Below are 72,089 nucleotides of genomic sequence, written 5' to 3'. Positions count from 1 at the left end.
ACAGTTTTTTATCACTTTGATGTGCAGTTTGGGTTTTCTACTCCTTTGGGACATTCAGCTGACCCAATCCTAATCAACTAACTATTAGAAGGATATTTTTAGGTATTTTTAGACCTTTTTTCTAGTTACTGAAGAGAAACAAACCTCTCTAGAAGCCAGGTTTTCTCCCTGCTTTAGATTATTCCTTTTGGACCCTCTGGGATGAGTTCTCCTCTAGATTTCCATCAGTTCTACACGAGATATTAAGAAGGAGCTGAGACAACAGTCTCAGACTAGTTCAGGTGATTTGCATGAGGTGAGATAATACAACAGCAGTGTTAGACACCTGCAACAAACAGAATTTGTCAAGGAGTTTTAAACAAAACCTTTTTTTCACACGTAAATTCTAAAAATAAACTGCATTCATTATAAATCTCACAATGTTCCTACAATATTGATTGGATAATTCCAGGGGTTTTTACTTTCCCTTTTCAGAGTCCTGTATGAACATCAATCGTTCAAAAAACAGGAAGTAAAAATAAAAAATAAAAAATAAAACAACCGAGACAATAAGGGAACTGGTCTTGATTTAAGCACTGCCTTGGAGAAAGTTCCTCAAACACTCACAAACTGTCAGAAAATACATCCTGTAAGTGGTTTTTCAGGTTAGACAGAATAAGTCCATTTTATCCTTTCAATATAATGCTATTTCTTCCAATAATGATAGCTGTGGCAATTTTTATCTTCCATCCTGTTATTGAAGGAGGATTAAGATATTTCTAATGCCATACAAGTACTCTTTGGGAAAGAGTGATGGTTATTAAAAAAAGTGCTCTAAAATTAGATGATTCAAAGGTGTCAGGATCCACATCTAACAGACAACTTTAGCAGACAAGGACCGGGGGATGCTGAGCTGCTACTGGCCCAGACATCTCCTCAAATGGAAGCAATTTTCTTTGAGGACAGGAAAAAGAAATAATCATGGAACAAAAATACCACAGAATATTGACCTTCAGCTTTCTGTCAGGTTTAGTTGATTGGATGAATTTAGTCCAGGAAAGGCTTAACAAAATCCTACACTCCATATTCTCTACCACAGGGAAGTGATAATTTCACCACCTTACCAACTTTTGCAGTTGTAATCTGTTGGATTTTGGGGTTTTTTTTTTGGTATGGAAATCGAGCAGGCTTATTATTTTTAATTTTTAATTTGCTTTTCGCTCCTTACAGGTTTATTGTGTTAAAGTGAAAGCTGGTGCATCTTCCTGAAAGTGGATAACATTACAATGAGCTAAAAACAAAGTTGCTTGGTACACCAAATGCTAAATAAACGGCATTTGTACGAGTGCAGTGAATGTTGAGCTGTCTGCCAGGCTCCACTCAGCTTTCATTACTGTAAATCATCTCTTGAAAGCTGCTGAGAAATTCAATTGTCTTCTGAAGGCTGGGAGGTGCATCTGGGGAAGGTGACAATGCCAAGGTTGCTGTCAACACCACTGAAGGCACATTTTGAAGAATGTGCCTCACCTCAGGACAGGACAGAGCTGCTGCTTTTCCGCAGCCCAAAAGCTGAGTAAGGAAGGCAGGAGCTCTCCTGGTTCTCCCCTCCTGTTGTATTTGCTGGGTCTTTAGTGGCAGGAAGGAATGATGAGTTTGATTCTGTGTTTTCAGAAGGTTAATTTATCATTTTATGATACTCTATTGTATTAAAGAATATTAAACTAAACTATACTAAAGAATACAGAAAGATATTTATAGAAGGTTAAAAGGATAATAATGAAAACTCGTGACTCTTTCCAGAGTTTAACCCTGATTAGCTATTGAGTCAAAACAATCCACAGCAACCCAATGAAACAACCAGCTGTTGGCAAACCACTTCTAAACACAGTCTAAAAGAACAAAACACAGGAGAAACAAATCAAATAATTATTGTTTTCCTTTTTCTCTGAAGCTTCTCAGCTTCCCAGGAGAAAAATCCTGAACAAAGGAATTTTCCAGAAAATGTAAATTCCACCCACCAGGGGAGGCAGGAAAAGGTGAGCACACCCAGCCTGGGGTGCTGAATGAGGAACCACCAGGGCTGGTTTGCTTCTCACAGGCTCCATGTGGTCGGAGGAGAGCAGGAGGGAGAGTCCCTGGGGTCCAAGGGCAGGGTTTGTCTCACGTGTTTAAATGCTGGGGGCCAAGTTTGGCATTTCCAGAGAGGGACAATTCTCCTTGAGCTCACTGCCCTGAAGGACTCGGGGCTGGACCATTCCCTAATAGCAATTTTAGCCTCTCACACCTGGAGCTCCTCTCGCTGCCCCAGGGTGATGGTCACACACCCCACCAGGCAGTTCACATTTATTATAAAATGTTATCACCTGCCTGTGGAAATAAAGCAACCACCCAGCAGGTCATACACAGCTCCCAGTCACAGAACAACACCCCAAGATGCACAGAAATTTCTGTTTCGTGGGCACAGAATAATGGAGTATCAACAGCCACAGTGGAAATGTGTGCATAATGATGTTTTATCTTTTGTGTACAGCAAGGCTTCTTCCATTATCTCCTCACAAACATTTCTGATTATACAGCCTGACTAACACATTTCTCCAGCACTGCTGCAGAAGGTTTGCATGCACAAGTCTGTGTTTCTTGCAGAAACAGAATCTCTCAGGCTTTTTCAAATGCAAAAGACTCACTTCAATTCACTAGAAGCAGCTAACTCAGGTTTAATATACACTTAGAAACCCGAGACTGGGTTCAGTTCAAGTTCTCTGTAGCTACAGCCTGAAATATTTATAGCTCATATTCAGAGTTTTCCCCACATTTATATCCTGCTATTTGAAAGATGTTTGCATTTTCAAAGAAAACAGTACTACCTGTGTTGAAGATCTATTCAGCACATAAAAGAATAAATTTCCCAAGCTGCTGCTAGAAATGTGACTGACAGAAGAACAAGCACATTGTGGAAATCTAAAGAGGCAAATTTTAATAGAACTATTCAAGAAGCAAAATGAGTGACTAGAACTATATAGATTTTTTTTTTTAAACAGAGAATCTTTGCAAACTTTTCCTAGCTACAAATGAAATAGCAGAATACCAAGACCAATAGAGGTATATAGGATTAGATAATGGATCCTTAGGTTCTTTAAAATCATATTTTTAGATGTTTCTCAGAAAAATCGAAAATATGAATCCATGCTTTCTCTCTTGTAAAATCTTAGATATTATACATTGAGATTTACAATGAGAATGTGGACTTTCAAATCAGAGATAGGATTAAAAAAACCCACAAGAAACAAAGATTTACCCTCTCCTATCCTTCACCAAATTCACCAAAAATTTGCTCTGTGATGGTTTTGTGGCTTTAAGGGAATCCACATGAGGGTGGAACTCCAATCATGCACAAGCAATCCTGACAGATATACATCCTTGCCTTTCTCCATCTCTTTTCCCCTACAACTCTCCCTCTTCTCCCCAGCATTAATTCAGTTTCCCCATGTCCTGTGTCAATCACAGCTCTTCATTGCACAGCATTTTTTTTACCCTTCCAACCACACAAGTCCATAAATACCCTCAATGCTTCTGCCTCCCTGCAATTGGATCAAAACCATTGATCCCATGAGCCAAAAATTCCATCTGACCAGATCCTTTTATTCCTCCTCTACTGAAATCAACTCCTATCACTCCAGAACCTTTCAACTTCTCGCAGAAATTTTGCCTTTTTTCCAGCTAGATTGCCATTTACAACTTGTTTCCTGGTTCTCAAACAGCCACATGACACATGAAATTGGCTAATAAACAGTATCTGAACTCATGCTAAACAGGAGGGGAAACACCTTGTACAAATATCTGCTTTCTGTACTTTCCTGATCAGTTTGGTTTGAACTATTTTGTCCCATTGCAGCAATGAGAAATCCTGAAAAATCAAATATTTTGCTTTAGAGGACAGTTGCAGAAGTGGGCTTGATTTTTTTTCCCATCTCCATGCATAATGTATGATGAATTGCACTTCACATTTAATATAAACTCCATTTTTAAAGAAATTATAGCATTTTTAAGGAGTTGCTTCTTATTGATCAAATTCATTTGTTAATCCTCTTTCATAAACAATAAGCAGTGTTTGTTAATCAGTACAAGCAAACACAGTCATGTTGTATGTTAAACCTCATTCAAAAACATAAATGTTTTCAAAACATTTGATTTAGTAAGAGGAATCCTCATGAGTCTGTTGGGACATTTCCTGTGTCATCAGAACTCCAAGCTAAAGGAAGTAGGATCTAAAATAGGGAAAGTAAACTTTGATGAAAGAATATTTTATAAGATGTGAGGATCAACATCTCCAGCCTGGCAGAGTCTGCTCTTCACATCCATTTATGAGGGTTCAGGGCTGTACCCACAGGAGAAAAGCCCCTTTCAAGGGCTGCTTGTGCTGGGGAACCATTGATTATCCTTTTCCTTTCCCTGTCTCTGGCAGGAGGACAGGCTGAAGGAGAGCAGGAGGCTTCAGAGAGCTCCCTGCTCCTCATTTCCTTTGTTCCCTCACTCATCCTGCTCCCTTTGGCCCCTCCAGGGAGGAGCCAGAGCTGCAGGAGCAGATGTTCCCAATGTCATCAGACTCTTCCCACTGGCACTCAGAGCTTCCCCTCCCAGCCAAGCACTGGGAAGGGTTGGTTGGTCTCACAGGAGCAGCAGCATTCTCTGGAGGGGCTGATATCTATAAATGGATGTGCTTAACAAGGCAGGAATTTCATAGTCTACAGTAAAATACAAACAGCAAAATCAGTGCCACAGACTACTCATGCAGCTTGTTTTTAAGAGCACATAGCTAAGCAACATATTCACTCATGCTACTAGAAAAACTAAAATTGAAATTTACTGCATGAATCCTACATGTAAAACACTCATATAGTTTCAAAATACCCTTCTCCAAAAAAAAGCTAAGATTATTTAACAGCTTTTCTAAAGCAGTAACTATAAAGAATTTCAATCCACTTTGAATCCCAATTCCATTCCCCCCTAATTTATCTTTCTTCACCGACTTCTTTATTCCTCATGCTCCCAATTAGTGAACTTTCCCTAAAAGTTGTTCATCCAGAAAAACACACAAAGCAAAACATACATCTTAACTTAAAAGTTCACTCAGCTGGAAGTGTTCAGGTTTAAAAGAAAAAAAAAAACAAATCCAAAAATTAACTTTCCATTTTCATCTAGAACTTAGTCTATCCTGAGATAAGACATTATCATATAAACACAGCCAGGTCCTGGTCAGTCAGCCCTAGCAGAGAAAACTCATTCAAACTCAAGAAGTCCTTTGTTAAAAATACAGCTTGATGAAATCAGAGTCCTAAAAGCTGAGGAAATGCCCATCCTATTATAAAACAGGATTTCTACAGCAGAGCACACTTCCATTAATTTTAAACAGGAATAAGAACTCATTCTTTGGATATAAAGAAATAGCTGAAAAAGGACCACTGAAAACTCACCCACCTGTGCAGGAACTGCAGAAAGTATTTCCCAGCCCACTCCTCCTCCACTGGGGCTTTTATGGGATTGGAGCTCTGGGGCTGGGCTGGGGACACCCCACTGCGGTTTTTATGGGATTGGAGCTTTGGGGTTGGGCTGGGGATGCTCCATTGGGGTTTTTATGGGATTGGAGCTTTGGGGTTGGATTGGGGACACTTCATTGGGGCTTTTATGGGATTGGAGCTCTGGGTTGGGCTGGGGACACCCCACTGGCGTTTTTATGGGATTGGAGCTTTGGGGTTGGGCTGGGGATGCTCCATTGGGGTTTTTATGGGATTGGAGCTTTGGGGTTGGGCTGGGGATGCTCCATTGGGGTTTTTATGGGATTGGAGCTTTGGGGTTGGGCTGGGGACGCTCCATTGGGGCTTTAATGGGATTGGAGCTTTGGGGTTGGGTTGGGGACACTCCATTGGGGTTTTTATGGGATTGGAGCTTTGGGGTTGGGCTGGGGACGCTCCATTGGGGTTTTATGGGATTGGAGCAGGTGTTTGGTGTTGGGGTGGGGACGCTCCATTGGGGTTTTTATGGGATTGGAGCAGGTGTTTGGGGTTGGGCTGGGGACACCCCATTGGGGTTTTTATGGGATTGGAGCAGGTGTTTGGGGTTGGGCTGGGGACGCTCCATTGGGGTTTTTATGGGATTGGAGCAGGTGTTTGGGGTTGGGCTGGGGACGCTCAGGTGAGGGGAATATTCTGGCACTGCTGTGGAACAAGTGCAGCCATGGAGATTGTGAGAGCCTGGAGCTCCCAGAAACTGCAGCCCAATAATTACTGAAATTAACATCCTTATTTCAAATTAAGAAGCATTAAAATAATATTACACTGGCAAATAGGTGACCCAGCGAAATTAAAAGAAAACCTGCATGGAGCTACTTTGAATAAAGTCAATATTAAAAGAGATTTCTTCAAAAACTTCCCTAAGCCATCTAGCCCCCTTCACTAACTTAATTATTGGAGCAGATGTGGAGAAATGTTATTAAAATAAAGAAAAGTGAGCACTTTAGATAGTCTAAAGCAGTTTAGATAGTCTTCTTTTTCTTCTCTTTGTTTCTTTTCTTTTTTAAAATCTAGAATTGTTTAGCTCTACAAATGAATTTAGATGGTAGAAGGTTTTTCATTTCTTTCACAATATATCTAAATGAAACAGATCAATATCCTAAAAATAAAATAAAATACAATAAATAAAATGCCTTGCCAGCCATCCCTGCACTGCTGTAAGTCGCTCTCTCAGAAGCTGCAGTGAGCTTTCCCCTCTCAACTGAAATATTCAGTTTTAGGGTTTGCACTGTCAAGCATCAGATTTCATGGTAAAATCTGTTATGAGAGAAATAATGTGGATCCCTTCTGACAGGGAACAAACAGCCCAGACACAGAACATGGAATCACATCCCAAAAGGGATGACAAACTTTTCTCTGTATGTTCCCTTCTTTAATTTAATTCTATCAAGAATTTCAATTTCCAAATCTTTTATCCGAACAGACAAGTTAATAAAAAACCAACATAAAGTACAATTAATATTAAAAAAATCTTTCTAAAAATCAATTAAAAAAAATCTGTATAATTTTGTCTCATGTGTAATACTTTTAGATGCCAGGGCACAGCAATGGAATGTGTTCTGGGGGTAAAAACAACAACGTGAATAAAACATTTTGAATATGAGAAAAGGCCATGGAGCCCAAGGAGGATTGGACTGGCCTGGCAGTGCTGGTGCTCCCCAGGATGGTCCCTGAGGGATGCAGCCTCTCCTTGGGACCCCTGCCCCTTCCCAGCCCTGCTCATGGCCCAGCTCAGGGGTCCTGGAATTCTCATTCCTCAGCCTCCATTCCCAGCCCATCCCTCCGGCTTCCAGTGGGGTTATTTCACTGACACTGCTCAGACTTTATTAAACTGCAATTGCCTCCTTGATTCCTACCCAGCTCTATTGAAAATTCATCTTGTCACCGCTTTTCCCTCTAAATTTTATCCATCTGCTTGAATAATTCAGGAGTTATTCAAGAATAATCCAGCTGCTCTTTCTTGGGGTCATAATGGACCTTGACTCCCCTTCAGCTCTCCTTAGGTGCTGCTGGACCTAAAATGGGAATAATCCCAGTGCCTGAGAGTGTGACAGGAAATCAGGGACTGTATTCAGGGTATTCCTGAGTGCTGCAGGTCCCTACCCTGAAATTCAGTGAAACCATTGGCTTTTAGCAGATGTTTTCCACAAGAAGAGAAGCTGCTGCATTTCCCCATTGCCTTGGCACAGATTGCTTTCTTCTGTGTGAGCACATACCAGGGCAGCTCCTTTTTTATTTTATAACAACTCATTTGTAGAGCTAAGTCTAAAATGGTCAAAACATTACACATAAATATAAGGGAGATACATAAAATTACTTTTCCCTATCTGCTTCAGCTGGGAATTTCATGCCAATCTGCTGCTGGCCAATATCCTCCCACAGATTGCATTTGTGGTAAAGTGGATCTTATATTTCCACAGCTGCAATAAATTGGTTTTGTCCAAGCCATTTTCTATATCTTTAAACTCTCCCTAAACATCCCCACCAACTATATCTGTGGTTTGCCCTTGCAATTTAAAAAAAAAATTAAAAAAAGATCTGAGTAAAAGTCTGAACTAAAAAAAGGACAGAATTTTAATCTAAACAGGTGTTTTTTGAATTATAAACTGTGAAAGAAAACTTAGCAATGTAATTAAATCCAAATTATCCAATTTCATGCCTATTAATACTATGAAGTCGAATTGTTTCTTAATCTACTTTGAAGGGTTGTTTTGATATTCAAATTGCCACTACAGAAAAAATGTGGGTGTTTAGTAAGATATCAAGTGGACTTCTGCTGAGCTACCAGAATTCACAGGATCTTGTGACTGAATGTGGAATACTCAGCATTTCTTAGGGAGCTTGGATTCCTGAAAGCATTTCTCAGCTGATGAGGCTGTAATGAAAATAATAAATATTTAGAACATGCACATAGGAAGGATTTTTATAAATAGAGCCCAGTGATTAAAGGCAAGATGTTTGTACTTATTTGACAGCTGAAACTTCCTGCTCTGTGTGAGCCTTTGGAAGTCAGACATGGCAGTCGGAGCAAGAGTCATTGGGTTATTTTAGAAATAGCAGAGGCTAATTAGGCTGCAATAGCAGTTTAGGCACATTTTTAAATGTGGATTTTAACTTAACAAAACTGTCTTGAAAGAGAAATAACTGGATCAAGTTTGTGAAGGACAGAAAGAAGATTTTATGGCCTTTGGCCATATTAAATGAAAGTTTTTAACAATAAACACGATGCAATGAGTCCCCCTGTGCAGTCACAAAGCATCCAAGGTACCGAAGGGATGGGGTACAGAGACCCTGACCTCCTCTTAAACTCAGTCATCCTTACATTGTTAAATGATTGAATTGTTCACCTTTGAGCATCTTTAAAATTCTGTGTAATAAGCAAATTTTTTGTTTATTTTGCTTTGTACCCACAGCATCCAGCACAAGTTCTCAACACCAGCACAGATTTTCTGTGTGCAGGAAATTCTACACATGTAACAAAAACCTGGCCTAGCAATTTTAATTCTTCAAATTTGATTTTTTTAAATTTTTTTCTACTGGGGAAGCAAATTTTCAGTTGTGAAATGAAAGATGCTGCAAGAGTGAGATCCATCATCTTGGTAAACTACATCTGACCAAGATTAACTTCTGAGTTCATTTAAGATTTGCAGCTTGAGACAAGTGCAACACCCTTATCTGCAGGTTATATCCAGTACTTTTATTGAGGGATTCAGCCAACTCTACACCTCCTGAAAGGTAAGCCAAAATTTACATTCTCAGCTGGGCTATGTCTAAGGAAAGCAAACATCCTTGCCTGAATAATTTGACTTTTTGTTCTTCATTTTTCAAGTCTCAAAGGTTATTCAAATTCTATTTATCTTCAGAATATCCATCTAGATGGGTAAAATATAAATGTTTAATTTATTGTGCTGTCATTTCATAACAGTACCACAGTTGACAGTTCTGGAGAAGCACAAGTCTGGAGCAGATGAGCAAGCAGGAAAAATAAAGATTTATTGCTTTAACCAAAGTAAGACTCATAAGGTTAAAAGGAGAATAATGGAGCACGACAAGAGCCATGCAGTGAGGAGAAAGTTACATGGTAAATTTTCAAAATACTTTGAAAGTGATGCTGTCACTTTTTCTGTCCTTTTTTGATGTGTGAGTGAGGGCACAATGCAGACAGGGAATGTCAGGCCACACCTTTCTCCCCCAGCCCTGTCAGCACCAATAATTCCATGGACAGAGGGAAACCACAGCACCCTGGTGCTGCTCAGGACAGCTCTGATTCTAAATTCTCAGAGGAAAACCAGCTTAGCCTGACTGCAAACTCTGTCAACGTGCTTCTCACTTACACCTGCACTGAAATTAATCACAAGCCTTATTTTTAGAAACCACTTTGCTTGAAAACCAAAAAAACCCATCCTGCTGTAAGCCACTCCTAGCACAAGAGCTGCCACAGGAGAAACTCATCAGGGGCAGGAAATGAAATAAAGAGGGACAGAGGGACACGCCACTGCTGTCAGGATGGACCTGACATTTCCAGAATTAGTCCATGGCAGGGACAATTAAACCCCATCACTGCTTTAATTTACACCTCTGGAGTGTTTAACTCCTCCTTGGATGTACAGAGACAGCCCAGCACTGCTGGACATTAAACTACATTCAGCTTTACCTCTGTATTTTCCTTCTGATTTCTGGCTGCAGCAGAGTTTAAAATACTGTCTCAGTGGTTCTAAGCTGCTTTGGAAATGACTGAATTAAACGGGAGCTGTGGCTTGGACCCATTTCCACAGAGGCACTGAGGGAGCTGTACAGACGATGTTTGGCATGGAAACGAGATGCCCAAACGCCTCTGCTGGACACATCCCTCATTCCTGTGGGCTCCCAGCTCCATCACAGCACTCTGGCAAAATTTACTGGCTGGTGAACAACATCCACCCCTCAGACAAGGGGGATTGCAGTGAATTTCACATCTCTGTGAAGTGTTGTGGGAGGGGGAGTTTCAGGTGAAGGGTGGGGACATGAACCCCCCTGGAACCCCCGGGACAGGAGCCCCTCTCCTGACCCACCCCAGAGCTCCGTGCCCCCACTCCACCTCCCGCCCGTCCCAAGGTTTAGTGGCTTTACACCACCCGTGTTTCAGCAGGAAAAAAGGAGATTTCTGAGAAATAAACAAGGGGAGATCTACAGCACATTGTCTGGAACGAGATAAATTTCAATGAGCTGAGCAGAGTTACAGCACTGCAGAGACCGGGGGAATATATTCAAATGTTCTGCAGGTTACATGATAAAAGCTGGATTTAAAATTCTTCAGAGATGAAACTGTTCCTACTTAGTGAATAGCAGCTGCTCTAAATTAATCTATATTGATTAAATTTCCTCTTGCTTCACCAAAAAAAAAAAAAAAAGAAAAAAAAGAGCTTTTAATTTAGAACATCGCTGCAACATCTCAATTGAAACAATTGCAAGATGAAAGCAACAGCATGATGTCAGCAAATATTATCACCTCCCTAAATCACACTGAAATTACTCTTTTCTAGAAGCCCAAATGTTCTCTCTTCATCACTTCCTCTGGTGGCTCTGGATGTTCCCTGATCTCTGTCTCAAAGCCAAGCCTGTGTTCAGTTTTACTGTCCCTGTGATACACAGCCCTCCTGGTCCTCTCCTCATCTTCCCCATACCCTGTCCTCCCTCAGTTTGCTTTTGTCAGGGTCCAAAAAGGCTCAGGATGAGCTGTGCCATCACAAATAATGGAATGGATTGTTCAGGATGCAATCCCAGAGCACACACTGCAGGTAAATGATGGAATTCCTGAGCTGGAAATGGCTCTGAGAGGCCACAGAGCTTGAGTCTGAGCTGAGTCTGAGCTGAATTGAGCAGAATCTGAGTTGAATTGAGCTGAATTGAGCTGAATCTGAGCAGAATTGAGCTGAGTCTGAGCTGAGTCTGAGCTGAGTTGAGCAGAATCTGAGCAGAATTGAGCTGAGTCTAAGCAGAATCTGAGCAGAATCTGAGCAGAATTGAGCTGAATCTGAGCAGAACCTGAGCAGAATTGAGCAGAATCTGAGCAGAATCTGAGCTGACACCACATGCAGGGACTCTTTGCATCTCCAGGCCGGGCTGCTGCACAAAACACCCAGCAAAACAACCCTAAAAGTAGATTTATCTTATTTTTAGAAGTTGTTTTAACAACCTGAACAATAAGTGTGCCAGCACAGAAATTATTTTGACTGTAGTCTAATGGAAAAGATAGTGGGTAGTTGCTTATATATTCAAATATTTTTGAATATATATTTATATATATATTTATATTTTTGATGGCTTCAAAGGTATTTTGGACTTATTATGTTTGATTTTGAAAGAGATCTGCTCACCTGAGTAAAGCAAAGAGGATTTGGCTGCTCAATGCTTAGGCCCTCAGAATGGAGGGAATTGCAGCAAGATGAGTTTTCATCCTACGAAACAGAGATATTTTCATCTAGAACTGAATTATCCTCTTTTTATAGTCACATTCATATGCTTTTGTTTACAGATAATACAGCACTTTGAAATTAAAGATGTTGATTATTCTCGTTTTGCATTCAGATGTTCTTAATGTTTTATTTTGCAGTATCTGGGGAGAGTTGATGTATATATTCTAAATGTGAAATAAATAAACAAGCAGACTTGCAGAATTTTCTTTTTATTGCTTTTTGCTTTTATTTGTTGATATTTTGTTATGTATAATTCTGTATATTTGACATCAAACTGTACTTGATATCTCTTTGAAGCTTTAATTGTCAGATTTTTTTTTCCCCTCCAGTTTTTTCTGTTTTTCTGTTTTTTTTTTCCCTCCAGTTTTTACTTCACATAGAGTTCATTTTTCCAAACCAGGGAACTCTCACTTGCTGAATTTAATATTGTTTTCTAGAAACATAAAACCATGTCCCATTTACCCCCTTTCAACAATATACAGTGCTATTTTCCTATCATCTGCAATAAAACAGTGAGAGATAACACATAAATAACTATATTAACACTAACCATGTTCATTAAGTGCCTCATCCTGAAAATGTGTTACAGCTGGCCACTTACACTTGGCTGGAAATCAAATAATACAGGACCAGCAGAAAATAAATAGCTGACTCTGATATGATACTTGGATAAATTATTGCAGGATAATTTTTGGCCTATTTGTGTGCCTGAGATGAGTGAGGCAAAGTCCTCACTCGCTGAACTCAGCCCCCAAAATCTCATTCCTGCTGCTGAAGTCAGGTGCACAGGGCAGAGTATGAAAAATATTATGGAAAATGGAACAATTGTTGAGGGACTGAATGGTCAAAGTGGACAAGAGCAGCAGTTTGTGTCTGTCCTGGGACAGGTGACAGATCTGCACCTCACAATGCAGGTACCACTGCTCCTGCAGCTGAATTTTCTAGCTAAAAACAAATGCTGACAAAAACTCATTTCTTTCAGCCCTGCACTGTCACTTGGGCTGTTGGAGCAGCAGTGAAAATCCACTCCACACTGTGGCAATTTGAAACTTATTTACCCAAGACTTCACAGTTCAACGCTCTGTGTTTTTGTTTTAAAACTAAGAAAGCTTCGTAATGATTTTCCAGTTTAGGAGACTTAGAGTAGAATAAGAATGTTTAAAGAGGGAGATAAATTCCAGAGGAACAGGTGGAAGAAAAATTATCTAGAGGCTTTCCAAACCTGTGATTGTAATATTTAGTTTGCTTATTCTGACTTTGCTTGCAGGTACAATACAGTCAATACTGTTCTTAATCACTATTTTAACCAGCTTTTTTTTTTATAATTCAAATCTATATTTTTTTTTTTATTTTTGCAGCTCTGTTTTCACTTCTTCCTTTCAGCTTATAGTGCTGTAGTTCCTTCTTGGCTTACTTACCAGTCAAATTGAACAATTTATCAATTACTCCTTTGTTCTTTCAGAAAGCAACAAAGTTCCAATGCTGGAGCAGACCCCAAACTCTGAAACTGAAGCATCAGATACAGATAAATCTCACATTTTAGCCTTTGTGCACTATGTGGAGCCATCTAATTGATGTTTCCATGGGTCTAGATTTATTTATAGCTTTCATGTATTGCATAATTAGCAAGTTGGGGCCTCATTTTTTATTCATTTTACTCTAATTTTAGTACAATTTATTTCATTGGCATCCATGGTGTTACTTCCTCACATATCAATATTAGACTCTGTATTATTAATACATGTATAAATATTGCAAGGATTATTTAATGCATCCAGGGCTGATTTCAGATATGTGCCTCTCATTTGCATGAGAGAAAAATCACTCTTCAAGTGTTTTCAGCATCTCTGTTTTTATTGCTTTAAGGTGAAAAGATTCTGTTGTGTTTGTGAGTTTATTTGTCTCATTAAAATAATCACTTGGTATCAAAGAAAATAAACCACCTCAAAACTGCATTTCTTAATGGGCTGAACTCACATAAACAATTTGTTTCATTAGGCATACCTGTTACTAGATCACTGGAGATATTAAAGCATCTAAATCAATTTCTTAAGCAATTCCAGATCATATCATCTTTCAAACATTAGTGCTTCACTGAATTACCAATCTGAGAGCACAGGGCTGAGGGGTAAATTCTAATAACACACAAATGCTTCTGCACCCTGCTCTCTGTCAATTTGAGCCTCCAAGGCTGTGGCATTTTGCTTGCTGATTGTTTTTATTTACTGTATTTCTTAGATACATAATCAGGGCAGATCTGCTGGTTACAAGAAAAAGCTTTGTATTTATGTTTTGTATAGAAATTCTACCCTAAAAATAACAGCATATAAATAGACTTTTAATCTCTTCTGTCATGTTTGTACATACTTATCTTTCTTTTCTTCCATACCTCTAATTCCTTGCAGTTATCTCACTTTCGGGAAGTAGACAAGTGATAATTATGAGAATTCATAGCCTGATTCTAATCTAACATTTGTCAGTTTTACACCAGGTTGCATCACTGATGTTACCAGCACTAATTCAGGAGCCCAACATCAGGAATTTATTGCTTAATCTACATCACTATCTCAACTCCCACATTTTAAACAAAATTATAGATATTTCTTTGAACTAAAGAGATATGAAATCATCTCCCCTACTTTAGAACACCATCATTGCTCACTTTGTTGTTCAATATTAGTTATGCTGAGTGTAATTAATGAGCTTTCAGTGGCTCAGGAGGAGATCCCCTCTGTGGTGTCTGTTCCTGTAAATTATCCAGTGCCAGGAAAAGCTGCCCAGCCCAGGTCAGGAGGCATGGCCTGCTCATGAAAGTCCTTCTCCCCACCACTCCTCTATGCAGGACCATGTTCAAACTGCTTTTTCGGGCCAGCCTCTGGCCTGTGCTCATTCCCCACATGGTTCACATGAGGTTTTTTGAGGTTTCTCGTTGGTGCAGCTCAGCACAGAGCAGGCAGTGGGCTCCAGCTGGCTGAACCTGGCCTGGCAGCTTGGTTTATCAATGTAGATATAAACTGCAAACCAAAAACACAGGTGCAAAAACTCAATGGGAGCCACAGAAATATGTCAGAAATAGCCCATAAACGACATAAATGGAATTCCACTGAGTTCATTCTAGTCCAGCCCTAAGGATGATACAGCTACTTGTATTTTCCAGAAAGATGAGAACTTCCATTTTTATTTCTTCTTTCTCACCCCACATTTGTCCCTGTGCAGTTAAATTGTCTTTGCCCCCTTTGAATATCCCTGTATAAAGTAACAAAAAGCCCAAAATCAATCCAGAGTCACTTCTTTCTCATAGGAAACATTATGCACTAAGACCTATTGAGAATGGTGAAAAGTTGCTTGGTTTGCAAGGTCCTATCTCTTTTTCCTTCAATTTTGGCTGTGCAGATATTCCTCAGGCCTGTGGTGTCACAGCCTTGTGGGGAGAGGCAGGCAAAGGGAGAGGATGATGATGATGATGATGATGATGATGATGATGATGATGGGCAGGTCCCACAGCTCTGCCTCTGGGATCTGTGCCTCTCCTTGTCAAATTTCACCCTGGGATTGTGCCTTCCAACTCTGCACTTTTACTTTGCACTCTTTTGTCTTCTGTCTGCAAGATTCAAGCCCCTTGTTTAAAAAAAGAAAAAGAAAGAAAGAAAAGGAAGAAAGTTCCCATTTTCCTCCCACCAGCACTGATTTAGCATGTCATGAAGGATTATTTTTTCTCACCTTTGGAAGAAGGCTGAATGACCAGAGATGAAGAAAAAGTCATTAATTCTTAAAGGCCAATCACCCTCTGGCAATTCCATCATTTATTGCTCTTCCTTATTTCTCTCTCTTCTCTCTTTTGTGTGGTTTCCTCTCTTGATTTTTTAACTCTTTTCTTGTCCATTGTTTGGGTTAAAAAAAACCAAAAACCCACACACAAAAAGCAAACCCAGCATGCTTACACAAGGTTCTCTGGCTTCTGTAAAATACAAATCTTTGGTTTACACAGACTAAAATCATAGAAATTGTATTATGTACCAGAGCCCTTAGAGCACTTACAGGAAATTGGATTTTGTAGCAGTGCAAAGGCTGCTGCTTTTTTCTCCTGTTTGAACCACAGCAAGGAAGTGAACAGCCTAAAATCTGACATTCCTTAAACATCCTTTCCTAGAGGAATGGCATTTTCTGGTTTGGTGTCCTGTCAGGCACCTTCCCCTTGGGGAGGGCATTATTGCTCAATAAACTGGGAAGGGGCCTTGGGGCCGCTGCCCTGGCAGGGCCTGGCCAGAAAGGGGGTGCAGCAGCCAGGACCTGCCAGCCAGGGCTGCTCGGAGCCCCCCAACAGCCACAGAGGAGCTGGGTGAACAGCTGGACCCAGTGCTCCTACAGGTCTTTTCCAAATTTAATTCTATTTAATTCCAGCAATTCTCTGATTGCTCTGTGCTAATAAGGTCACTGATTAGCTAAAGATTCCCATTTATGCTAATCCAGGAGGACACAGTTATTCTTTTCCCACTCTCCTTTCTTATCACTGCCATCATTAATTAATTAATTAATCCCAGGACTGCCATGCTCTTGATTTAGATAAAGCAGGGAAGTGTCTTTAACTTTCTTCCTCCTTTCCTCCACAGCAAGGATTTTGGGATGTAAAGCCTGCCCTGTTCAGCACTTTTATCCTGAGCAGAGCAGAAATGTCACATGGGCTCAGCAGAACAGGATCTGGGATTTCACCTGGGTGCTCTCAGTATTGTTTTTATCACTATTTTGCAAAGCTCCAGTGGGGTCACAGGTACTGGGATAAAGTGGTGACAACACATTTAATCTTATTTTTGAGCTATTATTTTGAACTTCCTTTAGCCCCTTCCCATCCAACACAAACTCAGTGCAGCTGGGCTTGTGGGGCTTTTCATGGCTGGGTTCTCATCAGCTTCCAGGGGTTTGTGTCCCAGATTTGTGCTGGATCCAGTGGTTCCACCTGTGTGGCATCCACATTCTCTGAACATGATTCCTTCGCCCAGGGCTTTTCTCCTGGGAGCTGAAAGGCAGCAAGAAAGGCCTCAGAGAAAAGGAAACCAACTCTTATCTCATTTGCTTCTCCTGTGTTGTGCTCATGTGGAATGTGTTTGGAGATTCTTTACCCACAGGTGATTGATTGTTCCATTGGATTCTGCTGCGAGTTGTTTTCACTCTTTGGCCAATCAGGGCCAAGCTGTGTCAGGACTCTGGAGAGAGTTGGGAATTTTCATTATTTTTTAGCATTCAGTAAGTGTCCTTTCTGTATTCTTTAACAGAATATAGTATAATAAAGTAATAAATTAGCCCTCTGAGAACATGGAGTCAGAGGCTTTGCTCTCCCCTAGCACGGAGCTCGCCGTGCGTTTACGATGCACCTGCTGTGGGAGCAGCTCCTGCCCTTCCCGAGATGGAGAGCAATAATTTTAGTGTTCTCTGAGCAAACACTGGCTCCTGGTAAGACAAAGCTCCTGTTCCTTTCCCCTCTGGGCACAAGAGCAACTCCCATACCTGGGAGCAACTCCAAGCCATTTCCTGGGCAATTCCACACCTCCTGCTTCTGAAGGAATAAACACCTCAAACCTCTTCCTGCTCTAAGGAAACGCACACAGCCAGGCAATTACAACACTTGGTTAAACAACCACTGAAGGCAGTTTTTATTAAGGAAATATTAATGCTGAAAGCAGATTCTAAAGGGAATTGAATATTTCTTTAACAGAATTCAATGGAACAATTTCCCACCACCAGTTACCATAAGACAGTTCAAGTGTGCTAATTAAATTGATTTATACTTTTACTTCAGCATCTCCAGATTATTTATTCTCCATTGTCAATTTATAAACTTTTTATTGGTATTAACATTCTATCCATAAAGTTTTAACTACTCACCCCCAACTCCTATTTAGTACTGAAAACACTTCCAAAGGTATTAAAGAAGTTGCTGAAATAGAAAAAGTATTTAGTAGGAAAATATTTAGTGGTTTCAACTCCCCCTGTTGAAACCATTAAACCACTACAGGTTTAAGAATTCAGAATAATAAATAATAACTACAATATTTCCCTATCCTACCTTTCCACAATAAGGAATTCAGTCCATATCAGCTCTCAGGCAGAGCCCATGCAAATCTGTCATAACTGAAAAATACCTCATTTGTTCAACCTGTCAGGTGAACAAGAAGCTTTATGAAAGCATTCTCTAATTGTTATTGTTTAATCTATTAAACCTGCTGTGTCAAGGTACTTTTATTCCCAACAATAGGAAACACTGAAATATTGATACCTTGGTTACCTCTCAGTGGATTGGCTTTCAGTGAAACCCTTGGTATTTCTTCTGTTATTAATTTCTGAAACAGGAGGGACTATTAATTATGCATTCATTTTATATCAGAATATGCATTTAACACTATTTTTTGGTCAAAAAGCAAAACCTGGCAGACAAATAACTCATAAGTGACACTAATGAGCGCTGGGAGATGGAGTGGAAAGGCTTTAAATGTGTCCCATTATTTAGCAGGATAATTAAGAGCAGAGCTCTACCATGGCATTTTATTACAGAAATAGATAAGATCCCATCTTCCTGCAAGCAGGTGTTGTAATGAAGCAAAGTGAGATCATTTTTATGATGTTCTTCTGGTCCAAAAAATGATTGCAAATTTATGTCATGCTCCCTAAATTTGCAAAAGTAACCATGCAGATCTTTGGAAACAAAGGGAACAGAAAATGCAATGTGTAAAACCTCTTCATTCAGGTGACTTGCAGAGGGAAAAAAAAAGCATTTGTTCTCCCTAAATCTTATAAAGGAAGAATGATGTCTCAGAGATAATGGCTGTACACAAATGGAACATACTGTACACAAACAACACCACAATTCCATATAAACTGCACATCAGAGAAGATTGTTTACAGTAAAATCAGGGTTTCTGCTATTTTGATTCCTTATGAAGGTGGAATCCTCTGTGAATACCACCACCAAACCTTTCTAACACATCTGAAATAATTTCATGCTTTTTCTTTGTTAGTGTTTAATATCAAGTGTTGCAACATACAACCCCACATTAATTTATGAAATAAACCCACATTAATTTACAAAAATAACCCCACATTATTTACAGAAGATCTGGCATTGAATTGAGACTATATTTAAAATGGTGTAATTGTAAGAAGATTTTGGGTACTGTTCACCAATTGTAAACTTCAAGCATGTACACAGGACTCACAGGGTAGAAAAATACAATATTTGATTACCCAGACTACAAGCTGTGCTTCTTTCATCTATCACTGTGGAAAAACATTCCAGTGAAAGTGAGAAGCCAAATTTTTTTGGAGGTTGGGTCTTTCTATTTTAAGATGAAGATAAAAAGACACTTCAGGTTAAAATAAATGAATATAGATATGAAAGAATGCAATTTCTGACTTTCAAATATAACATCTTGGAAAGTTGTCCAGGGCAAGGAAAGCCTTTGTGTCCAGAGAATTTTCCAATTCTTTTTTCATAAATAATCAGTACTTTTGTGTAGCATAGAGATGCTAACATCATCTTACCCTGATAGCCACCACCATCCCTTAGACGAGACTAAAGTTTCAAGGTCATCCTTAGCAATTAATCAAAAATAAGCCTGTCTCAACCTAGAGACACTAAACAAGGTTATGCCAACAGTTGGGGAAAAATTGAACAGAAATACAACTGGAATCATCTGATCCCAGCTGTGTGGAGTGAAAGCACTTTGAACCCTGGTGGTGGCAACGATTTTACAAATCCTTTTGAGAAGGCAGAACCTGTACTTGTTATCAATTTATGGGGTTTGTGATTTTCCACTTCTGCTGCCGAATCCTCCAGGGTCAGCAACCATTGATGGACAGCCAGAAAGATTGTGTAGGGTACCAAAATCAGAAACAACTGTACAAATGGCTGGATATCATCAAACACCAGCAAACTTTCTGAACCTGCCAAGCACAAATCCATAAGTTCCTGATAGTTCCCTCTTTTTTCTCTTTGCCTTTATGCACAGAGTTTGAGATTCGTTACACTCGAAATCTGAGGAAGTTAGGTGGTGAGATGAAAAAAGGAGCGAGATGCAGCACGAAAGAAGTGTGGAAATTGAAATTTAAAGCATAGCTAATGTCATTTGGCTGATTTTGCTGCAAACCTATGGGGGAAAGGGGAAAAAAAAAAGAGTAAAGTTCTGCAATATGTAAGAAACTGCTCCTCGAGATGGTCTTGATTTTCTGCTCCCCTGCATGGTGAACGCTCTGTAGTTGAAAGAGTTTGAAATTAATCACCTTTATATGGAGATTAAAGGAGAAGTGATGAGGCATGATAACCTACAACTTCTTTTGCTTCTTTTTATAGTTGGGGAAATCTCTACTACAAAGGCTGCAGAGGTGGGGGAAGTTCCAGTGGATGGAACACTTCCCCTTTCATCTCACATTTCAAACAGATATTCTGGTGTCAGATTTGCCCACTTCTTCCTCTTACACTCCCTGTAAATTATTGTTTCTGATTGTCAGCTTTGCTTTTATTAATGTTCTACAAGAAAACCTGCCAGTGGCTCGACTGAGATGTGGAGCAGAGCTGGCACTGAATTGGGGTGGAAAAGGCACAAGGATTTTGTTAAGTACAGAAAAGTTTCGGTTGTTTTGAAACCATTTTACACTTTATGCTTCTTTACAGACTGAACTTCTCCCAGTCATTTCAGCATGACAGATGCTGGTCTAGGAGATATTATAATAGAAGAATTTTGAACTTATTTCCCTTTTTCAGAGCAGAGATTCACCTGGAGCCCATGGAGGGAGAGCAGAGGAGCAGTGATTTCCCTGCAGCCTGTGGAGCCCATTCTGCCTGGGATGGCAGGGGCTAAAGAGCCTCCCTGCCTCTGTCTCGGCCCATGAGATTCTGATTTTCCCTTTCCTCCCCCTGTCCTGCTGGGGAGGAAGCCTGGCAGCTGCCCAAGGCCAGCCCTGCACACCTTCCTTTTCTTGACTGCCCTGGCAAAATGTTTCATCTGGATAAATTCACATTGCTTTCAAACCATGACCTTATTTTTGAATTGATGGATCCCAATAAACTCTTGTTTTCAGCTGCTTAGGGCTTGCAGATCCTCAGGCCATACTGAGAATTTTATCTGTTGAAGCTGAGAGAGAAGCCAGGACCAGAACTCTTAATTCTGCTTTGTCACTTACCACACAAAAACCAAATATCTCCTGCTTAATATTATGAAAATCATGAATACATGTGTTTAACACCCCAGATTTCGGGTGAGTTTTGAAGAACCTTGCACCCTTAACTGTTATTATAATATAAATTCAGCTTGCCTTGCCATTTGAAAGCTTGAAATTGTAATAACTGAGGAGAAATTTTATTGTTTATTTGCAGTTAATTTCTTGCTTCATACTTTATTGCACACTGCCTTCTCTCAATATCCATTAAACTTGTTGTGAGCCATGAGAAAATACCAATTTTTGTCTGTGGGGAATAAAGTAGTCTCAAATTTTACACTTATTAAATTACCACATATCCTACGTGGTCATTCATTCTTAAAGTAATACTTAGCAATAATGACTCTTTACTAATAAACACCTAATGATTGCCTGAATTGGGAAATTATCCAAATTATCCAGCCTTGGTAGTACAGTAAATTTGCTGGAAGGCATTAACTGTTTAAAGCACCAAAACATAATAGAAAACAGACTGGTGGTTTCTGCAATCCCTGTTTTTTGTGAGAACTCCTTGCAGTAATGCAAGTGGACTAAATGTTCTAAACTTCCTACAGGAAGAATATTATAGCTCTGAATTAGCCAGGTTTGTGTAAATTACTGAGAATGATTTACATTATTTGTGCTTAATTTCTTTGAATACCAAAGAGTTTAACCTTTTTTTTTCTTATTCATAGCTTGAATTCTTCCAGTCCTTCTAAGATCAGGTCAAACAATACCAAAGTTGCAATTCAGGATGGATATGATTCAAAATACTGAAATATTAGAAGGATGTATATAAATATGCATGTTACAAACAAGGGTGAAAACAATCTTATACTTCAGGATATGGTCACTATTTTTAAATAAAAATCCGTATTACAGAAGCTTGAGGAAATCAAACAGCAGAACTGAGTTCCACATTTAATACTGGACATTAAGGGCCAGTCCATTAGTGGGCTCCTCAGCTGTGGCTCAGTTCAAACTTCTTTTCCACCCCACCCTCCTTCCCCATCAGTGCCATTATTGCAGCTGATTTATGCACTGAGGAGACACACTTCATCAGCTGAGATTGATTCCCCAGCTCCTGGGTGCTGTTAGAGGCAGGTCCTGGCTCTGTGCACGTCAGAGCAGCTGAGGTTGGCACCTGAGTGACAGAGATGAAATCTCTGCCCTTCAGCACACATTTAACTCCATGGGCAGGAGCAGGGCAAGAGAACACTCATAAAACCCCAGCTCCTGCACTCACAGAAGCAAATCCGAGTTTTCCTTGGCTTCACTTTAATGAGAATTGAAATTCCTAGCCTGTTTGAATACAGGGGGTGATTTCTCCTGTTGCCTCCTGAAATCTGCAACAGCAATGCAGAAATGCAGCTCTGAGCCTTGGGGAGCCTGTGGGCTCCTGAGGATGTTGTGTGGCATTCTCCAGGTGCAGCAAAGCAACCACCTGATAAATCACAGCCCTGCCAAGCCTTTGTTCACAGCCATCAATAGTGCTTTGCCAGATGGCACAGCTCTGTAAAAATAGATTTTCTTTTTTTTTAAGCAACCCTGATTTCAATATTGAGTGACTCAACCAACTCAATAAGTTAATGAGAAGTTACAATAAAGACTGATGAAGATGTTAGCATTGCAGAAATCACCACACTCCATGGAAATTTTGCTGTTGAATGACTCCTCTAAAAGGTCTGTAGGAATTCTGTTGATGTTCTTGGTGAAAATAATGTGATAGGAACAATCTATGACTGCTACAAATACCTGATTCAGTGACTCTGCAAATTGCTTTAGGAGAGATAAAACATACTTTGATAAATCTCTAAAGGTATTTCAGAAATATTCCCCAGCTATTGTAGTGAAAATGCCCTTTCAGCACAAAAAAGACAGGGCATTTTGTATGTTGAAAAATCCAATATTTATCCAGTATTACAAGAATACATGTGATCAGTTTCTGGTTCAAAATCGAATTCTGAAATTGTGCTCATTGGCGTCCTTTTTAATTTTTTAATCCTTATTTTGCATTATTTTTCTCTATGGTTGGCATAATTTTTGATGCAGAAAAAAGGCAAATAACACATTCTGCAATACTCTATTTCTGCAATACTCTATCTCAGAGGCTCCTAGTTAGGTTTGGAGGATATAAATGAGTGCCACCAATGGGTTAAACAAAGAGTTAGTGGTGGAACCAGCAGGAATATGTTTGAAAACATTGAATTTCATTCTTTGGCTTCCCTGACACAAGGGTGACTGTCTGGAAGCGCTTTAGGCCAATTCAAATTTCACAACAACACCAACAGAACCTGCTGACAGAGCTCAGTGTTTCTAACAGCTTTGAACTTTGTTCTTATGTTTAGATTTCAGTACATTAACATCTTTGAGGTTAATGGATTGCCAAAATAAAATGCTAAATTTGGTCTTATTCAGTCTGAGGTTGTTGATTCTGCATTGAATTCCTCCATCTTCACTGATGTTCAAGAACTGAGCTGCTCCCTCCAAATAACCCCCTCACCACTCTAGTCCAAGGTGCCAGAAATTATGTATTTTACACAGAAATCCCCCATATTTTCTTGAATTCCTTAAAGTTTTAGTATAATGGCTGTGTTTACTACAAATTTAATTAACTGCCTGATTTTTTTCCCTTTGGTTTCCATAGATCTCTGACATTATCTTTTACCTGCAGAATTCCCTCTGGAATAACAAACCACCAGCTCAGTCTACACCAAATCTCCCCTCTGCTGTTTCATTCTCTGCTATTCTCATGTGCATAAATGTGATAATTCCTTTCCCCACTCTGCCCTAAGGTTTCTCATTTTCACTCTTTCTCAGGGGGTTCCCTCCCTATCTTTGGGAAATCTGTTCAGTACAGACAAGCAGATTCTTTGTGATTGCCATAATTCTGTGTGCAGAGCTCATTCTCCATTTGTCCAGGTTTCTTTCATGTAAAGTAGATTTTAGTCTTTTTCCAGAATGCTCACTATTTCCCCATACTCCCAGCAGTGGGAAGGGATTTGCTTCCAGCTGTTATTTTTCTCTGATTAGTCACTCCACACGTTCTAACTCTTGATTAACAAGAACAGTTTCACTATCACCCCTTTCAGTAAACCATTAGAAGTTAAATATAAGCAACAAAATAGAAATCTTCAATATTTACTAGCAATATTTACTAGTGAGACAAAAATCTTTTACTCTTTTTTTTTTTTTTATGGCCATCACAGAGCACCTTAGGAAAAGGGTGTGTATTTAATCACATATTTTAATATATCTTGTAGAAACCAGGACTTGAAAGAAATCTGTAAGAAAATTACCTCAGATGATGACAAAATAAGAAAAAAACTACCATAGGTTGGGTGTGTTTAGCCACAACTAAAGGGAACTGATGGACATTGGATCAGAAAATATGGCCACAATTATTTTTAAACACTGCTTTTTTTTGTGATTTGAGTAAGACAGAGTGTGTGGAAGATGGAGTTTTATGTGATCTCCAACTGGGAATAGTCCTATGCAAAGCTGCCCAGTGCTTTGTGAAGTGCATAAATAGGGTGACAGGTTACAGCTAAATTTAAGGGAGAAAATGTCAACTTAAGCTTAAATGCTTTAAATCTCATTACTTACGAGATTTTTGTGTGATACATCCATAGCTGAGATCAATGGGAATTGAAAGTTCTTCATTATAGAAGAAGAATTGCTCTTGGTACATTATTTTTCATTAAAATCTCCCTAAACTGGATGTGCATCCTTCCCAACTGTTTTGCCACAATATTTACGACACCCCAGTTGAGCTATGGTTATTGCTATTTTTAAGCCCACAACTTGTTTTGAGAATAAAAAATGAGGAGTTTACACTCTCCCATGACTATTTTTCTGGAATTCTGTTCTGTGTTGAGCAATTCCAATTGTATGAAAAAAAAGAAAAAAAAGACAATTTGAGGGCATTCTTAAAATTGCTGATGGTTCAGCTGAAGTTTTACAGGAAGGGAGGTGCCACATCAGGGCAGTACAGTGTACCAGAAATATCCATTATAAATGGATTTTTACCAGGAAAGCCCATGGAACAAGAATAATGCAGTGCCCAAGCCTGAAGTGCTGATCTCCTCTCCCATTTCCAACAGACTGGGAGATGGTGACACTGGGTCAGCTTATATTTTTATATGTGCTAAAGAAGAGGATTATAAGTGTGCCTGGGGCACCACATACAGACATTTTTATAAATTAAAAAGTCTGTAAGTATGAAGTGTTTATCAGTTCTTCCTGCTTGACAGCACAATATTCTTTTCGGGATCCGCTAAATGAATTTTCTCACCTTCCCTGTTGCTAAAATAAACTGCTCTTTACACCTACCACACACTTTCCACTCCTCTTAAATAGTTCCACAGGCTTGCTGGGGCTCTCTCCTGCATCAGCCCATTTTCTCACTGTGAGAAGCATCTCCCACCCCTGGAGGGTCACCAGCAGCCCCTGGAGTCTGTAATTCCACCTTGGGTTGGCCTCAATTCCAGCATTTCCTGCCACGAGGACAGAGAAATTCCCTGCTTGTGTTACCATCACTGCCTGACAGCTCTGCCAACCCCTGCTGCAATCAGGAGTAAATTCTGAAATTTACTGAGTAAATTCTGAAATTTTCTGAGTAAAACTCACTCCTACCCCTGGTAAATCCGGAGTAGCAAAGCCCACAGGAACCCAGCCATGGGGAGACATCCACAGAGATCAGCCCAAATCAGCTTTCATGGGGATATTTACCCATAAAATTCACCCAATCCATCTCACAGGAATATTTACCCATAAAATTCACCCAATCCATTCACAGGAATATTTACCCAAAAAACCCTGATCCCTTGCTCTGTGAACTCAGCTCCTTGGGTGAGGTTTGCTGAGGTTGCCCTGGATTTTGGCCTTGGTGGTGACAGACAGAAGGATTAATGTCTGGAGAAACAGAAGGGATGAGACTTTACTGCAAGCTTAGAAATTGGGAAATACAACTAAACAAACCAAACCAAGCCCCATATTCCTCAGTCTATCAATATTAGGACAAAAATGCAAATCAAATCCAAGTGGTCTTTGTGTTTTATTTGTTACCAATATAGGAACTCACAATTTGTTTACAACTGGTTATTGGATCATTCTTCTCACACTACTCTGCTTTTTTATAAGGCTCAGTGTCTCTAGAACGTGAGACAGATCTGTGTAATATCCTGCACTTGTATGGAGACCTAGTGGAAAAAAAAGTTTAATAAAATAATGATAAATCAGGCAGCAGACACTGAAGTAGGCAAGGGCACAAGGAAGTGAAAACTTCTTAAACTGAATTTTGCTGGAAAAGACAACATAAAATGTAACTGGGCTCTGAAAGATTTATGGTTTGGCCCAGATTTTCAATCTCTGCTGTGAAGAGGAGCATTTAAAACACCTTATTTATAATCTGTTTCTCATGTTTTCCCCCAAAATTTAATCAAATGGTACCTATAGATTCCTCTAAAATCCAGAATTTTTTAGTGGTATTCAGCATCTCAAATTCTAGCTGAGGTCTGAAAGATCTCAGAGTTTTTTAAGTCCCCTGGATATCATGATAAGGTTTTTTGGTGATTTGAAAATCTGTATTATGAATGAAAATTTAAATTTAATACACCAAATCTTAAAACCAAAACCTTAATACAGAATTGTACTGAGTTTCACGCTGTGTTCCTTCTTGGCACTGGCTACTTAATCCCAAAAAATTGTTTCTGGATAAGCACAGAATCAACTTTTAGATATCCTGTATAATTGTGTGTTTCATTTATCTACAGACACAACTTTGAAAATTTGTTTTTAAAAAGAGAGCAGAAACTAAAAAGCCAATGCACAACATCCTTGGGAAGACCAGAGTGCAACAAAGTGCTTTATTTTCTTCCCATTTTACACAGAAGCCTAAATAGCTGAAAACTGAGTTTCAGACACTCACACATAAGAGCAGCATGAATTAGTTCTTCAAAGATGCTCTCAAGAGCAATAAATTCAAAACATTTTATTACTCAGTTCTGATTTTTCATTGTGTGTTGAGTGCTTCAGGAAAGAATTTTATCATCTTAACACTCCACATATTTTTCTAAGACCAAATTTTGTAGAGAAAGCCTTTAAGAAAATTCCAGAACACCAAACATAATAATGTAAACATATTTTAATATTATTGTTGAAATTATATCTCCATTTTGGTCATTTAAATACAGAAACTCTTATTGGTCAAAATATTCTATTGAATTTCAATGTGAAAAGAGCCCCTTTAGAGAGGAACAACATAAAAGTTTTGAAGCAAATGGAATTTTTCAAACTCTCTCTGAGTTTCAGTGCTCACCTTATTAAATCTCACATTAAGAGTTCAATTTCAGTAAATCTATTTTTTTTTTATAATTAAAAGCAGTAGCTTTAATGGAAACTAATTTGAATTTCTAAAAATAACTGTTTCCATGAAATGACTATCAATCAATGAGTCCCTGGGAGAGAAGAGCCCTACTTTGTCCTGATAGCATTTCTGGGTTTGTGGCATCCTCAGCTGACTTTGTTTCCTTAAAGAGCTGCTGGTCATTTATGGAAAAACCTTTTCAAATCAGTATTTTCAGTATTTTAGAACCTTCAAAAGGCACTGTGTGCAAAGAGTGGCTTTCACGTGCCTGATTTTATTCATATGCACGTTTACACAAAGGCACTAAAGCCTTGACACAAAGGTCTGCTCTGAAATATTAACATTACACCAGCATCTTCTGCTTTGAAAGATCACAACTCAGCTAATTTCTTGAAAATTCTTAAAATGGAATCTTTACAGATAAAGTCTGGATGCAATATTCAAACAAAACCTGGACTCTGTACTGTGGCATTCCCATTTCTGGAAGAATCCCTTCACCCAGGATTTTTCTCCAGGGAAGCTGAGAATCCTCAGAGAAAAGGAAAACAATAATTATCTGATTTGCTTCTCCTGTGCTTTGCTCCTTTGGAATGTGTTTGGAGATTGTTTACCCACAGGGGATTGTTTCATTGGATTCTGCTGTGAATTATTTTGACTCTTTGGCCAATCAGGGCCAAGCTGTGTCAGGACTCTGGAAAGAGTCACAAGTTTTCATTATTATCTTTTTAGCCTTCTGTAAGTATCCTTTCTGTATTCTTTAGTATAGTTTAGTATTTTTTAATGTAATAGAGTATCATAAAATAATAAATGAGCCTTCTGAGAACATGGAGTCAGATTTATTCCTTCCTTCATCTGGGGGCAACCCAAATACAACACTCTGTACCCACTTAAACAAATTATTTAATTTGCCTTTCCTGTTACACATTCCTGTGGATGGAAGAAAATTATCCTCATGTTATTTAGACACCAATTATGAATTTCCACAGAAGCACCTCTAAGTCCCAGCTGGCCAAGGTGGTGGTGAGGGCATGGGAAGAATTCCCTGAGTGATCCTCAGGAAGGGCAGGAGATCCAGCAGGATGCTCTGGGTGCAGGGATCACCACCTGTGCCCTGCAGAGCAGGGAAAAGGGCCCTGCCAGGGTCTCAGCTCTGCTCCCGGAGCTGCAGCTTTGTTTGGGATATCTGCTGCTGTAAATGGAGCTCATCTCACTGAGATTCATGGCTGAAAATTTAATGGAAGTTTTTAAAAAGAAAAAAAAAAGGAAACCTTCCTTTCAGACTTTTTTTGGAGCTGGGTATTAATTACCTGCTCGAGGGAAGAGGAATTCACATTCCTGTCTTCATTTCACTGTTTGAGTTTCAGGAGAGGGAAGAGTTTGACCCTGTCTGGAGCAAAAGGGGTTGACCTCAGTGAGTAATTTGATATTTTACAGCAGGATTTACACAGAGCCAGGCTGAGGCAAATCAGAATGGTGATTTCATACCCAAATGGACCACGAAAGCACAGACTGAGCTGTAAAAGGAGGAATTCACTTTATAGGTGGCTCCCGAGGTAGGTGAAGGTCTGACTGATCCATGCCTGTGCCACCAAGGTCACCACTGGCAAAGCCAGGCTTCAGCCTAATTTCAAAATAGAGATATTTTGAAATTATATTTGAAATAACAGTGATAACAAAGACTTCTTTCAAATTTTTAAACCCTTTTGTATTAAAAATCATCTCAAAATCACATTAAGGGTCTTCAAAGTCCCATGAAAGGTCCTCACAATGTAAGATCCCCCCATTAGATGTGATTGATTGCATGTCCCAAATATGTCTGTGTCAGAGGAAGCTCTGCAAGAACAAACTAAAAATCAAAAAGATCTCTACAGTGGGGAAAAGACAGGGCAGTTTTCCTTCTCAAATTCAACTTCTGGACATGATCCTTGCTGAATCTAAATAAATAATTTGAATTTCTCAGAAGTAAAAAATAAAAAGGAGAGTGATCAGACCCAGCTAGGGATGGAAAGCTGTCCCTTAATGCTGTAATCCCAGCAGTTGTTGAAGTTCCTCAGCACTGCTCTCAGCCTGCTCCCTCCTTTCAGAAGTGTGCACTAACTGTGTCTCGCTGCAGACAGGACTATTATGTTTCAAATGCACAATATTTATTCTAATCAGCATCAGCAGCCACACATTATTAAAGTGTTCCAGATTTAAACTGAATTAATTTGCTTAAAGCATCTTTTCCAAACAAAATATGGTCAAAATGAGTATTTGGCTTTGGGCTCTGTGTTTGGAAGGCTGCCAGAGACAGTAAAAAGGATTGCAGAATTTTCCATTTCATTTCCTTACCTCTGAACAGTATTTAAGGCCAGCTTCAAAACAAGGCATGAGATTTTGAGGGAAACTAATTTACTTTTATTTTTTAATTATGTTAAATCAAGGGCATACCTATTATTTCGGGCTTTCAAATACTCTTTAGGGTCATTAAATAGCTTAATTACAAGACCTGGTTGCTGAGGACACTCCTGACTAAGAACAGACGTGTCTGGAGTTTTTAAAGGTTGTGGCTTTCTGACCTGAGTGCTCATTTCTGGGTTTGTGGCATCCTCAGCTGACTTTGTTTCCTTAAAGAGCTCTTGGTCATTTATGGAAAAACCTTTTCAAACCAATATTTTCATTATTCTGGCATCTTCAAAAGGCACTGTGTGCAAAGAGTGGCTTTCACGTGCCTGATTTTATTCATATGCACGTTTACACAAAGGCACCAAAGCCTTGGCACAAAGGTCTGCTCTGAATTATTAACATTACACCAGCATCTTCTGCTTTGAAAGATCACAACTAAGCTAATTTCTAGGAAATTCTTGAAATGGAATCTTCACAAAGAATCTTTACAAAGATTTACCAGGAAAGCTCTGGAGCCTGGGCACACCTCAGCAGGTTCCCCAGAGCTCAAACCCACAGAGAACATCCCCAAAATCCCAATCCCACCACAAACCCCTGGGAAGTCTGACTGGATCAGGTCTCTGATGCACAAAGATTATTTTTTGTGCAGAAAGACAACCTCAGTTCACTGAGGATTTTCCACCAGATTTGGACCAAACTGGCCCTTGGTACTCAGAGGTGAATGCTTCATTATATTCTTCATTTTCCCCCTGATCCTGGAAAAGCTCAGAGCGTTCCTCCCCACAGCTGCTCTGCAGCTTTTTTGTTTTGTGCAGGGGGAAGCTCCAGAGATATCAGTCCAGGCAATTCCCACAATCTACTCCCATTAAAAGCCAAATGAGGCCATAAATAATGCATGCAACACTAACTACCCCGGCTTGGATGTGAGTATCCTGTAAGATCTGCTGCTGCATTTCACATACAAATGTATATTAGCCAGTTTTACAGGACAAATTGGGATGTATTCCTGATGGCATCTCCAGGAGCATTATCAAACTCCAGCTCATTATAATGAGATTCAGCTTGAGAAGAAGGAAAAGAATAAAAGAAAAATCGTGTTCCTGGCGGTTCCACTTATTAGAACCCTTTCTGCTCCTATCTCTGGTGACTGAACACCTCATGCAGTTACTTTGCATAATGCCAGCAAGAAACAACAACAACAACAATTATTATTATTATTATTATTATTATTATTATTATTATTATTATTATTAATTCACGTTAAGTAACATACTTCTGGTTCCATAATAATCAGGTAGTATCAGATAGTAGGTGCTAAATCTGGGTAAATTTTCGTGTAACAGCAATATTAGCTGTTACTGTCATGTATAGAAGAAGCTTTGGTTTATTATGACTGTGCTGCCAGCCCAAATCTTTAAAACAAAAAGATGTTTTGTTTTAAAGAAAGAAAAGTTTCAGAATAATTTTTTTCCCTGATGCTGCAGTCAACAGCTGTGAAAGGACAGAGAATCCCAAATTTTCACTTATAAAGCAACCAAGTTTACTCAAAGAGTAGAACAAAAAATTGCATCTTGGTGGTGCTCTCCTAAATTCTTCTCTGTCAGGAGAACTGTCCTCTTGCTTGCTCTCCCTGTCTTCTCCTAAAGACACAAAGAGTGAAAAATGGCAGAGAAACTGAAGGGAAATTTGTCTTCATTTCATGTGCACTGTGGTGGCTTGTGAGATCCTGAAAATGCCACCAGGGCCAAATCCCAACAGCCTTCACTGTTGAGTCTTTTTGTTGTTGTTGTTGTTGTTAGGGTTGGGATTAAATGTATGAGATGGTATTTTTTAGATTACTTTTTGTTTATATTACAGTCTCACAAATTGTGAGTTCTATAGTACTTTATTTTAACATATTAAAAATGGAGTCACCTCTTTTTTTATAAGGGTTTTTAAGGATAAACTGTTTAATTAAGAATTGATACTTAAATTATTTTTACTTTTAACCCAATAACTAACTACCTGTGGCCTGCAAAGTGGACATTTTTATCCAATTACACAACTGCCTTCTACTTGTTCACCTCTCCTGAGTGTGTAAAAATCTGTGCAGGGCAGCTCTGCTGGGGATTTTGCCCTGAACTGAGGCAATAAAGCAAAGGAAATATTAATATTAATAGAATATTAATGCTGAAGGCATGAGACAAAGGCTGGCAAGTAAAGAACTCCTCCCTGGTAAAAGCATTCATGTGGTGCTTGATGGGCTTCTGTTGGACAAGATCAAGGAAAGGTTTGGGTTCTGGGTCCTTTGGTTCATTTGTGTGAGATTTCAGAATGGAGCAGAGAAATGGCAGATTTCCTGATTTTGGCACTGAAAGTTAGGTAAGGCAAAGAGCTAGAGGGAGGTAAGGGTGAATGAGTTCCATAAGTTCACATTTCTCTTAGATTTTCACCCCTATTTTTGTTTGGGTTTTGTTGGTGAGTGTTCAGGAGTCAGTAATCAATCCGGTACCCTCAGTGAAATGGTCATACTAAAAATCAGACAGAAGATCTCTCTCCTGACTTACAGGACACTACAAGAAGTTATTTCTGCCTCTGTAATAACACACACTCACCTGGAGAGAAAACCTCCTCTCATAACCAAAGCTCCTGAGTGATGAGCACAGCAAATGTGCATTTCCTAGGGACAGGATCCCCAATGCCTTTTCCTTGTCCTCTCCTGGTGACAGTGAGGGCTCCGTGTACTTGAGCAAGGCTTAAATGAGACTCTTTCAAGGAGATAATTAGTTGCCCTGTATTACTTTTAGGAGATCATTAGGGACCTTTAATATCCTCCAGAACAAAAAAGCAGTGAATTCTCTCTAAGGAAAACCCACATTGTTCCCAAGTACTGTTTGCAGAATATCCAGGGTTTTTTTTTCAGCAATTAAAAGGTGGATGGAGCTTTGCAAATTACAAACTGGGGGAGTTTCCATGGTCTGGCAGACTGCTGTGATATCACTCCTGTGATAACTTCCAGACCATTTACTTCAGATTTAAATAAATTATGAGTTACAACCCAACACCTGAGCACACATTGAATTTATTCTATACAAAGTGAGAACTGAGAAGGCCTTTTGGAGATGGAGATCTCAGTGAACAATTGATAATATGCAGTTACACAATATTATTTGTACAGTGCAGAGGACCTTTCAGAGAATTTTTTGCTATAAGGTAAAAGACTAGATAAGGAAAGCAGAGAGGTAAAAGATTTAGTAACTCATTGGGCTTTCATTTTTCAGAGTCCAAAATTTCTCGCTTTTCTTGCTTTCAGGGAAAAAAAAATCCTTCTAAACTTCTTAAATAAGATGGCCAGAAAAACAGATGAGGAAAGGGAGAGGGAAAATAAAAAGCTGTTAAATGGATACATTCTGCCCTATAAAAGTTAGAAGGAATAAATTCAATAAGCCAGGAGACGATCCAAGGAGAGAAAAGCCAAAGGGAAAATTGTCCTGCAGGGATTGGTGTCCCACGGGGTAAGAGCAGACTTAGAGCAGGATCTGCTCACACACAGGAGATCACAGCAGCTGTGCTCCCCCTGTCACCTGCTGCTCCCAGAGATTATTCCATTTACCAGAAATCCCACTTGAAGAACATCAGGCTGGTAAATTTATTATACAAGAGTTTTTATTTGATGCATAAGCCTACTTGTATTCAGCAAGGGAAGGAATGTGTTCCTGTCCTTTTAAACAAGCAGTAAAAACCCTAAAAGAGAAGCCACCACAATAAAAATATCGTGCAGATCCTCTCTAGCATGAACCTCTCTCACCTGCCCCATGGCTATTTCAGTGTCTATTAATTCCCATTTATTTTTAAAAGACAATTACTTCAGCCTTCTGTCTGTTCAAACACAGGGTGAGGACATTTGTGAGAAAGAAACAGGAATTATCAAGAGAAATGTAGCAGAAGAAAATGCAAAATGTGCTGCTGTGTTTTATTTCCTCCTGGTTCAGTAACGCTGGTGGTGGCAGGAAATTGGAACAGGGAGGGAAGGGTTGAGGGGAGCCTTGGAAGGACCCCAACCAAAACAGGGCTCCTGTCTGACATTTGGCAGGGGAGGCGCTGAGGAATGAAGGGGCTCTCAGAAATATGATTTTTAGAAAAGAAAAGACAAATTCTAAGTAAAGCACTACCAGAAATAAACAGGGGAATTATTATTTTGGTAAGAGCTCTGCAATGCAAAAGGGAAAAATAAGATGCAAGTTTAAACACCAAAAAGATTTTTTGTTTCTACTGTCTGGTTCTCTCCAGTTCCTTCCCATACTTTTGGGACAAACAGGGACAAACAGGCCATTTTTTTACATTTATCATTCCCAGTATTACTGAGTCACATGAACCAAAGCAACAAAAATGTATAAGGTGATGAAAATCTGTGAATTTACAACACAAAGCTGCCTAATAAGTAACAAAGAGGAAAATTCCTTTTACAAAAAAAGTCACAAAACTTCTATTTAACTGTCTCCTAATGGAAACACCACAGGCTCTCCTTTTGATTCTTCACTACAGCAACTGTAGTGGTCAGAGTCAAAAACATCGTGAGAGAAACCCCTTGCAAACAGTGCAGAAAGGTCCCAGACCCTGCAGCTGGGCCTGATCCCCCCAGCCAGGGCAGGAAAAGCTTCCAGGGATGCCAGCACACCCAGCAGGAGCAGCCACTGTCTGTCTGTCTGTCTGTCAGCTGCCCATGGACCTGCTCTGACACCAGGGCAGCCCAGCCGGGCTCAGCCTGGAGCTGGGGACAATCCCAGGGTCTCTGCCCAGCTGGGACCACAAAGGGCACTCCCAGCACAGCTCATGGACCTGATCATCCTCCATTTTTCAGAAATACTTTAAACTAAACCACATTTCAGCTGTTTAAGCCTAATGAAAATACAGCACTGGTAATTTATCAGCTGTCACTTCCCTGTAATTCTCACAAAAAGTCAAATTTAAGATGGTTTGCAAATGAATTCTTTCCAGCTTGACAGTCCTACTATTTTAAAATGTAAATGACAAATGCAGAGACATTCAGTGCTGCACACCTTGGATCCAAGGCACCAGGGCACTGGAAGTCAAATGCAGTAATTAAAAAAACTCCACCAGAAAATCAAGTCCAGCTGTCAATACTTTTCAATAGAGATTTACATCAAGCCACTTCAAACTCTCATAATTCCTCAAGCAGTCTGTTCTAAATTAGATCAAAATGCATTCCTAGTCAAGTCCCCTTTTCCTATAACATTTGATGTGTCTGTTGGATGAATCTCAGAAATTATTTACATAAATATTCCACAAGTGTGAGACTGAAGGTAGAAGAATACAGAGTACACTGAAGTGCCAAATACCATCCAGGTGGGTCACCTCTTTAGCCAGGAGGATTTCTCTTGGCAAAATAGGAAATATTTTGTTAGAAAGGATTAGATGAGCATGAACTCTGTAGGCTGGCTGATCACCTCTCTCAGCTTTTACCTGACTATAAATGGGTTTGCATGAGCTGATTTGGATTCTGGGGTGGTGAACAGAAAAAGATTTCCAATGCCAGGCCACACTGTGGGGTTCACCTGATTTCCCAGGCTGATTTAGAGGGAAGCTCTGGTGAGAGCTTGGGAGGGCTAGGAGAATGTTTTATGGCTTTGACTTAACTCCTGCAGCCAGAATCCCCAGAATGGACTGGCTTTGTGCTATGATTTTTTAATGAAACTAGTGAGAATCTGCAGAAAACAAGTGAGAACTGTTTTGTTGTCCAGTAAAAGCGTAATTTAGGGGAGAAAAAAACCCCTGACCTGACCCAAATCACATTTGCTCCCTGCAGCAGCAGAGCTGGGTGGGGAATGATGCTCCTGGCCCCACTGCAGGGGCACGTCCACAGCAGATCTGCATCTGTCACATACCAGTGAAACAGCAAATGAGAATTGTGTACATTTATCTGAGATATCTCTGTGGTGCCATAAAGGCACAGCTTGAGAAGGAGCATCTTTTGAAATCATGAGGGAGTTAGTTTATTCTAGTGTAAAGAAGAGTCTCTCGTTCTATCCCTACCCTGGCAGTCACTGCAGTAAAAGCACATCCTAAAATATTCCTTGCATCTCTGTAGGTTTCTTGAAATAAGAGGATTCTTTAGCACAAGGCAATATATCCTTTGGAAATGAAGTCAGCTTTAGATATGAGATAGTGGGGCCTGATGGGACGAGTTTCATCAGTTCAGAGTCCTATTTATTTCTCCTGAAATATGATGCCACCAGGTACTGCACCTGCTCCTTGCATCTTGATAAACTGTTTAGCATTGCATGTGTGGGCAGGAATATTTACTATTTCTGGTGGTAGGAAAATAGGAGGAGGCAGGCAACATGTTCAACTAACAGCAGCTTCTTTGTGAGATCTCAGTATCTTCCAAATGCAGGCCCTTTGTTGTACCAAAATTACACGATGAGCAGGTGATCGTTCTGGGCTTCAATTCAAAAAGCTTCTTCAAATAAATTAGCAGGTATGTCTGTTAATATAATTAAGACAAAAGGGATGCAAAGTTATCCCCACACTGCAGCCTTGGAACTCTTTCTTTCCATTCCATTTTGGCAAAACCCCCATTTCCTTCTGGTAGGAGACCAAGCTTGGAGAGCAAAGACAGCTTATTCTGCATGCACATCTGTGGAGGAGGCAAAGAGTCCTTCAGTTCAGGGGGATAAATTGTCAGCTTGCATGTCTGACAGATCATTTAATGCACACTGAAACAACCACTGTGGCTATGCCTTGCTGCTAAATATATCAGCAAATGCTGTCTGTGGCACAGGAGCAGTGAGGAAACACACACAGTGTGGGCAGGTGCCCACAGTGCATTAAAAAGAAATCTCTGTCCTCTTAGATTTAAGGAAACAAGTGTATTTACATGATTTACTGTAATTTACCTGATCTTTAGCGAGTTCTATCTTAATAAAGCTTGTATAATAACAGATGCATATCTATTCTTTTTCATGCTGTAAGAGTCCATTTAGCTGCTGAATGAAGGGAAGAGCACTTAGAGGAGCAGTCACTGATGACAGACTATTGTTAAAAAGCCATCATATATTCAGATCCATCTGGTGCTATCCTGGGAGCAGCGTGTTACAAACTAATAAAAGTACTGCAGAGGTAGGGAAACCAGCTCAGGCAGTATTAAAAGAAAAAAAAAAAGCCATTTACTTAATATACAGAAGAATTACGTTGTTTTATGTCACGAAAAACACTTTTAAAAACACCATTTTGGCAAAATGATCTCGATTCCAAAGATTGCAGTCACATCCAGATTCATATTAGTAACTGCCTAAATATTCCATAAGTAATGATTACAAAAATATCTGCTAGACAATGCTCAGACATTTCTGAAAGGTGAGAATAAGCCTGAAATATGTTTCCACATTTCTGAAATGTAAGGCAATAATAAGTGATATAAATATGGAGTTAGTCATATTATTAGGACAATGAATACATTAAAAATATTCTGGCTGGTTATAATCATTTATTCATCCTATCACCTGTTAAATACTGCTTAGCTTTTTAACCCTTCCCCAGCCCCTCCAAGTGCACCATTAGGAAGGGATCACAGCAGAAATGAGGAAATGAGTCTATTCTGGTTTTTTGCTTTTTCTGTGCTGCTGGAGCACGAATTCTGCCTGGGTTTGTGCAAATTTTTCACCCTTTTCTGTAACTGAGCACAGAGAGCCAGCCCAGAAAGCCAAAGGATCAAGGGAGCCCCAAAATCAGGGTGAGGAAGGTGAGGAAGGGGATTTTCCTCCCAGCCCTGCTCTCCTCAGAGCCCACCTGCACCCCTGTGTCAGGACAGGATGGAGCAGCTCTGGAGGATGCCACAAAGCTGCCCCAGGGCTGCAGCCCCTCTGCCCTGCTCTGGGAGAGCTGGGGTGAGCACCTGGAGGAGGGAAAGGAGATCCTGGAGCCTCCTCCAGGGACTCAAGGGGCTCAGGAGAGCTGGAGAGGGAGCTGGGACACGGAATGGAGGGACAGGACACAGGGCATGGCTTTGATTTGTTATAATTTGTTATATATTATATAATATAATGCCAGAGGGCAGGGATGGGGGTGATTTGGGGAGGGAATTGTTCCCTGTGAGGGTGGGGAGACCCTGGCACAGGTGCCCAGAGCAGCTGTGGCTGCCCCTGGATCCCTGGAGTGCCCAAGAAAGGGGCTTGGAGCACCCTGGGACAGTGGAAGGTGTCCCTGCCCATGGAATGGGATGATCTTTAAGGTCTGCTTTCATTTCTATTCCTTCTTCAGAGTCTGTTGTGGTGTGTTTTATGCTTGTTCAGTTTTCCCTCCATTGTTCTCTCAGAAAGTCCTGCCCTGTTACCAGTTTGTGTCAATCCCCAAACCCCTCCCCAGTTGTCTTGGTTACCAAATGTATCTTTCTTGTTCCCCACCCCTGGCAGCCTGCCTGTCACTCGACACCCCTGCCTCTTTTTCTAGAGAGTTCGGGCCAGGGTGTCGAGTGATTGGGTTAGGGGCCAGGGTCCCTCCCGCAACTGTGTTTGATGGGTTCTCCGATCATGCCAATCCTTAATGTATCCCTCTCTGATTTGCTATCTTTCACCCCTCCCACCCTCTGTAAAACCGAGGCTTTTTCCCTGCCTCGGGGCTCTCAGCTTCTTCCACCGAACCTGCACGTTTCCCTACCAATAAAACCACCCCCCCGAAGAAACTGAGGGTCGCCTCTTCATTTCATCCTGCGACTTCGGAGCTCTTTACTGCGGCCACACGTCCGCAAGGCTTGACATCGCCTTGGGCACAAAGCCCTGACTCCGGGTTGGGGAAGTGCCTTACTGGCTGGAGGTTGGCTGGACACTTATCTAGCCTGGGCGTTTCACTTTTCACCGGCCACTGCTCCAGTTTTGGCGCCCGGCGCGGGGCCCCCCCTTTTCTCGGATTCGTGGACCCCACGGACGGGATTTCGAGAATCCCAGCGGTCGCGGAACTACCCTGTGGTCGAGCAGACCTTGTGCGCGAGGTAGCGCTCCCCGGGGACCCTGGACGGCAGCTCCTTGCACCTGGGAGTCGTCCTGTCGCAGGAAACCCCTCGTTCCAGCTTTTCGTTTGTCGCCTCCGGACTTCGTGAGTATTCTGCTACTCTCCCTGTCGCCTTCCCCTCTATTGGTGTTTCGTCACCACCCTTCTTTTTCTCTAGACAGGGGCCGGGGGTGGGCACCCTTATTTTTTTTTCTTTCGCGTTTACTGGAACGGGGGGGGCTTTTCCGCAGCTGCCACTTATAACATCGAGCGATGGGTGCAAAGTTTTCGCTCTCGGCAGCTCAGAAGGGGCTGTTTTACCAAGTTGTGGGTATCCTAGTTGGGGGGGGTTGTTCCGTTGATAAAAAGGAAGTTAAAAAATTAATCCGATGGCTTTTTTCTGAGTTTCCCGAAGTCTCCCCCGATCTAATTAAAGATCCTGCCTTTTGGCAGAGGGCAAATGCCAAGTTATCAAACTTGATTAGATCACGAGACACCTCGCTTTCTCCGTTAGCTTTTTGGATTTCACAAATTCGATCTATCTTGAAAGCAGGAGGAAACTCAGAAAAACCTTCGGTCAGTTTTAGTTCGTGCCCCAGTTCTCCCGCCTCTCCCTCTACCCCTAACCCTTCTTCCCGTCCCCACAAATGTAAAACCGGGATTCTGAAAGGTGCAGCGCGCTCCAGCCCCGCGCAGGGTGACCATTCGTCCCCTAGCCCCCTTCAAAATCCTCGGCCCCCCCGCCCTAAGAGTCCTGGCCAGTCTCTTAGGGGCTCCTCGTCTTCCCCTACCTCTCCTGTTCCCGCCCCCAGGTCCTCAGTTTCTAAAACCCCAAAATCCAAAACCCTAATTTCTAAGTCCCCAGTTTGCTCCCAGTCGCCTCCAATTCCCCAAAATGGCTCCTATGGGGCCCAAGATGGAGGCAACCACATGGCTGAAATGGCGGGAAAGCCCTCTTCTTCTCCCCAGAATCCCTTTTTCCCAAGTCCCAACCCCTTCCTGCCATTCGGCCACTCCCAATGTTCTACCCCCTCGTCCTTCCCCCCTCCTGGTCCCTCCTCCTTTCCAGAAACCTCCTCTTCAGTAGTCCTTCCCCTTTCTCCTCCCACATCCCCGCCCATAGCTCCTCCCTCGGTCCCTCCCATACCACCTCCCATCTCTCCACCCCCCGCCAGTCAAAAGGTTCCACCCCTTGTCTCCGCCTCCTGGGAGGGTCCCTCGATATCGGATCGCCCTGCTCAAGTTCCCAGCCACGCCCCTACCTCCTCCTCTCCCGGTTCCCACGCTCTCCCTGCCGGCTCCCGCGCTTTGGGTTCCGGTGGGGGGGCAGCAGTTGGGAACCGGGAACCGGGGTCTGCTGCGATACCATCCGCAGCCCCGGTTGTTTACCATCCAGAGGGAGATGGTGGGGTGCGTCGCCAGTGGGTCCCCTTACACCATTCACAAATTAAGGAGCTGTGCAAGGCACAGAAAGATTACGGCCGGGACAGCGAATACTTTCGGGGAGTGTTGCAGGCAACACTTACCGAAGCCGATGTCACCCCCTATGACATCCGGCGCCTCTTCACGTGTCTGCTCAATCCCACCGAGCGGGCTATGTGGGAGGCAGCCTGGAAGAGGGGAGTGACGGAGGCCCTCCCGAGCCTGTGGGAACAGCCCCACACAGGGCTGGACCTAACGGGCAATGTCCTGGCCATTGATCAGCTCCTAGGGACCGGCAACTGGGCAGATGGGCACTCGCAGGCGAGTGCCATCCCCCAGGAAGCACTCCGAGAGTCAGCGCGGGCAGCCGAGAAGGCGTTCCTGGCGCTGCCGGGGGCGGCTCCTCTCCTTTCTTTTTCCAGAATCTTTCAGGGCGCCGAGGAATCTTTCCTCGATTTTGTCGAGCGTCTTCGAAAAGCTGTCGAGCAGCAAGTGGCGGACGAAGTTGCCCGGGAACATATCCTGAAGGAAGTAGCATCCACGAATGCAAACTCTGCGTGTAGGGATGCCATCCTCAGCCTCCCGATGCACCCACCCCCCTCGCTGCACGATATGCTCGAAGTCTGCACCCGGAAAGTCCTAATCATGCCATCTAGGGAGGGAGAGAAGAGAAAACAGCTGCCACCCCGAGTCAGCGCCGCAGAAGAAGCGCCTGAAAACACCTTCTCTGAAGCCACCTGCCGCTCGCCTGCTCCCGGTCCTTCCGCCGCCAAATCACCCTGCCATCTGTGCGGAAAGCTCGGGCATTGGATGCCTGACTGCCCGCTGCGGCGGGAATTTTATGAATTCAAAAGGGGGCAGGGACTCCTGGGGAAAACCCAGACAAAAAACTAACATCTGAGCGCAGTTCCCCCCTGCGCCATGATAAAAATAGGGCGGGACAACTAACACCACGCAGGGAGGAGAGATCTCAGGGACCGCCGCCTGCCAAACAAGACATATTCTCACCGGACTTGTCACATGTTGCATGTCTCCAACCTAGACCCGTGCTAACTACCTTTTCTGCTTTCAGACCCTTCCGGCTGCAGCTGACGGAGCCACTACATCTTAAGAACTCCGATTTTCAACTCGTGTCAGTCAGCCCGGAATGCCCAGGAAACTGGGGGCGGATAAGGTGTAAGTACGTCGTTGTCGGAGACACTAAGCACACACCTTTAGAGGTGAACATAATCCCAGGTCTTCTGCCATCTGACCCAGGACTGTTCGCCGTGGGGCTGCACTGTGTCCAACCCCCCACTTTCCTGCCCAAGGGACAGGTGATCGCGCAAGCGATCCCTGTTCCCGAGATAACTTGGGCCCTGGGGTTTCCTCCGGCTGAACTCCAAAATCCAACAGTAGCTTGGGCCCAGGTCCTGGGGCGGGAAAGGCCTCATGTCACCTGTCATATCTCAAAAGGGGGAGAGGGCAAGCCTCTTAAAGGCTTGTTGGACACAGGAGCAGATGTAACGATCATTCCTTCCCGGGAATGGCCGTCACATTGGGAATTGCAAAACGCGCCTGGCCACGTCCGAGGTGTCGGGGGTTTACAATTGGCACGTCAATCAAAGAGCGTTGTACAAATTACGGGGCCGGATGGGCAATTGGCTTCAGTGCGCCCATTCGTATTAGATTACACGGAACCCCTGTGGGGGAGAGACCTCTTAGCCCAGTGGGGAGCCCGAATTGACCTCCCAGCAGCTCCCCAGGTTTTTCGGGCAGCGGTCACTGATGAGCGCCCTACCTGGAAACTGAATTGGAAATCTGATAAACCAGTACAGGTAGTGCAGTGGCCGCTCAACAAGCAAAAATTAGCGGCGCTCAATGAGCTCGTTAAGGAGCAGCTACTCAAGGGCAACCTGGTGGAGACCATGTCAGAGTGGAACTCCCCAGTGTTCGTTATCAAAAAGCCCAACAAAGATAAGTGGCGGCTCCTTCACGACCTCCGCCAAATTAACAACATCATTGAAGATATGGGGCCTCTCCAACCAGGGATGCCGTCCCCAACGATGCTCCCCCAAAATTGGAATTTGGTCGTAATTGACATAAAAGATTGCTTTTTCCAAATTCCCTTACACCCGGACGATGCTCCGCGTTTCGCCTTCACGGTTCCTGCCATCAACCGTGAAGCCCCAAGCAAGCGCTATCATTGGCGAGTTCTTCCGCAAGGCCTGAAGGCCAGCCCGATGATCTGCCAATGGTACGTCGCCTCCTTGCTGTCCCCAGTACGTGCAGCCACCAAAGACACCATCATTTACCATTATATGGATGACATCCTAGTGTGCGCTCCGACCAACGACCTACTTACCCACGCGCTTGACCTAACAGTCGATGCATTGGTTGTTGCAGGGTTCGAGCTCCAGCAAGATAAGATTCAACAGATGCCACCCTGGAAGTACCTGGGCCTGGAAATAACGAAGCGGACCATTGTTCCGCAAAAATTGGCTATTAAAACTAACATCAAAAACCTGGCAGATGTCCACCAGCTGTGTGGGTCCTTGAATTGGGTAAGGCCTTGGCTAGGCATTCCAACAGAAGACCTAGCCCCCCTTTTCAATTTATTGAAAGGGGGAGAAGAGCTTAGTTCTCCAAGGTCCCTTACCCCAGAGGCCCAGACAGCGCTGGAGAAGATCCAAAACTCCATCTCGGCCAGGCAGGCCCACAGATATCACCCGGGCCTGCCATTTAAATTCATTGTTCTAGGTAAGCTGCCACACCTCCATGGGGTGATTTTCCAGTGGGACGATTCCATCAAGGGCAAGGACCGGGGCTCGGGGGATCCCCTCTTAATCATAGAGTGGGTGTTCCTCAGCCATCACAGGTCCAAAAGGATGACGCAGCCAGCCGAGCTGGTGGCAGAATTGATTAGAAAGGCTAGATCACGGATCAGAGAGTTGGCAGGTTGTGACTTTGACTGCATCCACATTCCTTTAAAATTTGATTCAGGCCATCTAAAAAGAAAGATGATTGATAACCTTCTGGAAACAAATGAGATGCTTCAACTGGCTTTGGACAGCTACACCGGCCAAATCGCAGTAGATCGGCCGGCCCACAAATTATTCAATCAGGAATTCACATTGTCTCTAAAATCAGTTCAGAGTAGAACTCCTCTGAAGGCTTTGACAGTTTTTACAGACGCGTCTGGAGCATCCCACAAGTCAGTGATGACTTGGAAGGATCCTCAGACTCAGCGGTGGGAGGCAGATGTCACAGAGGTGGAAGGTTCACCTCAAGTTGCTGAGTTGGACGCAGTCGTCAGAGCCTTTGAGAGGTTCTCTGAACCATTCAATTTGGTCACTGATTCAGCCTATGTCGCGGGTGTAGTTTCCAGAGCCGAAAATGCAATTTTACAGGAAGTATCAAACATCCCTTTGTTTAACTTGCTCTCTAAGCTTGTGAACTTAGTCTCCCACCGAGAGCAACCCTTTTATGTGATGCATGTCAGGTCACATACCGATTTGCCTGGATTTATTGCGGAAGGCAATAGGCGTGCTGACGCCCTTGCCGCTCCTGTTCAAGCTGCCCCACTCCCTGATCTGTTCAGTCAGGCCAAGATCAGCCACCAGCAATTTCATCAGAACGCCCCTGGCCTTGTTCGACAATTCCATCTTACACGCGAACAGGCCAAGGCGATCGTGGCTACATGTCCTCAATGCCAGTCCCACCAGCTCCCAACAATACCCTTGGGAGCTAACCCCAGAGGTCTATCTAGTTGCGAGGTGTGGCAGATGGATGTTACCCACATCCCTGCCTTTGGCCGTCTGCAATTCGTACATGTCTCAGTGGATACCTTCTCCGGCGCAGTCTATGCCTCTGCCCACACAGGGGAAAAGGCAGCAGATTGTGAAAAACACCTAGTTCAAGCGTTTGCTGTCCTGGGCATCCCCAAGGTCCTGAAAACAGACAATGGCCCGGCGTATAAATCCAGGGAGCTGCGAAGCTTCCTGCAACAATGGGGAATAGAGCATAAGACCGGCATCCCCTATTCCCCGACAGGCCAAGCCGTGGTAGAAAAGACCCACCAGAGCCTAAAGAGAGTTTTAGAACAACAGCGAGTGGCTGTGAAGGTGGAGTCCCCCCATATCCGTCTCGCGAAGGCGCTTTTTACCATTAACTTCCTAAACTGTTCTTTCGAAAATCTCAATCCGCCTATCGTGCGACATTTCGGGAGACATGAGCAGCTGCAGGCCAGGGTCAAGCCTCCTGTCCTGATTAAGGATCCGGAGACCTGGAAAACAGAGGGGCCTTTCGATCTAGTGACTTGGAGAAGGGGATACGCTTGCGTGTCCACCCCCTCAGGTCCGAGATGGATCCCCGCTAAGTGGGTCAAGCCCTTCCGCCCTGGGAAGACTCTGAGAGCAGAAAACGTAGAACAGGTCACGGAGGCATGTTGGCGGCGGCGGCGGAAGCTCCCAGGGATGGAGCCACTCCCAGTTTAACCCTCTCCCTGCCCCGGGCAGGACCTGATTCAGAGTCATTCCTTATGTCTGTCTCTTGTTTGTTTTTAGTTTTCCCCCAATGGAACGTGTCTACATCTTAGCCCGCTTGACAGCCGTCCTCATCTGGACCCTGATGCCATCAGTGGGCCCATGGATCGTCCCCCAGCCCAAGGCCAACGTTTGGCGCACCCTCGCGAGTGCCCTTGGCCAAGAACACATATGTTTAGATATGGGCTCAGCAGAGGACCCGATGTCGTCATGCCTTGTGGGGATCCCTCTCTCCCTTAATGAGTTTCCCTCCCCTTTCAATACTTCCCTCACCTCCCTCTTATCCAAGACCCCTCCTCTAAAAATCAATGCACAAAATGCCTGGGGAGAAGGAGTCAAGGGGCTGGTCCCTTTGAGCTCTGAACCTCCAGAGCTTGATTTGCTCGGCTCAGCCAATGCTTCCCTCTGTATTTGGTTTCAGTTCGCCCCTAACCCTTGGGACAGCAGGTACTCGTGGATCAAACCATCAAGGCCTGAGTACAAAGCTGCCCAGTGGTGTCGAATGACCATCGAGATGCCACTTGCTTCCACCCTGGGTAGCCAACCGCTGTCCCTGCCCCAAGGTATCTTTTTCATTTGTGGAGACCGAGCTTGGGCTGGCATCCCCACTCGTCTAGCCGGAGGTATCTGCACTTTTGGGCGGCTGTCGCTGCTTACACCCAGCATTACCCAAATTCGCGATTGGAAAATGAAAAGAGCACAACCAAATTCGGCCCGCTCCAAAAGAGATCTCAAAGATCTCAACCCGGATTGTGACTCCCAAATTGAACATTGGTCGAAACCAAAAGCTGTAGCCCTCACCCTGTTTTTGCCCTGGGTGTCTGTGGCCAAGTCTCTAGGTGAATTGGCCCACCTGGAGTGTTGGGTAGCTAAGCAAGCCAATTTAACGTCAGCGACGCTATCAGACCTCCTCACAGACGAGGAAATTACAAGGAAGGCGACCCTCCAAAATCGCGCGGCAATTGACTTCCTGCTTTTACTGCATCACCACCGCTGCGAGGAGTTTGAGGGCCTCTGCTGCCTTAATTTGTCATCTCGGGCTGAGGACGCAAGGGTGGCCATAGATAAAATGCAAAGCCTTGTCCACCAAATAAAACAACAGACATCAGACTGGCTGGGGGACCTCTTTCAAGGATGGGGTCTGTCAAGCTGGGCTGAGTCCATCCTGAAAACTATACTTGCCACCCTTTTAGTTTTACTTATTGTTTTGATCGCCTGCTCCGTAGTCTGGGGACTCGTAAAGAGACTTATATCCAGGACCATCAATGTCCCAGACGTCAGCCGAGCGGAAGTCTCAGAAGAAGAAGGAGAAAGAGTTGACACCGCTTCATCAGAAAACTCCGATCCTGAAGACTCCAGCTCGGTTTCTAGCGACGCGGAGCAGGCTGAAACTTCATTTTGAACAGTGTTTGCCCTTACAGTTCTTTTATTTTTAAACGAAAAAGGGGGAGATGTTGTGGTGTGTTTTATGCTTGTTCAGTTTTCCCTCCATTGTTCTCTCAGAAAGTCCTGCCCTGTTACCAGTTTGTGTCAATCCCCAAACCCCTCCCCAGTTGTCTTGGTTACCAAATGTATCTTTCTTGTTCCCCACCCCTGGCAGCCTGCCTGTCACTCGACACCCCTGCCTCTTTTTCTAGAGAGTTCGGGCCAGGGTGTCGAGTGATTGGGTTAGGGGCCAGGGTCCCTCCCGCAACTGTGTTTGATGGGTTCTCCGATCATGCCAATCCTTAATGTATCCCTCTCTGATTTGCTATCTTTCACCCCTCCCACCCTCTGTAAAACCGAGGCTTTTTCCCTGCCTCGGGGCTCTCAGCTTCTTCCACCGAACCTGCACGTTTCCCTACCAATAAAACCACCCCCCCGAAGAAACTGAGGGTCGCCTCTTCATTTCATCCTGCGACTTCGGAGCTCTTTACTGCGGCCACACGTCCGCAAGGCTTGACATCGCCTTGGGCACAAAGCCCTGACTCCGGGTTGGGGAAGTGCCTTACTGGCTGGAGGTTGGCTGGACACTTATCTAGCCTGGGCGTTTCACTTTTCACCGGCCACTGCTCCAAGAGTCTACATTCAAAAATCTTTCTGCCAATCCTACGTATCTGTGAGACCTCCTTGTCAAACTTCCATCCTTCCCAACAGTCTCTTCCATCCCAAACCATTCTATGCTAATCTTAACCCTTATAAATCACTTCAAAAATGTTTTTTTCCCTAGCTCCAAGTTTTCCCAGCCATGAGCACTTATCCCTCTCAGTGAGGAGAAGCAATCATGGAGAAAACACAGAGCAAAATGTGAACCCAGCCGTGTAAAGCTTTGTTTTCCTGGCGTTTGTTTGAATGGTTCATATTTAATTGATGAACCCCAGGGTGTGTGTCTGAATGACTTTCAGCTCCCCAGTGCCTCAATCAGTGCAGTGCAGACACACAAACCACGGGTGGGCTTCCTCACACTGCTCTGCTGATGCAGCTTCCCTCTTCATCTTAAATGACCACCTGAGCTGAATGTGATGGACATTTTTATCAGGGAGCTTATGCAGGCTTTGGCCTTTTCTGAGGCAGGCTGGCAGTCTCCTCCCTATGCATCACAAAGAGCAAAAGTTCAAAGTGTAATTTTGATTTCTTTGGTTTCCCTTTTGGCTTGTTTCACTTTTTTTTTTCTTTTTTTTTTTTTTTTGCACTGATTAAGGACAGGTTCACATCTGAGCTCCAAGAAAGAGAAATTCTAAACATGAAGCAGAATATAAATGTCAAAGGCTACAGATGTTTGCTGCCAAGACATATGGATGGCAGGAAAAAAAAGCAAAACTGCATTATAACAAATTTTATATGTAACTCTTCCTTCTAAATACGGTCTTATTACAAAATACACATGGGCATTTGTGTTAGATACTGAGACATATGGCTGGTACAAAAATATAAATCCATTTCCAGTTTTTGTGTGCAATTTCACTCTTTTTCCAGTGATCCCAGGCCTGAGAACATCCCATCCTTCCTTTTACTCCTTCCAAGCAGTCTCAGAGGGAAGGAGCCTGGTTAATGCCCACGCTGCCAGCAGCAGGCAGGGAATGCAGCCAGCAGTGCCCTGGCTCAGGTGTGTGCTGGGTGCAGCTACAGCATCAAATCACATCCCACTAATGCAAACTGCAATGAGCCTTTCCACTGCATTTTCCTATTATTTGAGTGTTAAACTTGGTTTGTCACAGATCTGTGAAGGACACTGACAACAGTAAACCAACCTTCATTATCATCATCTTCCCCTCCCCTTTTTGTTTTTAGTCACTGATCAAGCTGTCAGAGCCTATTTGCTGCAGGTTACCTGTTCTGGCAGAATGGATTCTTTACAGTCAGAGCTGTAAAGAGTCTGAATTCTGTCAGGCCTCTGACAGAAATGTTAACTACTTGGGATTTTCTAGCAGAGCCTCAGGTAATGAGGCAACAGTGACACCCCTCTCCCCCCCCAAAAAACAAAACCATAACCAAAAACCAGGAAAAAAATGCTACATCCTTATTAGTTTACAAAGAGCATTCTAATAGCAAAATGATAAAAAATGTCCTTAGCTGACTTCAGAGTGAAATCTCACCATTTTATGCTTAGAAAAGTATTGAATATTTCTGTTCTAGTAGACTTTGTGTTGGTTTCTATGTTTGCTTTTACTTGCTATTGCACTAAATGCTATTTAACAGAAAAGTATTGAATATTTCTGTTCTAGTAGGCTTTGTGTTGGTTTCTATGTTTGCTTTCACTTGCTATTGCACTAAATGCTATTTAACACAATCATAAATTAATAAAGGGAATCACATTGTTTAAGATGAGATCTAAGTATGTAGATTTTAGAGTAAAACTTGAAGGAAAAACATTAGAAATACCCACATTTGAAGTCATTACTATTAAATTTATTTTACGATTTAACAAAAACTTTGGATCATTCCAGAAAAGGTCTGTTCTGTGACAAAAATTTTTCCCCCATTCTGATTTTTCACCTGCAGCCCAAAAGTTCAGATACTCTTGGTGGTAGCTCTAATTGGAATTGGTAACAAACTCGCTCCCAGTACTTAAAAAAAAATAAAAACCCTTAAGTTTCACTTGGTGTAGTGTGAACACTCATATCAAAGTGCCTGAGCACCCTTGAAGTTTAAATGACCTCATTTACTCCCACCTTGTTCTGACAGAATCAGATATTATCATTCTGTCCCATGGGCAGAGAGCAGCTCACAGGTTTGTCACTTGTGTATATCAAATTAGCACACCAAAGGTTTGCTCACCACGTGCAAACAGCCTCCTGTGTTTTCAGAGCCTTCTGTGGAATGCTGAGTGTCTCCATAAATTGCTACCTGCACCCAATCATTTACCTGGCAGGGAATCCAGAGTTTAAAACTCCTGAGGTACAATACCATGAGTGGCACATGGCATCTAAGAGTTCACCAATCTAAAAACTCAGAATTCCCTCTGGTGTCAAAGAAAAATTCAGACTTCCTTAGGATGACTGAGATGGAGAAATTCAGAAATGTTCCACGACTGCTGATCAGAGATCTGGACTGGGCTGAACCAAACCATGGCTCAGAAAGGCTCCAAGAAATGCAATTTCTGCAGGAATTCAGCAGCGATGAGGATCAGAGAAGGAAGGGAGTGTGTCTGGGATCTCCAAGCAGGGATTTTAGGGGATCAGGTGGACGCTCAGCCGGGCAATGCTGGGGCAGAACTGTCTGCACCCTGCTCAGGCAGCAAGGAAAACCAACGCCAGCACAGAAACGCTGCAGAAGGTGAGGAAGACTGGAAGCATTCCAAGAAATCTTCTGGAAATGCACTGGTGAGAAGGAGGAAGAGCAGTGATTCTAACAAAAGGCTCTGTGGGGTGTGAAGAAACACAGAGGTAAAGCAGTAGAGAAAATCCACCCATGAGCAGCGCCCAAACCTGGCTGGTGGGAGGGTGAACAAGCGCCCTGCATTTATTTAGAATCTCAGAGGAAGTCTGGAGGAATTTCTTCAGGTTCACAATGCCACTTATCAGCACAATCTGTGGGGGGAAATTCCCAATTTTAGAACAGTTTTGATCACAAGCTCCAGCATGCAAACTAGAGCCTTCTCCAAGCAGCTTTTCACACTCTGAGCACCATGGAAGGTTCTGGAAGTTCCTTCAGGGCAGATGTTGTGTTGATATTCAAATGGTATTAACAGCACAAAACCAAAAGACTAAAATCCCACAACTAGATATTCTAGTTTAGATTATTGGAGATGCAGGAAAATCACGCTTCCCTTTTATTGCTCTCACCAATAAAATTCACAACCAGCTGGGCCAAAAATTATCCTTAGAACATAAGAAACGCAGTGGTGAGTTTTCAGTGAGGTTTCTCTCACACATTTTTCCTGCCTTCTTCAGAAAAAGGGGCTTTATCTGTTAATCTGTCAGACACAAAGTTCTTGAGAATTAGAGAGACAAGAGGCAAATGGAAACTCCAGCTGAGAGGAGTTTGTGTGGTCTGAGCTGCTCTCTCTCGTGGCCCTGTGTAATTGCTGCCCACTCAGCTTGGCACCAGCACCTTGTGCAGCCAGGAGCTAAAACCACCCAGGGAATAAAAGCTTGGAAAAGCTGGATGCCCCTCTGCTGCAGGGAGCATCAGCCCCAGCTCATAATTAACCAATTTTCACTATTTCCTATTATTTCATCGTTTTCTTCACTCTTCTTTTTTCCCCAGTAACTATTAACAGAGACATTAAGTGAAGAAACATTAAGCTAAATTGACCTTACGCTAATTAAAATAATCTTTTCATTAATGCACAGACTTAGGGGACAAATGCTGTATTTCAATGAAAAAGCTATTGGGAGAAAAAGATGCAAAACTGTCATAAAGTTAATTTCAATAGTAACTTTAAGGAACATGTAGCACTCTAAACACAGGTCAAATTCACATTTGAGTGAGAAGGGTTTAGCCTAAATTCTTTAAAAAGTGTCACAGCAATGTGTTGGCTATTTCACAGCAGCAATTCCAAAACCACAATGAATAGCATGTGAGAACCTGCAGAAATGGTCTTTGTTTGTTTGTTACACTTCCAGTAACCCACCCTGGAAATGTCAGGTACTCCCAGCATTTAATGTGTGCTTTCTCTCGCTGGAGTGCAGCCACGAGGGAGAATTTATTTTAATCTATCAGATATATTTTATCAGATTTTTCAATGTTTGCATGACAATTAATTTAAAACAATTTTAAAAAGGCTTCTCTCTCTTCCTGAATGTTCCAAGGCTTTCCACCTCCTGAGATCCAGACATGGACCTGCTCTTATTTAACAGAAATAAAGGAACAAGTCCCCACGTGGGTCAGTACCACGGAGGGAGAGGAGCTCCTTCCTTTCCCACCTGAGACATTCTCATTTCTCATTGCTCTTGGGAGCAGCACCAGGTTCTGGCTCTCCTGGGGAACATTTCCCAGTCCTTGGGTGTAAATGTGCCCCTCACAGCTCCATCCCCCCAAGTTTTCCCTTTGCCTGTTGCTGTCTGCAGGTGTCACACAGGGGTGCCTGAGTCTCAGCTGGGAGGTCTGGATTTGCTTTGTGTTTGTTATTTAAGTCAAATTATCTCCGAGGGGTGTTATTACTTGCCTCAGCTTTCTTGAGTCAGACTCAAGAATGATAAAAAACCTGATTTTTCCTGTGTTTATGGAATTTTTGAGGAATATGCATTTTCCTTTCATAGGGTAGATAAAGCCCTGCCCACAATCCAGATCCTTTTCTCCTGATATTCCCTCAGAGAGGCACTGCAATAAAACCCTAAATGCACCTTTGGAGGTTTTAGTTAAAAGTTGGAATGGAATGGCTCATCTTTCCATCCATGAAATAAGAAAATGTATTCATTTGGAGGTTTAAAATAAAAAAAAAAAAATCAACTACAACTTCTTTTCCATGAAAACAGTCCCCACAGCTTAGTGCCTTGGCATCAGTGAATGACATTCTTGTATGTGAAATTAAAATCAATTCTTATAAAGTGCATGTATTGAATTAAAATGATCTTTCAAAGGAGCTGTCTGCTTCTGTGGCAGGATGTGAAATAAGAATTTGCCTTTGAGAATAAGAGATTCTGAGCTCCACCAACTCATCTGACACTCTTGCTATGGTAAAGTCAAGTTTAATTTTTTTACTCTGAGTTCTAGAATGATTTTTTTAATGCATTGCTGAGAACATGATAACCAATGAAAATATATGAATGAGAAAGGAGAGGTAAAAAAAAATACAAAACAACCCTGAAAGAGCAACATGTGAACTGTGGCCACGTCAACACCAATATCACCAATATATTTTCACAAATGAGGGGTTTGCATCCTTCAGGACAGGTCTTGCACTCAGGACACCCTTGCCAGCTCAGAGATAATTTTTCTCTTCTGAAAACAAGAGAAGGAAAAGGTTGGACTGGCAGTGACAATGCTGGCCAGGCTCTCAGAAAGAATCCATGTATTAAAAAAAAAAAAAAAATTAAAAAGTCAAATTCTGTGTCTCTTTTCTCTAGCCACAAGTTCTGCCCAACATTTTTCTCAATGTTTTGAGCACAAAGAGCCTTCTAATAATGCAAGACATGACAGAGCTCAGACTCCAGGAAGAGCTGCTAGCATAAAATAAAGAGCAAACAATAATTTTCCTTTAAACAGAAAAGTTTGGTTCTGTATTAAATATGAATCAAATATAAAATCTATTCTCAATTACAGATCAAATCCTAGACGAGGTTATTAATATGCACATGGTATTGTTCTAGTAATATTTTGGGGCATAAATAATAGAAAAGCAATAATTCAGCACAGGCTGAGACGATGAAAGCACTTCCCAAATCCTGTAAAAAGGCTCCACAAGTTCCCACGGGATGTGCTTGACCCTGACTCCCCATGCTCAGACTCCTCCCAGGCTGTCCTGAGTCACAGGAGGCCGCCCACAGCTCTGCTGATGGAGGACATTTGTGAAATTCCTATTTCCTGAAAAATCCCTTCGCCCAGGATTTTTCTCCAGGGAAGCTGAGAGGCCTCAGAGAAAAGGAAAACAATAATTATCTGATTTGCTTCTCCTGCGTTTTGCTCCTTCACAATGTGTTTGGAGATTGTTCCATTGGATTCTGCTGTGAATTATTTTGACTCTTTGGCCAATCAGGGCCAAGCTGTGACTTTTTCCAGAGTCCTGACACAAGTTTTCATTATTATCTTTTTGGCCTTCTGTAAGTATCCTTTCTGGATTCTTTAGCATAGTTTAGTATTCTTTAATATAACAGAGGATCATAAAATAATAAATTAGCCTTCAAGAACATGGAGTCAGATTCACCATTCCTTCCTTCCCTCGTCTGGGGGCAACCCAAATCCCATAGATATTGCCAAATAATTCTGCTTTCTTCTGTCTGCATTCACTGAGGGCTTCAGCATTTCTGTCTCCACCTGCAGAACCTGATTTCCCAGTTTAGGAATTCTGCAGAATTTAGAGCAGCCCCGCAGCCTGAGCACGCAGCCTCCAGCCAGGAGCCTGCACCCCTTCAGCTCCTCCCCAGGGAGGATTTTCAGGGGGAAGAGCTGGATGAGCTTCTTCAGAGAGAACAGAACCAAACCCCTCACACAGCTGGAGAGTCTCTGGGCTGTTCCCTCAATATCTGCCCATCTTTGTTACCCTCAACTGGGCACTGAGCTGCGCTCACTGCTGACTGCACTTCCCCTCTGCATTTTCCCAAATGGAATAATAACAGGATCACCAAGGAATAACCTCATTATCTGCTGCAGCAGGGTTTAGTGCACTTGCCATGCCAACACATTTTTTAAAGGATATGCAGCAACATATCTGTGTTTAAAATGAATTGACTTTGATACCATGTAACCAAGGAAACAGTGTCAAAAATAGATAAAATCATGCTTGATCCAAAACATCTAAAGTTCAGGGGTTTTGTTTTGAATAATCATAATTATACACATGCCTTCAGTACAGGCAATTCAAAATAAAAGCAGTGCAGCAACAAATGGAAAGTGCTGCCACATTTCTGGTGATCCAGAGGAGAGAGAGCACAGCTCATGGCACAGACACAGAAATTCTGCTCAGTTTGTGCTCTTCTCTGGCCACTCTGGGAGGTGTAAAAAGCAGGAAATACCCTGACAACAACTGAAGTCAGCTCAGTGCTCGAATTAATTCACTTTTGGACATAAACCTTTCCTTGGGAAGGCTCCTGGAATGATCCTTTGCACAGGAGTGAAGCTTCCAGGGACGGAGCCTTTTTACATCAGCTCTGGTCTTACATGTGAGAGACCATCAGATTTATTTTAATGTTTGCCTGACAGTGAATTTCAAATATAACTTTAAAAAGGTTTCTCTCTTTTCCTGAGTGTTCCAAGGCTTTCCACCTCCTGAGGTCACAGGTGTGGATCTGCTCTTATTTAGCATAAATAAAGGAACAAGTCACCATGTGGGGTCAGCACCACTGAGCACAGAGAGAAAGTTCAAAAATCTATAAAGGAAAATGAAACACAAATTTGGAGAAAGGTGCTCCAAAATCTGATTTAACAACATCAGTACTTGACAGGCTCAGGATCAACTAATACTTCTCAAGGTAACATTTAAAAAGCCCAATTTTAAAGGATGTTTTTACCTTAACATTGACAACCATTGGGTAACAATCATACCAATTAAATAACTAATAGATTAATTTTTTTTTTTTACAGTAAATATGCAAACAAACAAAAAAGGAAGTATGGCTTCTAAGTAATGATCAAATGCAGAACTTTTTCCTATCCTGGCAAAAATAGGTAAAATATATTTTAGAAGATGCTCAAGAATTTTTAACACAACTTTCTGCATGAAAACCTTCCAGCAAGTTGCCAGAATTGAAAGATGAATTATATTAGAGGCCTTAGTTTGAGGCTTTCAGGGAAAATGAGGAATTGCCACAGCCCAAGGACAGCATTGTCCTAGATGGGAATAACTTATCACTTGTGCCATTGGAATCCATTATTTGCTATTTAGGGCCAAGAAGTCTGCAGAGGAGATTCTGACTTGTCCCAGGCCAATAAACAGGTTAAAGAAATCTCCTTTTTCCCTGGGCTGATTCCAGCAGTGGCCTGTGGTGCTCCTCAGCAGCACATGAAGCTGTTTCCAGGAAAGGGAAAAAGTTTTGAGGTTTGCCAGAAGCGAGTTTGTTAGCAAAGGTCAATGCAAGTCTAATCACTACTTAATTATTTTAATCTCTTCATTGAAAGTGAAAACAAAGGGAGGATTTTTACCTTCTATAAAGTGCTCATTAAAGGCTCATAAATAATTAAATCCAAAGAAGTTGAGTTTATAAACTTTTGCAGATGTGATAATGGAAATGAAAGAATAGAATTTGCTTCTTTTGCTCACTCAAATCCAGTAAAAGCATTTGGGTGGTTTTTATATTTGTTTTTAGTATTTATAACTAATATTCTAGTTACAAAAATGTCTGGGTAGAAGTTTTACTCCATTTCAGCTACCAGTGTTTAGTTTCTAAATTAATGAAGGCGAATTCTGAAAAAAAAAATTGCAACTTTGTAGCTTTCTGAAACTGTAAATATTGTTCTCTAAAGTTCATCTACACAAGGCAGATATTATTCTATTTTCATTCTCTCAGATATTCTGATAATTTCCTCATCCCTGCTTATGCACGTGATTTGAATTTTTTTAAAAATTATTGAGCTACCAGTTTTAAATATCCATAATTTAATATCCCTGTTCTCATATTAGAATACTGTATCGTGCAGTAACAGCCATGACAAAGAGAAATATTCTATAGCTAATTGTATTTTCCCCAACAGATTAGAAACCAATTTATCCCTGGATATTCTCAGGTAATGTTGTCCCTCTTATTTCTTCCAAGTGAACAGAGGTTGGAATTCATTAAGAAAATACAGGAGTATTAAAATGGAGTTAAGAAGAATGGATGAAATGGAAGAAATGTATCCAAATATTGGTTTTAATTCTTTTGGCCATTCTAGTCCCTCATGTTCTCCTGTTATCATCCATTGCTGCAGCTCACATTAAGCCAAGAACAGTAATTCATAAGATAGGAAGCACATCACACAATTTTAAATAATATTGCTCTTTTCTCCCACTCAGCTGATGCTCAGGCAAATTCAGGAGGGCTGGCTGGGCTAAACTCTTTTAAGTGTGGTACCATTAATAGTTTTGCCTTTTTGGTTTTAAAGTGACTAAAACCAAACTGTAATATGTTAAAAAATTTAAACAATTCTTTTTATTTGCCATACTTAAAAGCAATTACCCAGCTTTTCATCAAGGCTGCTGTGGGATTGAGATGCAGACTGGAAACTTTTGCCTCTGAGTTCCCACTGCTGCTGAATTTCAAGCAGTTCCAGTGGATATCCTGAGCCAGCCCTGGCAGCAGTGGCAGAGCAAATCCTGCAATATCAGATTTCTGCAGCAATCAATGGCACAGCACTGGCAGAATCCACCCTAAGGTGCTTTTCTTACCCAGCATAATAATTAAAGCTGTATTTTTAAAGCACTAACACAGACAATGATTTCTGGAATTATAAAATTACTGCAATCAGTGTGCTTAATTAACCCTCTCCTGTCTCCCACTTTGCTTCATCTTTTGTTCTCATTAGGTGCTGTCCTGACCTTTCAGTCTGCAAAAATCAACAAAAGGCATTTCCTCTTTTATTAAAAGATTGATTGCAGGAGGCCTGAGCCCACAATGGAGAGGAGAAATTATCTGTGCTCAAAACCATCAAGTCTGTGAGACAGCCACTGTCATTTGGCCCAACAGCAATGGCAATGCTGACCTGATCTGCAGAGGCAACAAAGCCAAACAAGCCAAAGAAACATTAATATGTGATCCTGTAATTCAGAAACAAATCCATGCACTGGGAGAAACAATTCTCAATAATTCTGTTTAGACATGAACATCCAGGTGGAGAAAGCTACTAAAGGAGAGATTACAGGGAGCTGTTATAGTCCTACTGAGAGGCAAAAATATTCCAATGTATAGAATTAAGGGCCCCTAAATCCAAATGGATTTTCAAGGCACAGCAGCTTGAATCCAGAGGCACAGCTCTGCTCAAGGCTTTCATGGCAACCTCCTCTCATGGGATGCTTCTTATCAAGTGAGAAGATCCCAAAACTTATTCCTACCCCTGATTCTGAAAATAATACACTGGAATGAGTACAATAAAATCATAATTTGAGTCTTCATAAATTGGCCACTGTCCCCAAATGATACAAGGTTAGGCCTTTCAGAGCTTTTAAATATTTATTTATACAAGGACTCGCCCACAACTGATCCATGAGAAGCCTGATTTGACTTTGAATCTTATTTGTGATACCCTCTTGTCCTTCACTCCAACTGATCTGCATGCTCTTTATGGAACCCAGCTGAAAACCACCAAACCAATTTAATTATCAGTGCAGGTTATGACCAGCTGCTGCTGAGGGTCAGAAGCACAAGTTTGATTTCATATGGTTTTTCCTTTATTTCTGAATGTCTAAAATGCCCTACACATGTCTCTAATCATAAATAAAAAGCAAAGGAAGGAAGTGGTCCATAATAGAACTATTCTTAGTCTAATTCTTCTCATTAATCTGCCTTATTGGTTGTGGCATGCACTTGTTCTAGGCAGTGAGGGTTTAATAGCCCTGTTTCTTTTACCATCATCCATCCAGCAGCCTGTCAATCAATGGCAATTATTACTTAATGAACACGTAATGATGGGTGAGCCCGGGAAGAGGGGAACAAATAAATCACTCATTAGAGCCCAGAGTGGGAGCTCCCACTGTCTCCTGCCAGAGAGCTCCTGGTACAGCTTTGTTTAGCCAACATCCTCAGCAGCAATCAGCACCAGCAGGTGCTGCACGGCGCTGGAAATCTTCAGTGACCTGGAGGATGTTCAGCTTCCACAGGAGATGTACACAAACGTGTTTGCAGCTTAATTGAAAACTCTCCTCTGAGCAGTTCTCTACCAAAAAAAAAAAAAAAAAAAAAATAAAAGCTCACTGAGCTTTTTGTTTTTTCCTGATTTTCCTAAACCGCTTTCTTTTTTTTTTTTTCCTCCTCAAATATGAGCAAAGTTGTATTCTTATTCCAGTTGAAATAATAAAGCCTTTTCAGAAGCTTTAAGGTGGAATCCAGTGACTTAGCATGATTTCAACAGTGCTTCTATATTCATAGCCCTGAGCAGGAAGGGTTCATGTTGAGCTGCTTCAATCAATAATGTTCCAGTAAAACGGGTTCTATGTTTCACAGAAATGATGAAGGTATTTGCTTTTGTGATGCTAACTCCTGCTCATTGAGCTCTGAAGTAAAAGATTTTGCACTTTAGTAGGAATTACCAAAAGTTCTAGTCTGTTTTCCACATCAATTCCTCCTTTTTCTGTTTTTCAGACAATCCTGCCAGAGTTAAAGTGATGTGAGAAAGGAAATCAGCAGCTGATAATCCACAGGCAATCAAATCAAGAATTTCTTGGAAGAAAACCAGGAATTGGAAATGTGCAGAGGTGCATTGAATTAAATCCTGCAGATTTCCCCTCACTTTCCATTTTGATGTAAAATTGCTCCAATCTCCTCTTTCTCCAGTTGATGTTTGGCTTTTTCAAATAACAGGCTCACAACAGCAAAATTTAAATGAAATTATTTAGAACTTCAAAATCAAAGAAGGATTTCCTCCTAAGATTCCATCACTTCCATGAGATGGAAACAGGCTAGCACCATTGGAAGGATGAATTTTAATGTTTCTTTCTAAGGAAAGATCATTCCACAAGTCAGTTTCTGTGCAGTTCTCCTCATTCTTTATGTGAACAACCCTTGATTTGCAAGAAGAAATCTTCTCTCTCTTAAGAAATCTCAGTTTGCTTTAACACACAGTTTAGCAACTTTCTAAAACAAATGCTTTCAGAAGAGAATAAAGCTTCTAGAAACTCCCTGGGCAAATTTAAACAAGGATGAATGTAGTAAAAAAATGCAGAGACAGGGTAACTTCCTCATTCAAGGAAAACTTATTTTCTGTGTTATGTATTCATTTGTTTGCTTTCAGCCTTGAAAGAAATCTTTCTACAAATTTAAGAGCATATTTTGACTATTCAAAGTTTCCTCCTAATTCGATGCAGTGTTTGCCAGGCATAAAAGCCTGTTAGACATTCAAATACCAGATTAACTGTAAAGCACTGGATAAACCCACTCCGTGTTTTCAAACACATTAAAGGAATGGCTTCTGGGGGGAGAAAAAAAGGAAAACCCCACAGATTTCTGAAGCTTTCCTGCCTTTAAGTAATAAGGGAAAAAAAAAAAAAAAGAAAGAAAAAGAACTGTTTCAAGTTAAAGCAGGTAAATGTTCCAGGGCATTGCCTCACTGGAAGAGAATTTCAGTACTTAATTGTAATTTCTATCAACAGAAAGAACTCAATCATTCTTATCTTCTAAAATAGCTTGTTAAACATGAAAAAAGCTTATTGCTGAAACAGGCTGTATCTAGGCAGGAATCATAAGCAGAAACGTGTTTTAATTACCTTTTTCCAATATCTTCAGCTAAAAGTTAATTTTAATGAGCAGAAACACTCGTGTTGGTTTTTTCCTTTCTATTTCCTGTGGGTTTTGTTTGTTGTTTGGTGTTAAGCAGGCAAAAAGAGAGAGAGAGAGATGAGTTTGCCTATCAGGACAGTTTCACAGGTGAGGTTTTCTTTTTCTGAAAGGCATTTCCAGCTCATACCAAGAAATGCAGAGAAGGCACTGGAATTCAGTGGGGCACAGGCAGGAATGCTGGGTGATGGACACTTCATAACTAACATGCTCCAAACCATAACAACCACTGGGGAAAGGTGGATTCTTTAAGGCTTTCCACAGTAAAGCATTGACTACATCATCCTTGAGGGCACTTGCACTTACCTAACAGCAACATTTAAACTGAGTTTGACAGATGGTGTTTACCAAGATTTATTTTTTTTTCCCCTTAAAAAAAACCCCAAAGCAACAGGAAACAGCTACAGCACAAGTATTTGTGTTGAGGAGAAGCACAGATATCATCCCACCTTTGACTGAGACACTGAGGTTGGGAATGAGCCCTTGATTCAGTGCCAGTTGTAAACGCTGGTGTTCAGAAAAGCAAAATATTTATCAGTTAAGGGCCAGGAAGACAAATTATTCACAAATTCGAGAATAACTCAATTTTGTTTTCTTAGTGGTCAAATACAAACCAAACCAACAAACACCTTACAAACAAAGAGGACAGAGAAAGGAGAGTAATGCTCACAACTCAGTATGGAAACATAAATAATACCAGACATCAAAACTTGGGATTTTATCCATAGCAAAATATTGGAAGGAAATCCTCAAAATTACACATGGTATCTAAAGGATCCTGCTCAGAACTCCTGGCTGGTTCAGAGGGGCAGCCTGGCTCTGCCCAAACACTCAGGATGCACTGCTCTGTGTATTTGAGGGATAGGAAGCACATACTGCTGAGGGGGGATATATTTGAAATGTGATTACAGCATTAAAAGTTTGTTACTCTCCCTTAATTGGTACAAGTTTCAAGCCAGTGGTGCTGGGGGAAGCCAGAAGAACAAGGCAAATTTACTTCTGCTGTGCCAGATTTTGCTACTCCCGTACCCCAGATAGGCTTGAGGGGATTATTAACTGAGCCCTCCTCAGCTGACATTAGCAGGCTGATCAGAAAAACTTGAGTAGAACCAAACTCTTTCAAAAATGATCTAATAATCATAATTTCTCTTGATTTTCTGTAATATGGTTTTTCTTTTTTAAGTATCTGCTGCTATTATGCTGGGATGAAGAACAATTTTGATGGGGAGCAACAGAAAAATTAAATTAGCACATTTCAAAGCCTTTGAAAGGCAGTCTCAGAGGAAGACAAAAAATGCCAAATGAGTGAAAAGTCTTATATTAACATAGAGAATTTGATAGCTTTTGAAAAAAATAGATCTGAGTACTATCAAATATCTTTTATTGTCTTTCTTCCCATTCATATTTCCCAGTTCCTTCCCCTCCTTACCTAAACAGTTTCTTTGAGATTGTATAAAGTTGTCAGATGACTTTTTTTACCAATACAGTTTTGGAGATTTTCTTGGGTTTACGAAAGAAAAACAGCAAATGGAAAAAAAAAAAAAAAAAGAAATAATTCTTTAAATAGTCAAGGACAAAGAAGGGAAGCTATGTTTAACCAAAGCTGTCTCAAAATCAAGGCAGGGCACTAAAAATGCCAGCCAGTTACATATGCTCCACAGCTCCCTACTAAATAAATCCTCAGCACTGCTGTGCTCCTTTCCTGGTGGATGTAGAAGTATTAGCTGCAATTTGTCACTGCGTTATGTCAGGGAGGGAAGGTTTGCTCTTAAAATGCCACTTGGAGAGTAAACAGCAGCCTGCAGAGCAGGATTTGTTTATATCACTTTGGCTACGATGAATAACACACTTAGAAAGATATATTGAATATGAAACGTGGAAGTGTAAAAGTGGTGACTTGTGTTAAATATTCACTGCCATTGCTGCCAGAACTGGGGTATGGAGCTCGTGTATTTCAGCAAAGCCAGTACAGGTCACTGCTGCATATCCCAGCCGAAGCCTCCTGTGCATGGCTGGGTCTCCTTTTCCATTTTCCCTTCATCCAGCGTTTCTGTGCTCTGCCAGGAGCTCGCTGCCCTTCCCTGGAGTGATCCCTGCAGGAGGGGTGGGTGTTTATCCACATGTACACCCAGGAGCTCGCTGCCCTTCCCTGGAGCGATCCCTGCAGGAGGGGTGGGTGTTTATCCACATGTACACCCAGGAGCTCGCTGCCCTTCCCTGGAGCGATCCCTGCAGGAGGGGTGGGTGTTTATCCACATGTACACCCAGGAGCTCGCTGCCCTTCCCTGGAGTGATCCCTGCAGGAGGGGTGGGTGTTTATCCACAGGTACGGACACACACCCACACCCCAGGGCTGCTGAAGCAGAGAATCCTGCGCAGATGATGAGCTCCATTAACGCTCTCCACCCACACAAAGCAGAGCTCCCTAAACGCTGAATGTTAAGCTGCCTGTAAGTAACACGAGAATGAAAATATTCAAGAGACAGAAAGCATTTCCCTCTAAGAAAATGCAAAATCACACAATGGATCTTCCAGCGCACATCACCAGCATCCTGGGACACGACTGGAGACGTCTCTGGAAGCACCAGAGTGGAAGAAGTTCCTCTAACGATGCAGTAAAACTACAGCTGTACCACACCACAGTCAATAATTACTGACCTCCAAGGCTACAGGGGAATTCACTATAGATTCCTATATATGTGAGGAAAAGCTATTTAATCCATAGAAACATAATCGCTGCGCTGACCTTTCCTCGCTGCTCCCTCACCTTCACAGGCTGCTGCAGGTCCTGGTGGCTGAGAGCAGCTGCTCCCACTCCTCCCCTGCATTTAAAGAGGCCCCAAGCTCCCAGGAGCTCCCTCTGACCCCGGCACCACCTGGGGCAGCTGCAGCCCCCTCCCCTTCCCTCGGAGCCCATGAGATTGTGCTTCATGCTAAAAAAACCCAACAGTGTGTTCAAAGTCTGAAATTTGCCCCAAAGTTGGGTGTGCTCCCAGGGCAATGTTGGGATGCAGCTGAAGCCTTCAGTCAGGTGTTGGGAAGTGTTCCTGCTGCTGGAGTTCAGATGGCAGAAATGGGGATGGGAAATGAGGGATACAATGTAAGAATAAAGCATCTTTACATTACAGAATGCATTGCACAATGTGTTACTCCTCAAACCCCAGCTCTGGTGCTCCTTGCCCATTCCCTGTGCTGAGGAGACTGGAAGCAGTTGCTGTTGTATTTTGTACATCTTTGGAACACACAACAGTCCCTCCCTGAGAGGCTGCACAGCACTTTAAAGTGTATAAATCCCATTAAATCTGAAATATTATAATTGGTTGGTACATGACTTAAAACAGAAAGACAGTAGGTTAAGATTAAATGTTAGGATGAAATTTCTCCCTGTCAGGGAGGTGAGGCCCTGGCACAGGGTGCCCAGAGCAGCTGTGGCTGCCCCTGGATCCCTGGAAATGTCCCAGGCCAGGCTGGACAGGGCTGGGAGCAGCCTGGGACAGTGGAAGGTGTCCCTGCCCATGGCAGGGGTGGCACTGGGTGATCTTTGAGGTCTCTTCCAGCCAAGGTCATTCTATGATTCCATAATTCTAAATACTACTGTAGAGAACAGCTATTTCTTTATCTAATGTAATATCTCTTTTACAGGGCTTTGCAGTGCATGAAAAGAGATGCAGATTTTGTTTCAAATTCAGTCATGTGTCCACCTGCAAGAATTAATTTTAGTGAGTCATTTGGCAAAGACTAATTGAGCCAATCTACATTATACAGGAGCAAAGACCTAATGGAGTCTAAGATGTGTTGTTGTGTATATTATCACATAAAACATCTTCCACACAGATAATTCTTTAATGGGATTTAAATGTTCAGATTTGAGAGCCACTGGTTAGAGCTCAGCAAAGGCACTGCAGCATGCAAATCCCAGGAATCTCTGCTTGCACAAGGCTGTTCCACTAAGGGCTTTTGCACAAGATTGATTGTGTGCCTTGCTTCTTCCAGGCAAAACCACAAAACCCAGTCCAAGCTCAGTGAAGTTAAACTTTAGCAGAGAAAGTTCCTGTTGAATGTAAATGTAGTTCCCAGGTTAGATTCTAAGGTCTCAGTGTACCTGTGCTGCTCCCAGCCAAGTTCATTAATTTGTTGTACTTCCCATGGATTCCATCGTGCCCCTCTTGCCTGGCTGTGTTCAGGGTGTGACAGTTCAGGAGGATCTGTGAGGAATCTCGGGGAATCCTGGTGGGGAGCAGGAGGAATTACCTAATGATCCCTACAAAAACACTTCTGTTCTGCTTTCCACTTAGAAAGAAATGAATCATGGGACATGAGCAGATCAAGGTGGTTCCTGCAAACTCACTTGTACCACATCAGAAACAGATATTTGACAGTTCACCATTTCACAAAGCAAAACAGGCCATTAAGGAATTTATTTTGAAGTCTATTGATGGCTCCAAAAAGCTCAGAAAGCACTGGGTGATGTGCTCAGGGTTCTCCAAAAATACAGCCCAGCTTAGAAACCCTCCTCTGGCCAGCTTGCTCTCCTTCCCCTGGATCACCAGGTATCACATCACCCAGCACTGCAGGATGGATGGCACAGAATCTCATCAATGTTGAGGCTGGAAGGAACCTGTGGAGTTCATCTTCTCCCATTTAGGTGCTGGGCCACAGGTAAGATATTTAGCACACTGCTAGATACTTTAATAATTTTTAAAAAGCTAGGATAAGCAAGTTGAAGTGGATTAATGATTAAATTAAACATAATTTTTCAGGTATAAGGCCTACCATGAGACTAGGTAGTGAGTAAGAATATATCCCATATTAATATTGCACAATGCTGGAGCTCATTCTTATGACAAAGATTTTAATGTGAACAGAAAAGAAATCCAATTAAATCATTGTTATAACAGTGCTTTAATTAAGTACGTTCCTTTTTTAAAGACTAGATGTCTGAGCTTTAGGATTTAATTTTTTTAAAATATAAACCTGCAAAAATTGGTCTAATTATCAATTAGTTTTACACTTCCTGGATTTATTCTACATAAATACAGTTTACCTAAATATCTTTGTGCCAAACATTTAGTTATGATGCAATATAAACATTTGAAGAAAGAATTTTTTAACCTTTTCTAACTGAATTTGTGCAGTACCAAAATGTCCCAGCGTGGCTCTGAGTACCCATCCTAAGCCATTCACTGAAACCAAGTTCAGAAGAGATGAGGGTGGGAATTCCAAACCCAGGAATCCTTCCACAGGAGCTGAGCAGGGCCTGTGTGGCTGCTTTCCTGCCTGAGCTGGCCTTTCCTGGAGCTGCAGCTGGAGCTCACAGTCCAAGCCCTCTGTGGCAGGGGCCTTGTGATGGTATCACAAATGAAAATATCCAAATGAAAGGCTGAGCAGTCCCCATGACCTGAGCACTTGGAGGCTTTCTTCCATTCTCACTGCTCTGCCCAGGTCAATCTCCCCCCCTGGCTGAGCAGACTGCACCCAGCAAGGGATGAGGCGCTCCATGGATGGGGCTGCAGTGTCAGGCAGCAGGGCCAGCCTGGGCAGCAGAACTGAGCCTTTCACCTCCAGCCTGGCTGCCACTAAGAACCAAACCAAAAAATGAGAGGCTTTCATTGCCATTCAGCCCGGAGTAGTGGCTTAAAATAGAATCTAATTTTGGCTGGTATCAAATATTTTAACATTAAAGGTTCTATTAATACCATTCAATAATATATGCCTTTTTAACATAGAACACATAGGTCAATTTTTGATTAAGATTAAAACTTCTCCGTGAGAAATGACTTCATTCTGCCCCCTGATTAATAGAGCAGTCTATTTTTCATGTGTTTAAATAAATAAGTATGAGAGTGTATCAAAGAGGCAAGCCTAACTAGGCAGGCTATGAAAATCTAATGCTCAGGGAAGTCCATCAACCTCCAGCTGCAATTCCAGCACTGTTGCTCCTGCATTTCTGCACAATGCAGAAACAGTGGCACAGATCCTTCTGTGGGCAAGGAAACATTGCTCTGTCAAGGTTTCCATTCACAGCTTTAACAGCACAGCTACAATTTCTCCTTAGAAGAAAATTACCACCATGCAGCTCTGCATCTATCATTTCATGGTGTTCTTCCCATTTTTGATTCAGCATTTATGAGCTTGCTTTTAGCTACGAGTTTATTATTATCCATTTATAGGAAGCCAACAAACTAGTAAATTATGTATTTGAAAGCCCTACTGGCTGACATTTTTAAAGTTCATTGGATTTTTTTTTTTTCTTTTGCAGAGTAGGAATTTGTAGCAAACACTCAAGATCTGATAACTGATTCCCATTTAGATGTCATTGAGACATAAGTGCAATGTATTTTCATTAATATTTCATCATGTAAGTGTTCCTTGCTCTGACATTGCCATCTTGTAGTTATTTGTCCCCCATCTAAAGAGCAACTTGTAATCAGATCGGGATATTGGACTTCATTATCTGTCACCACACATTCTTAGCACAGAGAATGTTATTAAGTTATAATTGCCTCTGTTTTTCCCTTACGGGAAGATGAAGAACAATAGACAACAATATATGGACTCATTAAGGAACAAAAAAAACCCAGGTTGACAACAGGCATAAAATTTCAAATACATCAAGGTTCTGGAGTCAAAACTTTTGTTTCCATTTGTGCTGGTTCTTTATGGCCTGATGGGTCCAGGTTGTTTAAGGAACTCATGGAAGGTGGCTCCTGACTGAGCAGCTGCTGGGCTGAAATCATGACACCACTAAACACAGCCCATAATTAACTGGTTCATAAATAAAAAATTAATAAATAACATTTAATAAATGAAGACAAGCTGCATTATGAAGGTAGAACAACATTTTGTGATTAATTTGTGATTTTATATCAAAATACTGTGGTTTTCTATAAACAAATGTGACAACAGAAGATACACATTGATTGAACAGCCACAAGTAAATGTCTTTTAAAATAAAAATCTAAAAATTCTTGGGTTTGCTTTTGGAACTGACATCAGTCTAACAAATAGGAAATAAATGGCAGAACCAGGTATTTTGAATGAGATTGCTTCAATATGTTAGGTAATAAATTGTTTAAACAACAGGTCCCTGAACTGTTGCAATAATTAGAGGTATAACTTGTGCAGATGTACATTTTTTCCCATCCTCCATAAGATGAAGTTCTGTTCTGTGTTCCATCAGGGTAAATTACATAACCCAGAGTTAAATGAGAAAGAAGATTCCCACTTTAAATAACTGAAATGGAAAGTAACAGTGAAGAAGATTTCTCAGTAAAAAGTTTCTGATTATCGACCATTAAGCATTTTATAGGCAAAGAAAGAGAACCTGTCACACTTCATCATAGCTGGGGCTGGCTCTGTCTATTAAAGCTCCCACTGAAGCAGCAATTTGGTAGCAGTTAAAGGAAATTTTGAAGCTCAGTAACAGACACTGCACATCTTCCATATTTTCCATTTCAATATTCAGGGTGATCTAAAGATGTTGCAGCTGCAGGAGCTGAGGAGGAGCCCAAATCCAGGAGCATCCTCCCATCCTGAGCAGTGCAGAGCCCAGTGGGTCTCCAGGGCAAACTGGGTCCATGTCCTGCCTCTCATTTTCCTTCCCCCACCAACTCAGGTTGTTCCCTCTGTGGAGAGGAAGAAGATGCCATAAAACAATTTATGTTGATGCTTTTCCATCAGGAAACTTTAAATTTGCCATACAAATCCTGCACAGTTCCTGTATGGCTTCCTTAAGTCTTCAGAGAGGTACCCAGCCCCTAAATCTATTGTATTATATTTCCACTTTATAGTGTGCTATAGATTTTTTGTATTAGCAATAACTAACTGCATTGTGAAAGTTATGGAGGGAACAGCTGCAGAATTTGAATCCTGTGTGGGAATGAATTGGTGCTTCTGGCACAGGGGAAGGAATAAAAAGTGTTTGGGGCCTCAGGGAAGTTTCTGTGAAAAAACGACACTAAAATAATTTCAGTTGTTACCTTTAGGTTTCAGTCCCAAGCCCAAGCTTTGCTGCTCTGAAGAAATGCTCCACATTGTCTGCAGGTTCCAACTGCTCCTTCTCTGAGGCTGTATTTGCTCTGTTCTGATTTTCCTGCCCCCCAAGGATCTGTACTAGATACTGCACAAACAGCTGGTGAGGTTTGGGCTGGATGGCCCCTGGTAGAACACACTTCAGCAGACATGGACAGGAAACATCATGTCCAGCATCTCCTTTTGGTTTATTCTCATCTCCACAGCAGGATCACCCACACTCAGACTCATGTGACAGATGCCCACAAATACCTGTGAGGTAAAAAAAATAAAAAAAAATCTGTGTAAGCAGAGACACAAAACCAGTGGCTGAGCAGTGTTGGGGATGCCAGAGCAAATGTAATAGAAAAATTTACTGTATTTCATAGCAAACAAATGGTGTTCAGCTGTAATTGTCATGGAGGCTGATATTACATTTACCAGCTGAAATCACAGCCCAGGCTGCTGAAATGCATGGCATGATCAATAGTGAAGCAGAGTCAGCAAGAAGGAAATATTGATTACATCCACACAGGCTGAAACTGAGATTTGCCTCTGTGCACAGAGCTACAGCATCTTCATTCTGCTACTACATATTGAAAAAAGATATATCCACCAGCAGTCAGTGTTTTGTTCTGTCACCAATAATCTACATCCACAATTACAGTCCAGCCTGTGCCCACAGAGTCAGTGCATTGCAATCACAGGAAATACTGTGTAAAGTGTAAAATCAAGTGTAAAATCACTTGTAGGTGTAAGATGTATAAGGATGAAAATTCATCTTAAGTTATCTTATACAACTACATAAATAATATTATAAATATAAATTAAACTAAAATTATTTAAAGCAATTCTTAAAATGAAAGCCTTTGATGGCTATCTCTGTGTACACTACCTTTATTATAGCTCAGTTATTCCTTTTTAAAAGATCCTTATTTTGATAGGAACAGCAGAAAGGACCTGAGACTCAGCTTCTATCAGGCCATTTTCTGCACGCAGCAGAAATGCTCATCCAGTGTTTCTCAAAAGGTGCAGAGTCCTTTAGATGCTGATTGTCCAGCATCTGGTGAATGGTGCTGTGCTCCTTATTGGTACCATTCACTCCTCCAAGTTCTGTTCAGAAAAGAAGAAAGCAGATCCAAGTTACCACTTTGAGCCATTTCTAAAATCAGTGTTCAGACATTTTAGATAAACTTTATTTTCTCTTTGAGAAGGGACATAACAATCATTGGTTCAGCTGGAGCTGAGCCACCTTCATAATTATAAGACAAAGCATCACAAACCAATTGGCATTTCAGTGTAGCAAAATCCCAATTCTGGCATTCGGGAATGTCTCCTCAGAAATTGGATACAATACTTGTGGGATCAGTTTATTAAATTTGCCCCACATAGACTCTGACCTTTCAAAACACAGAGAAGATCACGTGGCAAATCACTCTCAGGAGTGACTTTTATTGTGGCTCTGACCTCTCCCTCTGACCTTGGGAAAAATGTTTTATTGTAGAGGCAGCAGAACAGCTCTATTTCTTTTATTCTTGGAAATGGGAGAAACAATCATTTTTGAATATTCATACAGCTCTCTTTAAATATATATGCAGAGCAGATTATTGCATGAGACTTCTATATTCCTTGATCATTTACCATACAGGTCAGTGGAAAACATCCATAATTTAGATCCAATTTCAATCTTTGCAAGCTCAGAGAACACAACTTCTGAGAATGACTTGTATTAAAAAAGGTAGAATATGAGATGCTATCGTTCATTTATAGGGCAGCAATTATGCATGGAACTATTTCACTGGAATTCTACATTTATAAATTCTGCTTTACTTCTCTTTAAATGTATTGATTTTATCAAGTATTACAAATGGGCCCAACAGCCTGCTGTGGTTGGGGCTGTACAGTTAATTGTGTAGCTTCTTTTGGATTCCTTGTAATGGTTAAACTTTAATTATTGCAGATGGAATTACCTTCCAGAAATCTCTCCCACGTTGTTTGAAAGTCTGGGCTGATCTTTTCTCCATCAAGGAAAAGGAAATAAGAACACTGAGCTGATTATGTCAGCACCCATACAAGGCTTTCCCTTGGCCCTTGATTTGAATCAGAACTGAAAAGTTGATGGGATGAATTGTAGTGCAGTGAAAGAGATTCCTGAACTTGTCCTTATGAGAAGACATTCACATTTTACATGGGTAAACTCCTGAAAATCACCAAATTGCTAATCTTTCCTTTGGATTTCCTGGTAACATTTCAAACTCTGTCTGCACTGAGCAGGAGCCAGAAGCCATCATCACAGACCCATGAGACATGCAAGGCAGAAGATAAATGGATATACACATATACCAAGGGAATAATATAAATAAATAAATAAACATCTTAATTTTCCCACAATGATGTTAGAAAACCAAGTGTATCAATGAATCATATCCACAGGAAAAAGTGAGCTCTAGGAAGAAAAGAAAGCATACTGGTTGTTTTGGTGCATGAACTGAAAAGGAGTAAGATGGAGTAAGGAAAATATTTATTCCAGGTGTCAGAAGGCACCAGCAAACAAAATCACTGACAAATTAAGCAAAGGTGTCAAATAAAATCCTTGTATGAATTTTTCATCCTGAAGGGTGAAAATCAGTAAAATTCAGCTATTTTTGTTGTGTATGGGGCTTTGCCACCCAAATTTATGGAGGACTTTGAGTCCCACCATCCATCATAGATGAATGCTGCGAAGACAGAAGATGGAACTGTGTGTTCCAGCACAGCACATGAATTGCTTTCATTGCACAGAGCTATTTTTGCTTTTTTACCTTTCATTATAATGATAATAATCTATAGCTCCTTATCCCCATGCCTTCAAACCCGATTTTTAAAGGCTCCTTAACATGGCATTGTTACACAGACACACACTCACTCCTCTTTCAGTGCATCTGTTCCTGCCAAAAGACAAATCACAGGCATGCCAGAAGCCCCCAAATAATCTCATTAATACATATGAGTGTTCTCCTGTGCCTTTCTGTGCATCTGTGCTTCAACCCAGATCAGACATTGCCTAGCAATGCTGCGAGGGTCAGATTTTATTTTTCCTCACCAAAGTTGTCATGCTAAGAACAGCACAGGCTGCAGGCTGATCCAGGCACTCACATCTGATTCCTGAGCTGCTGGTCATGAGGAATCACAACAGACATTTGTTTGAGGGATAAATCCAAATATACTGGGGAAAAAGCACACTGTGAGCACGTTTCATTTGAGTGTTTCCATCAGAGTCGGTGCCTTTTAATTAGGGGATGCCTGAACAAACACAGCAATGTTTGCTGGAGCTGATGGAAAAGATGGCTCTACCTAAAGTAAAATAGGGCATCGAGTAATATTAGTGAAAAGCAAACATCCCAGTGCCTCTCTGTCCCTGAACTCAGCTGGAGGATGGAATTATAGCTGCCACAATCTGTGCTTCAAGGAGAGAAGGAGAAGTGGAGTGGGACCTGCTGAGCCCACAGCTCAGCTGCTGCTGCTGCCTTTGCTGATGAGCACTCCTCAGTTCAGCCTTGGCTCCAACCCACCTACAGGCAAGGCTGCACTTCTGAGGTGGGAAAAATGCTAAATACTGTGCTGGTTGACATCCCTAACTGCTCCTGTGTGGAAGTTACAGGTAAGTCCATCCTTCAAAACTGAGCCTGAAACAGACACAGCAAGGTGAGAAATGATGTGAGAGTGGTGGACCCCTTGGACTTTGAGAGCTACAGTACAAGCTGGCTTTAAATCAAGATATCAAGTCAGATGGTGCTCATTTTTCTAAGCCTTCTACTCTCTAGGCTGTTGGATTTGCACTTTACTTTCTATTATTACTTTTTTATTAGGAGAACCTAAATCTTGTTGAGAAGAGCTTATTTAGGCTGAGCTGTTGCCTTTAGCTTCAGAGCATTAAGTCCTGACAAATGCTTCTTTTGAAGTCTGACACCTGTTTGTTTGGCATTTCCCACTTTCAGGAACTCACTAGACTATAATAATACTCAGCACAGCAGAAGTAAAGAGAATGAATTAAAGCAGAAATGCTTTCAGACGTGAAGGAGCAGTACAAAAGAACATCCTTGTGCTCAGTAGTTTCGAGGGGACCTCGGATGAGCTCAGCTCTAAGCTGTATGGTTCTTTTCTCTCTAATGGGATTCTGATGCCCATGAAACAACCCAGAGCAGCAGCCCTAGAGACCACAAAATCCTGTCTTAAAACAGCTACAAAACAGCAGGAGAAACCGAGCTTCTTTGCAGACTCTTTTAGAAGTAGAGAGAAATATCCTTATTATCAGACCAAATATCAGGAATCTGCTCCTTTTGTAATTGAAGTGTTGGAGGAGAATGGTTCATAAATACTCTGAACAGGAACTTGTCAGGCCTCAGTTTTTGTGCCTCTATATTTATACACACGGAAAGGTCACTGTTATTTATGTGGGTAGATGTGAAAAGTGGTTTTTTGTGGTTGGTAGCAAGCAGATTTTAAAAATATAATGATTAGAATATTATAACAGATACACGTTTATATAAAAATATAAATTCATATATACACATACATTTACAAGCTAAATATCAGATCTTCTAAACTACAGATTTCTGAAGGCTTTATGTAACTAAAATATATTATTGTCTACCTGCAAACTATGACTTGTTGCAACTGCATTGCTG

The sequence above is a fragment of the Agelaius tricolor genome, unplaced genomic scaffold (genome assembly GCF_023055355.1).
Source record: "Agelaius tricolor isolate 1412-34295 unplaced genomic scaffold, bAgeTri1.0.p SCAF_17, whole genome shotgun sequence".
NCBI lineage: Eukaryota > Metazoa > Chordata > Aves > Passeriformes > Icteridae > Agelaius > Agelaius tricolor.
This window is presented reverse-complemented; position numbering follows the sequence as displayed.